The 72,089-nt window shown below is 45.5% G+C and overlaps 3 protein-coding genes across 3 annotated transcripts; 2 read left to right on the top strand and 1 right to left on the bottom strand.

Moving 5' to 3' along the window:
• Positions 1 to 27,146: 27,146 nt before the first annotated feature.
• Positions 27,147 to 28,933, bottom strand: LOC136505539 (uncharacterized protein At2g34160-like). The gene is made up of 5 exons (XM_066500716.1): positions 28,483 to 28,933; positions 28,041 to 28,089; positions 27,865 to 27,927; positions 27,688 to 27,752; positions 27,147 to 27,559 (listed from the first exon to the last, which is right to left on the bottom strand). Exons 1-5 carry the CDS (start codon positions 28,789 to 28,791, stop codon positions 27,461 to 27,463), a joined length of 585 nt encoding a protein of 194 aa, XP_066356813.1. The 5' UTR covers positions 28,792 to 28,933; the 3' UTR covers positions 27,147 to 27,460.
• Positions 28,934 to 31,656: 2,723 nt separating this feature from the next.
• Positions 31,657 to 35,626, top strand: LOC136505820 (uncharacterized). Its single transcript, XM_066500961.1, has 5 exons — positions 31,657 to 31,827; positions 31,917 to 32,018; positions 32,264 to 33,952; positions 34,106 to 34,339; positions 34,616 to 35,626. The coding sequence occupies exons 1-5, from the start codon at positions 31,657 to 31,659 to the stop codon at positions 35,624 to 35,626; spliced, it is 3,207 nt and encodes a 1,068-aa protein (XP_066357058.1).
• A 17,424-nt stretch (positions 35,627 to 53,050) lies between these two features.
• LOC136503917 (uncharacterized) lies at positions 53,051 to 53,659 on the top strand. The gene is made up of 2 exons (XM_066498838.1): positions 53,051 to 53,211; positions 53,410 to 53,659. Exons 1-2 carry the CDS (start codon positions 53,051 to 53,053, stop codon positions 53,657 to 53,659), a joined length of 411 nt encoding a protein of 136 aa, XP_066354935.1.
• The last annotated feature ends 18,430 nt before the right edge of the window (positions 53,660 to 72,089 follow it).

Below are 72,089 nucleotides of genomic sequence, written 5' to 3'. Positions count from 1 at the left end.
CGAACTATCTTCCCATCATGCTCATGCCAACCGCGATGAACTGGCTCATGAGCCTTGCCCTAGATTCCATCAGATCCTGGGAACAATTGAAGAAGGTGTTCACCGACAACTACATGGCTACGTGTACTCGGCTGGGCACCAAGCATGATCTGAACCGCATCTATCAGAAACCGTCCGAGCTCCTCCGTAGCTACATCAGACGCTTTTCTAAGATGAGGAATTCTATTCCCAACATCACAGAAGCTAAAGTCATCATTGCCTTCATTTGAGGACTCCATCACCGTGACCTCCGCTCCAAATTCAATCGCAAGCCGCCAAAAGGGATTGGCGAGATGATCACGACCGCCGACCAGTACGCCGACGCTGAAGAGGCCGAAGTTCGCTTCAACGAGGACATAGGCACTCACCGCCCAACTCACCGCAGCGACGAGTGCCCCGATGACCGATGCCACAATGACCGCCACTACAACGACCACGACCATCATCAGGACAGCGCCTGTGATTGGCCGGAAGGGTCCAGATCTGGTCAATATCGTCGCCGCCGACCAGACCACATCGTTGCCGCCGTTGATGAACCTCGCACCAAGCGCAATTATGATGAGCAGTACAAGAAGATCCTCGAAGGCCCATGCCCTCTCCACAAGAATAGCAAGCATGAGATGCAGGACTGCCTTGGCTTGGCTAAAGAATTCTAGGACAAAAAGAAAGACAACGACAACGACGATGGAGCCAGAGGTCGCAGTCCACCCGAGGACAACAACAATGCCTTCTAGGATCATGACAAAGTGGTTGCCACTATCTTTGGGGGCCTCGCTGCCATCGAGAGCAGACAAGATCAGAAGCTCACCGCCCGCTGGGTGCTCGCTGTCAACGTAGAAGACGCCATCGCCATCCCTAGCTATCACCCTTGGTTCGAGGTCCCCATCACCTTTAGCAGGGCCGACCAGTGGGAGGACATCACATGGCGTTTCCCCCTCGTTCTTGATGCAACCGTCAGGAAAGTGGTTTTTAGGAAGCTAGGGGTACCACGGCGGAAGTGCTCTGAACCTCCTCTTCGTCGGAGCTCTAAATGAGCTGGGCCTTGGAATAGAAGACCTCACACCCTCTGACTCCTCTTTCTGGGGTGTGGTACCTGGCAGGGCATCCAAACTGCTTGGAGAGATCAACCTCCCGGTATAATTTGGCACGACTAGCAACTACCGCGTCGAGCACATCAACTTCTATGTCGCAGACTTCAACATCGCCTATCACACCATACTTGGTCGACCAGCTCTGGCCAAGTTCATGACCATACCGCACTACGCCTATTTGGTGTTGAAGATGCCTTTGCCTGTAGGAGTGCTGGCCCTACGGGCCAACCTCTCCATCGCCTACGCCTGCAAGATAGAGAGTCTCGCCCCCGCCAAAGCCACCGACCTCTCTATCCAGATGGCTAGCATGGTCATCGATGCCAAGACGGTGCCTACCAATGACATGGAGATCCCAGCACTGGAGCCTCCTCGTGCCTCCGCCAAGTCTAAGGAAACAAAGGAGGTCGGCCTTGGCCTCAACGACCCCTCCAAGACCGTCAAGATTGGGGCTCACCTTGACCCCAAATAGGAAAGCGCACTCATCTCCTTTCTACGTGCCAACGCTGGTGTTTGCTTGGAAACCTACAGACATGCTAGGGGTACCATGGGAGAAGATCGAACACTCCTTGAATGTCTTGCCGACCGCCAAACCGATCAAGTAGAAACTCTGATGATTCACGCCAGACAAGAAGGAGGCTATTAGGGTAGAAATAAAATGGCTCCTAGCTACCGGATTTATTAAAGAAGTGTATCATCCTGAGTGGTTAGCAAACCCTGTTCTTGTTCAAAAAAGAATAAAGAATGGAGAATGTGCGTTGATTACACTGATCTCAATAAACACTGCCCTAACACCTTTTCGGTCTGCCTCTGATAGATGAGGTTGTAGACTCCACCACCAGCTGCGAACTGCTCTCCTTCCTCGACTGTTACTCCAGCTATCACCAGATATCCCTCAAAGAGGATGACTAGATCAAGACGTCATTCATCACGCCTTTCAGTGTGTATTGCTATGCCACCATGTCCTTCGGACTCAAGAACGCTGGGGCGACCTACCAAAAAGCCATCCAAATGTGCCTTGACCAACAGATAGGCCGCAATGTCGAAGCTTACATCGACGATGTGGTCATCAAATCCAAAACCGCCGACAATCTTATCGCAGATCTTGAAGAAATGTTCACCAACCTGAAAAGATACAGATGGAAGTTGAACCCTTCAAAGTGCATCTTTGGAGTTCCATTTGGCATACTCCTAGGCTACATCATCAGTGCCCGTGGTATCGAACTCAACCCCAACAAGGTCTCTGCCATCACCAACATGAAGCGGCCAACCTGTGTAAAGGATATACAGAAGCTCACAGGGTGCATGGCTGCTCTCAGCCGCTTTATATCGTGCCTCGGCAAAAAGGGACTACCATTTTTCAAGCTACTCAAGGCATCCGAGTGCTTCTCCTGGTCGGAGGAGGCTGACATAGCTTTCGAGTTGCTCAAGTTGTTTCTAATGAAGCCTCCGATCATGACGATACCTCAACTAGATGAAACCCTACTGATCTACATCGCCGCCACTTCTCGCGTCGTTAGCACATCTATCATCGTCGAGCGCGAGGAAGTCGAACACGCCTATAAGGTGCAACATCCGGTCTACTTCATTAGCGAGGTTCTTAATAAGTCCAAAATTCATTACCCTTAGGTTCAGAAGCTGTTGTACACCATTCTGATCACGTCGGGCAAGCTTTGCCATTACTTTGAGTACTACAAGATCGCCGTGGTTACCGAGTTCCCTCTAGGGGACATCCACCGCAACAAAGAGGCCAATGTCCGCATCATCAAGTGGGCTATCGAGCTCGACACTTACTCCATCGAATTCTAAAGCAGGCCTACTATTAAGTCATAGGCGCTGGCTAACTTCGTCGCTGAGTGGACCGAGATCCAAGAGCCCATCCCGGCTGCTTGCCCCAAGCACTGGGTGATGTACTTCGACGGCGCCCTCAACATCAATGGTGCTGGTGCTAGCATTTTATTCATTACTCTAATGAAGGACATGCTCTGATACGTCTTCCGAATTCATTTTCTAGCCTCCAACAATGCCGTGGAATATGAAGCATGTCTCCACGGACTCCATATAGCCGTCGAGCTCGGCGTCAAACGCCTTATGGTATACGGAGACTATGCGTTGGTCATCAACCAAGTCAACAAAGATTGGACCTATTCCAGTGAGAAGATGGACGCATACTGCACCGAGATCTAGAAACTCAAAGGAAAGTTCTACGGTATTGAGTACCACCACGTGGTACGAGATCAAAATTAGCTCGCCGACCACCTATCTAAGATAGGCTCTTCTCGTGCTGCAATTTCGCCTGGGGTTTTCATTCAAGACCTCTTTACGTCGTCTATCAAGGAAGAGAAGGAAGTTCAAGAAATCCCCCCCCCGCCGAGCAGCTGGTACTTACAGTACCTCTACCAGACGTAGATTGGAGAGAACAGTTTATCAAGTACCTCACCAGTGCCGACGTACCCGCCGACAAGATCGAAACTGAATGCCTCATTCACCGCAGCAAGCATTATGTGCTGGTGGACGGGAACTTGACGAGGAAGAGTGTCAAGGAAGGGATACTACAGAAATGCATCACCCAAGAAGAGGGAATGAAACTACTTCTTGAAATTCACTCTAGCTCTTATGGCAATCACGTGGCCTCTAGAAACCTGGTCGACAAAGCTTTCTGAGCTAGTTTTTACTGGCCCACAACCATCATCGACGTAGAAGACCTCGTCCGACGTTGTGAAGGATGCCAATTTTTTGCCAAACAAATTCACGTGTCGGCGTAGGAATTGTAGACCATCCCAGCTTCCTGGCCTTTCACATGTTGGGGACTGGATATGATCAGGCCTTTCAAGCCTGCGCCAGGTGGTTTTCAGTACGTTTACGTCGCCATTGACAAGTTCTCCAAGTGGATCGAATACAAGCTACTTGTTTCGGCCACTTCAAAAAAAACAGTCAAGCTCTTCGAAGATATCATCCATGGATTTAGTCTCCCGAACAGCATTATCACCGACCTCGAAACTACATTCACTGGTCATCATTTTTGGGACTTATGCGAAGATCAATGCATCTCTGTCAAATACATCTCTGTTGCCCATCCTAGAGCCAACAGCTAGGTCAAATGGCCAAACGACATGATCCTCGATGCCCTCAAAAAGAGGCTATATTAGAAAGAGGAGAAGCATCCGGGCAAATGGCTAGATACATGGCAAACCAGAAGAATCTGCTTAGGATGAGCCCAGAGATTCGCTTAGCTTCAACGCATGGTTAACCGATCCTAGTCAATTTAACCTACAATTGACAAGGAGAGAAAGTTTATTAGTAATTTAAGGAGAAACATGCTGGTCTTTGCCTAGGCAGTTCCAAGTATGCCGCTTCGGGAGCAGCCAGATGAGAAAATCGACTAAATAGCCGATACGCACAAAAATCGGCTGTTACGGACAGTAAAGCTTATGGATCACGATTGATTTTATGTTGATAAATACAATGCCCGCAGATGTAAGTGAAATCATCAGCTAGGTAGATATTACCAGTGTCAATCATTGAGCCGATGAATCTAATCGAGAAAGGATATAGCATGCAAACAAATCGACTATGTATTACTAATGGATCTACAAACGCTCTGAATCTAATATGTTACCATCAACAGTGAGGTTGGACCGGATCAATGGCAGCTATGATGATAATAACAAACTAAAACCTTAGAATCTATAAAACCATCTATACTTCAATAGGCTTTCTGAAAGACATGCTATACGTGAAGGCTCAGGCGAATAGGCTAAAATAGCCGATTCGGGTGAAAAGGGACTACAACATGTGAATAATTGACTATTTCACATGGACAAACCTATGGACTCATCAGACTTAACCTACTATCTCTAACAGTGGGGTTCGGTCGAATCGATGCAGCCATGATAAAGACAACAAATCAAACCCTTAAAGTACATAGATCTATTCACGTTTAACAGAATCATGAGAACACACTGTAGGTGTTAAAGCATAGGCGATCGACTATTTAGCCGATGCAGGCATAGCAAACAGTTAATGTCATGCCTAATCGAGAACAAATCTACTAACCAGCATCCTCCAATCTACAGTGTCATTAGTGGGGATCGATCGGATCGTTACAGCCATAATAGCGAACTATAGACCAGATATAACTAACCAGCAAACCTCTTCAAGATCATACATGCCTTAACCGCGTACTTTGCACAATCAAGATCGAAGTAAAAACGGCCGATGAAACATAACCCGTCGCTCAAAGTAAGAAACATCGTGTTGTGACAAAGTGAACGACGGACTAAAAGGATAGGAGGCCGATCTAAATTGATCTTGACCGGGCAGATTGATGTTGCTACAAACTAATGATAGTAAGAACATCAACAAGATCGGTAACTTAATGAATCTACCCAAAGGACGCCACCCTTAGGTAGAGCCGATAACTTGACCTTAATCTAGTTCGAGCAGTGGAGGTCGACCAGATCGATGCAGCCGTACTTGAAACTAGACAAGAGTCAAAACTAGCTTATACTTGAGTTCATAGTGGAGGTCGACCGGATCGATGCAGCCGTACAAACGAAAGTATAAGCCATGATGGTACTTACATACAAGCCGAGGTCGGCTGGACTAATGCAGCCCTGCTTGTTGAAGAACTCGCTAAGATCTACACTACTCCTACTCCTAAGGGTTGGCACAGAGCTGAAAAAAGTAAATTGTATTTTATTGATTGGATGTCCTTTTACAATAGCCAGGGTCCAATATTTATACCCGGAGCCCAAGCATGAATCCTACTCAAGTATGACTCATTACAATCTTTGGTATAGAATAAAACATTCCTAATTTAAGATAACCTGGACCCTAATCTTTCCCTTTTTGTAGAGTCCGACATGTGTTCCCCGACGCCACCGTAGCTCATTGTCGTTATCTGCTAACGTCATTCAAAGAGAGCTGATTCCAGTGTCGCATCTGAATCAGCTGATATCAATCCTCATGCAATCGATTCCTTGATTGACACAATCTTGGAAGCTTCGAGTTTCTGTGTTCTTCTTCCCAAATTTTGGTGTAAACACATACCCCTCAATTTTGAGATAAAAATGATTTTATTCCAAAATTCCTACTTATCTGTTCACCACGTCGCAACCGTTTTATTCTGAGATATACTCATGACTCTTGACTTCCTGGCCCGAGTCTTATATAATATTCCAACAGTATCTTTTCCAACTCACTCGGCCTATTTGCTTTTCCCTTCTTTCTTGAGCAAATCTTAACAGCCGACACCACCATCACTAAAGCCTCAACCCTAGCAAAATCCTCTACCCTATCAAGCTTTTATTCAAGCGGTCTTCCTTAGATTCAAATCTATTTCAGCTGCAATGGCGACCAGCGACCATGTCCCTGAGGTATGCTTTCAAGTTCCCATTCTCAAAGTATCGGTCACTACCCTGTATTTCCTTTCTTCACAAATTTATTTCATCCGATTTCTAGGAAATAAGGAACAAAATCTTGATTCCATTAGCTGTTGCTTCTAATGTCTATTTTCTTGGGCCTATGGGTGACCCCGATCCATCTGATTTTATCCGTCAAGAAACCAACTAAATCCCCCTTAAACAATCTATAGTGGATTCGTCCTCCTAGAACACCAAGACTCCCTTCAAAAACTGGTCCAAAATGCCTAGGGGATGGAGAGACTGGTTTCGTACGGTGTCTGAGAAAAAGGCTAGAGATTGGGAGCTTTATGATCTGAATCAATGCTTGACACTCTCGTTGTCTGGAATGGAGAGGAAAGATCCACTCTTGATCTCTGCATCTTATTTCTGGTCCAACACCCTAAATGCCTTCGTTTTTTGTCACGACCCAATGACCATCACTTTGGTCGATGTTTATATGCTGATCGGCCTTAGAATAATAGGATCAATGCGGCCTTATGACTTCTTAAGTGCTGGATCCAATAAATTAGCCAAGATATCGGACTGCACAGGATGGGCAAGTTACATTCTGAACCACATCGGAGACGAATCAACTGTTAGAGAAAAAGAATATGTGGCTTTTCTGAACATGTGGTTAGAGAGATTCATCTTCTGTGGGTCATCTTGTGGTTCGACTTACAATCATAAACTCATGGCAGAGCATCTGGTAGTAGGCAAGGATATTCCTCTTGGGAAGTATCTATTAGGAGCTGCTTATCATCTGATGCACCAGGTAGCTTCCCAATTACTGAAGAATAAACTAGTGCATACTATCAGTGGCCCTTGGTGGTTGATACAACTATGGCTAAACCTGTATATGCACAAGATTGTAAGGCCTGATCTCAGAAACCTGAGTTTTCCTTCCTCCAACTTTGATGAGGAATATAGAGGTGAAGAAGGAAGAACCCGTCAGTGAATGAGCTATGGTGAGGCTGCATCGGCCATAACAATTGATGTCGATGTTGGTCATCTCTTCAAAAAGTTTTATAGAGGGTTTGATGTAGATATCCTGACTTGGCTACCCTATGATGAAGATGAGAACAATGGGCTAATCTTCCCATTCAAATTTCAATTTGAATCAGGCTGTTCGAACGAGACGACAACTGCAATCTTCAATTCCTTCATCAAGCCCTACGTTCTTCCAGCTGAGTTTCGTCATGGTCATGGCAAATTGGCTACAAGCTCCTTCCTCCTAGGGAACCTTCCAACCTATGAGTTTTACAACCCTTCTTTTGTAGCTCGTCAATTTGGTCTTGGTCAATTGCCTCCTCAACTGTTCTTCAAGGATATACTGAGGCCAAGAGAAGGTATCAGTGAAGTAATGGAAACCTCTAAAGTTTTCCAACTAGGATCAGATCTTCCTTCTCTTTACTTGCATGACTGGACAAGAGTCAACTTCTCTTCCAACCTTTTTGACTCTTGGTGGCAAGAATGACACTCCCATCTCTTCTGTGGGCCGACCCATCCTAGATGCATAGCTCTGGATGGAGAGTTTGCTTCTGACAGTAAGGTAATTTACTATTCTTTTTTAGAAAAATTATTCGATGAACTCCCCTGCCAACTATTCTAACAGACCTTTTCAGGACATCGAATTCGATCCCCCAAGCTTGGATAGGAAAGGACACCCCATAGATTATCAGCCACCATGCCTAGTTTCAATAATAGGATCAGCTGCACCTCCATTGAAGAAGCTAATGAAAACTCATGCTGTCCCCGCAATCGTAACGTATCAATCTTCAAAGCGCAAGGCAGCCCAAGGGATGACCCAGAAAACTATTACTGGGAAAAGACTCCGTAGAATGAGACCATCAGCTGCTCAGGTAAACAATCCATCTTCTTCTCAAACTGATATTCAACTTCTAATCCCGTTTCTTCACAGTTATCAATCATTGCATCCCAATCTGCTCTGGGTGTAGAACTGTTGTCCCAGGCGTTTGATTTAGTACCAACTAAACCTTCATCGGCTGATCCTCAAAAGGAGCCAATTTCAGTTGAACCAATCGATGCTTCTAGGACTGCAGAAGATGACAATCCTTCCATTTCAATCCCTGATGTTGCCAAGGTATCTCCTTAAAGCCCTTGACTCTCATTCAATTTTACCTTTCATCTGACTATTCATCACATCAGATACCCTCTGAGGAAACACCTACGCCAGAGCAGGAGTCTGATGATCCTGTTGGTATTGAAAATGATCCTACTGTTGTTGACACCTAGACTGTTGATTCTCCAGTTCAACACACAACTGATGGTAAGAAAATTATATATATATATATATATATATATATATATATATATATATATATATATATATATATATATATATATATATATATATTATCCTTCGGCAATAACCATGAACTAAATATCTTCCTTGATGTTTGGAGATACCAATGTTGAAAGTTTAGAGCTGATTCAACCATATATTATTGGTGTATCATCAGCCGTTCCTTCTCTTCAGATAGAGGCTACCATAGAAAAGGTACTATATCCACTTTCACTGTTCATTTTATTATAAACTGATCCAAACTCCTAATCAAGATTTTCTTATATATAGGCACTCAATCTTCCAGCTCTGAGCTATTCTTTCAATCTTGAGGAGTATCTAGATGAAGATGAAATCAGCTCATCAGCGACCTCCTCTAAGGAAACTTTGTCAGAAGAGACCAGAAATTGGCTAAGGGATATATTGCCAATGTTTGAGAAGAATATAGCCGATTTGGTCCAAGACACTGATTCAATGCAAAGAGTTTTCTTGGCTATTAAGGGTAACCCATCCCCAGTTCTCTCTAGAATCTTGTCACCTTTATCCATTATTGATGATCAGGCCACAAAGGTGAAAAGGCTTGGAGGAATCTGTCTAACCATGAAGCTTTATTGGCCAAGAGGAACTCCAACAGGCAAGAGGCTAAAGAGCTGATATAGCTGATTGATGATTTGAAGAACTCCTCTCTCAGGATCGATCCAGAGTTGTCTCAATTGGAAATCAAGCGTGCAAAACTTGAGAAGGAGCTGGAGAACGTGAAGGCTGCCATCGATTGCCATAAGTCTAACCTGGCTCAAATACCCGATGCCATCAAGCCAAAGAAACAAGAATTTCTGGCTAAAGTCAGGGAAGGCAGGGCCATCCACATTAGCCTCGAGGACATTCCTGATCAGCCAAAGAAGACAAGCAACAAGTCATAGAAGCTGATGCTATCCGGCTAGTAGTATTGAAAGCAATCCAGGATGTTCTAGACTTGTAATCTGTATATCAACATGTATCTTTTGTAGAATCAACGATAACCATACTTTCTGTTGCCTCATTGTATTTCTTGTTTTCGGCTAAAGAACCTATTTGAAAATAGCCGATTCCAAACTTCTAACCTTAATCCGATTAAGTCTGAAAACACGGCCTTTATTAAGAGGACCCCTCGATCTTCTGTCCTTAGTCACCAAACACCATATTCTCTTCGGCATTAGTGAGGTGGCGCTTCGCCTTCTATTAATTGTGGTTGCCTTTTGCATGTCCCGAGGCATCCACCTCTTTGCTCTGTGGCTTCAAATACCAGCCGAGGGCTTTGGCCTTGAACACATCTACATTCACAACCGCTCCTGTCCCTTTGCACTTCTCTACCCTCGCAAACTCTGTAGCGGCCTTCTTCCCCTTCTTGTAGATCCAATCAACTTCATGGCCAGCGATGACAGCCGAGGCAAACATGTAGCGGAGGAGATCCTGAGGAGGACATGCCGGTGAACCAACACCTTCGACGTATGAGGTAAAACCGATATCTTCTGCTCATGGTGATGAACTCTTCTGACTTGTTTATAGGTTCATCTTGAATGATAGCCTTCGTCCCCTTCCCAGGGCCGGCGAGCCCTCTAATGCTGCATCCTTTGCGCCGGCCTTGTCGTCGGACTCCTCCAACTCTTACAATGGCGACGACGATCGGTGTTTCCGCCGAGAGTGGAGGGCAGCCTAGGACCGTTATTCCGAGGCAACTCAGGAAAACAGCCAGCTTGAGATCCACCTTAGGGTCTCTCAAGCCGCCCTTCACGCCGCCGAAGAAGAGGCCAGCGCTGCTCGAGCACGGTTGGCCGAATCTGACGCCATGGTGGCGGGTAAGATGGATTCCAGGAGCACCTTCACTCTGATTTCCACTGTCTTTATCTTGATAGCTCTTCTATTTTTGTGATCGCCATCCCTGATGGGTTGGCGGTGAATGCGGCTATGGATGCCATCAATGCCTGGGGCTCCCTTATCAACCCTCGCCTCCATGATGTTCTGGCCCGTGTTTAGGAGATTGTCCTCTATTGTGTCCATCATGGCGCATTGGTGGCGCTGGCCGTGGCATAGGTCTAGACCGGGCATGAGCTCCACACCATGGAGACCGGCTTCTCGATGGGTGATGGCCCTGAGGAGCACGAGGATTTGATCATGGAGTTCTTTGATGCAACGAAGGCCATCGTGGACATCACATCCACTCAGGATGTGATAAACAATGTCTTCGATTAGTTTGTACTTAGGGCGAACTGATCAATGAACGAAAGCTTCCACCTTTTGTATGATAGATTTGTGTACTTTCTGCAGTGTCATGATTTTTTCTACGTTTGTTTTTGTTCTATAGGCGATACAATTCATATCGGCTTTTCTTCCTTTTGGGGTAATTTTGAACTAAAGGCGATACCCTTCTAGTACCGGCTATTAGAGTCAACGACTGAATGAATCGGCAGTCAAGTATTGATCCAAAAGCTAGGATGATATTCCTTCAAACATTTTCTATTAATCACTCCTTGATAGATTGTACCAGAACTCTTCAGATCAAAGATTAAACAATCGATCGATCCAGGCCAAGCATCTCATTAAACAGAACAACCTTTAAATTCCCTTTAATAAATTTATCAACTCTGACTTGTATTCAGGATTCGACTTAGCGCTTACATACATCAGCCTAGGCTTATCTCTAGGACCAATGTTTATCTTCCTTAATCCACTGGCCGACGCGAAGCCATGATTATCCATTAAAACAAACTCTCAGAGCCGATTGCTTGGATTAGCTGTTGGACTTCATTACTGATCTTAATGAAGCCTCCTTTCCATAGCTTGCCAGAAAAACACTCGAAGTCTTCTAGCTCGCAATATACTGGATCAGCTATTGCGATACTCACAGATTCATCAGCGCGAACCAGCTCGACATCATCTCTATGCCATTGAATCAAACACTGGTGCATGGTTGATGGCACACAACAATTTGCATGAATCCAATCATGACCAAGGAGTAAACTGAATGACCCTTTTTCACCAATGATGAAGAATGTGGTGAGCAAAGTTTTACTTCTAATTGTCAATTCGACGTTCATTGCCCCCTGGTCTTAGATGCTTACCTCAAAAATCCTTAAGCATCATATTAGTTTCAATCAAATCTCCTGGTCCCTTGCCAAGCTTACAAAAAGTGGTGTAAGGCATGAGATTGATAGAAGCACCTCCGTCCACCAACATCTTGCTCATCGGCTTCCCATCAACAAAACCTTTTACATATAAAGCCTTTAAATACCGATGTCTGACTGGCTTATCGAATATAGCCTGCTGTATAACCGTCAACTTGGCAACTATCTCTTCATACTCGGATTCATCAAAATCCGAATAGACTTCTTGGTCTGCTAAAGCTCTAAATTCCAATGGCAATAAAAAAGCCATTTGAATATTAGCCGATGGTTGCCCCCTATCGACTGTTTGCTTAGCACGCCACACTTGAGGTTTACCAGATGCCTGAGCCTGTTCTAGTTCTCTATTCCTTAGGCATTCCACTCTTCTTTTCTGGCCTCCTGGACACCATTGGCCTTCCTGCCAAATATATTCTTCCTTATTACTTTCTTCTTCATAATCGGCCCAATTTTGATCAACAACTCATTTCCCAAGCTGATCATGAACACTTCTATTTTTTAAGCGCCGATCCAGTACTCATCTCAAGCATGGATAGACCGATGGTTGGCTTAAGATTACCTAAACTCCCAATATTGCTCGCTGCACTCTTGACAGTTATTTCTGGTAGGCAATTTCAAACCTTCGTTCCAGCAATGTCTGAAGAAAGAACAATTCCAATGTGATTCAGCTGCTTTCTTTCATACCTCTCTTTTTCCTGTTGACGCTGGTATTCTTGCTATTCTAACCAATGCTGATAATCCTTTTCCTTCTACCGCTGCCATTTATTCAACAAAATTCAAGATGTAACACGCGGCCTTGTCGCCCCATCCTTCGATGTTTCCCCCTGCTCATATAAGCTCTTTTGTTGGTCACGACGCCTTCTAACCTCTCTATATTCATTAGCCGATATTTGCCTCTTGGGATCGACTATTTTAGTTTCTTTTGATCTAACTGATGTTAGGACTTTAGTCTTCCCTTTGAGCAGCCTAGCATCAACCATGTTCTGATCTCTTGGGAAAAGATTATCATCAACTTTCATCTTTTGAGGCGTATCAAATTTGAGCCTTCCTTGCTGAATAACCGTCTGTATATGTTGCCGGAAAACTCTGCACTCATTAGTGGAATAAGAAGTGGCGTTACAAAATTTGCAGAACTTCTTGTTCTTTAATTGATCGGGAAGCAACATAACATGATTATTGGGCAACTTGATCTGTCCCTTCTCAAGCAAGAAATCAAAGAGCTTGTCTGATTTTATGACGTCGAAGTCATAGCTCTCTTTGACTCCTCTTCCCAAAGGATTTGGCACCATTACTGTCTTCTTACCCCAATTCCAGTCATCCATGGCGACCTCTTTTTCTTCATCGTCTTCATAGCCGTCATCAACTGAATATGGATTATAGGTTTCGGCAATTGCGGCATTCTTCTGGAATCAGGTATCTCTGTGCATGTTCTGAAATTGACTATTAAGCGTTGCCACTTGTTGAGCCAACTGACCTAAATTGTCAAACTCTTGTCTCAGCAGCTTCTCTCTCCATGTTGGTAACATTCCCTAAACAGCCAAAGCAGCCAGCTGATCATCAGTTAAGTTCAGTGAGAAGCACAAATTTCTGGTTTCTCAGAACCTCTGAAGAAACTTGGTGCCCGACTCATTAGTTCTGTACCTTGTAGTTGTCAAATCGGTAATCTTCTTTTCTCCTGTCCTAGTGTAAAAATATGTATGAAACTTCTTCTCTAGGTTAGCCCAATTGGCAATGGAGTTAACTGGCAGTGATCAAAACCAAGTGAAGGCTGGCCCCGACAGGGACAAGGAACAGAAATGAACTCGATGGGCCTCTTCAATGGATGCTTCGCCCAACTATGTAACATACTGACTGACATGTTCTACTGTGCTTGTGCTATCTTGGCCAGTGAACTTAGCAAATTCTGGGAGCCTGTAATTTGTAGAAAGAGCGGCCAAATCATACCATTTTGGATATGGGCATTTGTACAAGAAGGTCTCCCCTTTTGGCTTCAAACCGAACTGATTCCTCATCATCTCGGTCACTTTAAGCAACAATTCATCAGCATTTGAATTTGGATTTCTCTGTAATTGTTGACCCATCTGTGGATTAAAATTTTAAGTACCCTGATACCCTAAATTTGGAATCATGTGAAGGATGTTATAATCTGTGCCATAATGATACCCTTGTGGAATCTTTATCTACTAGGTCCTTTGCTGGTTTGCTGCTTGAAGTCTCTGGTTATAGATATTAGGATCTATATCTCTATGAATCCTTTGAACTGATGATGCTATTTTTTGAGCCAACGATGGTAGCTGGCCTGATGTGCCAACATTGACCATTTGATTTTGAACTTGCCCCTTCGGTTGTCGCACAAGCTGTTCTGACAATCCAGGATTATACTATATCTGATTAGCAGTAGCACCTTGAACTTGCTCAAATGAACTCTGAACTGCCTAGACATCATTATTACCAGCTAGTGTTGCTTCTTGATGGCTAGTACCGGCTTGATTAGTCCCTTGAGTTGACGGATGTGGAATGTTGTAATAAGCCGACCCAACCTGATCAACTAGACACCTATGAAACACCTCTTTCATGGTGTTGTGGAATGTGTTCAAGAAAACTTCATTATGATTCGACATGGCATCATGAACAGACTTGTTTATAGCTTCTATGAAGAAACGCTTGTCTTCAGCTTCATCTATATCTGTCTACCCATGCAACAGAACTCTCAGTAGTTGATATTTCTGAACAATTGTATTGTCACATGTCTTGGTGTAGGACAACAAACACTTTTTCTGAAATTATTCTATAGCCTTGCTGATGACATATTTATCTCCATCAGGTAGGTCTTCATAAGGCACCATAAGGATGTCATTGTTGTTGCAAGCAGCCATGATGATTGTGGTGTCCCACCGGGCATGCCAAAACATGTGTCAGCACAAAAATGTGTCGACACATAGCAAGCCAGAAGGATCTGCTTAGGATGAGCCTAGAGATCCGCTTGGCTTCAACATAGGGTTAACCGATCCTACGAATTCCTCCCGAGGCATGCCAGTCAATTTAACCTACAATTGATAAGGAGAGAAAGTTTATTAGTAATTTAAGGAGGAACATGCTGGTTTTTGCCCAGATAGTTCCAAGTATGCCGCTTCGGGAGCAGCCAGATGAGAAAATCGACTAAATAGCCGATACGCGCAAAAATCGGCTGTTACGGACAGTAAAGCTTATGGATCACGATTGATTTTATGTTGATAAATACAATGCCCGTAGATGTAAGTGAAATCATCGGCTAGGTCGATATTACCAATGTCAATCATTGAGCCGATGAATCTAATTGAGAAAGGATATAGCATGCAAACAAATCGACTGTCTAATACAAATAGACCTACAAACGCTCTGAATCTAATCTGTAAAGGGACTACAGCATGTGAACAATCTACTATTTCACATATACAAACCTATGGACTCATCAAACTTAACCTACTATCTCTAACAGTGGGGTTTGACTGGATCGATGCAGCCATGGTAAAGACAACAAATCAAACCCTTAAAGTACACAGATCTATTCACGCTTAACAGAATCATGAGAACACACTATAGGCGTTAAAGCATAAGCGATCGACTATTTAGCTAATGCAGGCATAGCAAATAGTTAAGGTCATGCCTAATTGAGAACAAATCTACTAACCAGCATCCTTCAATCTAGAGTGCCATCAGTGGGGATCGACCGGATCGTTACAGCCATAATAGCGAACTATAGACCAGATTTAACTAACCAGCAAACCTCTTCAAGATCATACATGCCTTAACCGCGTACTATGCATGATCAAGATCGAATTAAAAACAACCATTGAAACATAACCCGTCGCTTAAAGTAAGAAACATCATGTTGTGACAAAGCAAACAACGGACTAAAAGGATATGAGGCCGATCTAAATTGATCTTGATCGGGTAGACTGATGTTGCTGCAAACTAATGACAGTAAGAACATCAGCAAGATCAGTAACTTAATGAATCTACCCGAAGGATGCCACCCTTAGGTAGAGCTGATAACTTGACCTTAATCTAGTTCGAGAAGTGGAGGTCGACCGGATCGATGCAGCCGTACTTGAGACTAGACAAGAGTCGATAACTAGCTTATACTAGAGTTCGTAGTGGAGGTCGACCAGATCGATGCAGCCATACAAACCAAAGTATAAGCCATGACAGTACTTACAGACAAGCTAGAGGTTTGCCGGACCGATGCAGCCCTGCTTGTTGATGAACTCGCCAAGATCTACACTATTCCTACTCCTAAGGGTTGGCACGGAGCCAAAAAAAGTAAATTGTATTTGATTGATTGGATGTCCTTTTACAATAGCTGGGGTCCAATATTTATACCCAGAGCCCAAGCATGAATCCTACTCAAGTATGACTCATTACAATCTTTGGTATAGAATAAAACATTCCTAATTTAAGATAACTTGGACCCTAATATTTTCCTTTTTGTAGAGTCCGACATGTTTTCCCCGACGCCACTGTAGCTCATTGTCGTTATCTGATGAAGTCATTCGAAGAGAGTCGATTCCAGTGTCGCATCTAAATCAGCTGATATCGATCCTCATGCAATCGATTCCTTGATTGACACAATCTTGGAAGCTTCGAGTTCTCATGTTCTTCTTCCCAAATTTTGGGGACTGCGCACTCAAGCTAGTCACAGCACCGGTGTGACTCCATACTTTTTGGTCTATGGCTCAGAAGCCATACTTCCAACGGATATTGCCTTTCGAGCACCTAAGGTGGAACATTATACTGAAGAGCAAGCCACAGCTGTTTGGACAAAGAATGTCGATAGGGCCGAAGAAGGACGCCTAATCACTTGCATCCGCACAGCCAAATACCTAGAAGGCTTGCAAAGATACTACAATCGCAACATCAAAGGCCGTTCATTTCCTATCGATGACCTCGTTCTCCATAGAAAATAGAAAACAGAAGGGATGCACAAGCTCGCCACCCCCTAGGAAGGGCCTTACATGGTCAAAGAGGTTACCCGACTAGGGTCTTACCAGCTATGCAACCTAGACGGAATCGATATCCCCAATTCGTGGCACATCGAGCACCTTATACGTTTCTATCCTTGAAACGCTCCATATATGTACTCTCCACTCCATAATGAATGAAGTTTTTGTCGCCATAATTTGTCTCCATTATTTCTCCACTATGGTTTAATCTCCATTTGCGGTTGCCAGCTCTAAGCTACTCCTTAACAAACTTCGACAATTATATGTGATCTCCATAAATACTCCACCACGTTTCTCCATACTAAAATATCTCTAAGATATTTCGCCAACCATCGAGCAGCACACGTTCCGCTCTGTGTTCTTTGGAGAAAACCCAATCTCCGATCTCTCCTTACACGTGCTACGGGCTCCGCGCTCTGCATTATGGGTGGTCGGCTGCGGTTCCTCGGTCACATCTATTCCTCCTACACGTGCATGGGCTCCGCACTCGACGTTATGGAATACAGGCTAGCCAAGGCCAAGAGCCCATTAACGAACTAACTGCTCGGATGCTACTTATACCAAGTATAATTGCGTTAGGGTTAACACTACATCTATTTTTCACCAAAAGTGCTGGCAAACTGCATAAACATGCACATGTCATTTTACAATATTTATACATACAATTAAATGTTTGTTTATGCCCTCGCGCATCTAACTCTCCTCTATAGATGTTCCATATAGGTTACTCTCCGAGCAGGTCATTATGCTTGGCCCTCACCGTCTGCCTCGCCAAACAGATCGACATCGATGGCCAGCCTCTTCGCCGCGTCCTCCACCTCATCTTCCAACTGCTACTGCTTCATCACACCAGTCCCTCTGGTGAATCGGGCCCCTATCGCTCGAAGATCGATGGTAGGGTAATGAGACCGGACCACCACTAGGGCGTCTATCACGGTGGAGACAGTTGCATCTCGGTTGAAACTCTTGAAGTCCTCCCACGCCGCCTTGCATCTGTCGATGATGGTGTCCGGATGTGGTGGTCTGTTGTCGAGCCGAGGAGCTACCTCCATGTCGACACAGTCGAGCACAGGCTTGACCTTAGCAACCATGGCGTCAAGTTTCCCCCTCTGGGTTCTGGCCTCTAGCACCAGCACGTTGAACTACGCCTGGGTCCTTTGACGGTATTCTACAGACACCAAAAGGATCCATCAAACAAAGAAATCACTTCAGCAGCAACTCCGACCATGGACTACTCACCTTTCAGCTCCTCGGCCAGTTTCTCCGCTCGCCCAGACACCTCCTTCTCCTCTTGAAGTTGACGGATGACCTGACACAACTGGCCGAGCTCTACATCTTGCTCTACAAAAGTGACGATCATCAGCAACATCTAGTTTTTTCGGCAATATAGAACAAGTTCACCGATTCGTAGTACCTTTCTTCTGCTCGGAGATGCTTCTCAGCTGCTCGGAGTTGTGCTCTAGCTACTCAGAGTTGCGCCTCAGCTGCTCGGTGACGGTCGTCAGCTACTCGGATAAGGCCCCCCTTTGGTATTCTAGGTCCCTCGCGTTTGATTCGGCAAGATCTCGTTCGCCTTGGGCCCTCTGGACATTCTTCTCCATCAGCTTCACCACCTCCTTCAACTTCGTATTCATCTCGACGAGGGGCTCCATCCGCTTGATTAGCTGCTGCCGTTGTGCTGCAGTTCGGGCTATACCCTGCAAAGCACGAAGATTATGAAGAACTCCAATCTCCAACACCAAAGATGGACATCACCGACACAACACTAACCTCAATCTACTTCATAACCACGGAAATGGTGGACCGCAGCCTCTTCACCTCCCTGGTGGTGTCCTCCTCTTCCACAACCACCACTTCATCCCCCCGCTTGTAGAGGATCCAGATGGCTTGAGGTCATGAGTCTTCATGCTCAATCTCCTCAACCTTGTCCTCTTTCTCTGTAGCAGGTGTCGCTCCCTGAGGGCTTGGTGGTCGCATAGAGCGTCTGACCATGCCCTGTGACATCTCAAGGCACACCGTTTGCTCCTCCGACACCACCAACCTTTGTGCCCCAGACTCTGACATGATGTCGATAGCTCCCGCTCCTGCCTCTAAAGGTTCAGCGGCTCCCATCGTCGCTCCTGGCATCTCCATCGCATCGATCGTCGTCGTCGCCAACCGTTCTCCACCGCCAACTCCATCAGCAGCGGTGGTCAACCCCTCCGTAGGCCGTAGAGCGCTCAGGGACTCTAGGACGTGGTTTGCTGGCATTGCCTCCATGCCGGGACTAGCCCTTGGCTGCTCCCCAGTCTGGCCTAAAGGATTGAGGTCCTCTGCGTGCCTCGTTCTGCATTAGATCAGTTCATCAATCACCGCAACTATAAAGATCGGACAACAAATTATTCCAAGGTAAGGATACTTACACATCGGCTTCCCGGTAGATGGTTCTGAACCGGTGCTGCCTCCCCGAGCACCCAGGCAGGGCTCTAGGGTTAACCCGCATGCCCTAGGCTAGAGGTCTTGCGGCCTCCGCTGTTGGCCTCTCCTCTGTCTGTTGCTCGGGGACTCCATCCCCTCCTTTCGACTGCACCTCCGCGCGCCTATTGTGAGGTGGCACCTTAGTGCTTGGAGGAGGAGCTACTGGAACCCCATCATCGTTCAACCACTCGGACATCGCTGCACTCTGCTTCCGAGTGGTCTGATCACCGCCAAGAGAGATGCCGCCCGACATGCGGGGAGCCACACCCTCTGTTTTCCTCTTCTTTCGAACCGGCTCATCTTGCGTCGCCCTTTTCCCCTGGACCTTCTCCGACACCGGGGGGGGACTATCCGTCCGACCAGCACCTGCGCCTCTGGATTCGGATGAGGTGCTGACGGCACCTCCCTCCGGCTGAGTGGTTGGCCTGGCGTCTACCACCTTTGACCAATCGCTCCTCGGCACGCCCTAGAAGTACGCCGCCCGTTCCAGCAAATGGATCTTTCCACAAGTGAATCAGATTCAGTGCTTGACATGACATAGGATAAAAAAACACTAGGACCAACAGTCAAGATTTTTACCTAAGGAGGTGGGTTTGTGCAGTTGAAGGCTCTCGGCTGCCCTAGCACGCTGAACAGCGCATTTGGAGCAAACAACTCTATGGCCTGGTGTAGCACGGTCTCCTTTGTCAGCCTCTCCATCCTGTCCCAGGTGCTGTCAGTATCTCCCTTGAAGTCAAAGCTTGGATGGGCCCTCTCCTTGTAGGGCTAGATGCGGTGCACTATGAAGCTCACCGCCACGGTGACTCTGTTCATCTTCATGCCCTTTATCAGCCCGAGGAGCTCCTTCACCTGATCCATATCAGCATTGCTCGGCTTCTCTGACCAGCTCCTCTGGTTCTCCAGAATTTGGTCGATGTCGCACCGGATGGCAGGATGGCTCTGCTTCATGTAAAACCACATGGCATTCCACCCCCTCAGCAAAGTGTCCAGTGGCACAGTGAGGTACTCGCCCGCCATCCCATCGCGGAGCTGTAGATACACACCGCTAACCACTCTAGAACCGCCCCCGTCTTTCTTCTTCAGTCAAAACAGGTGTCAGAAGAGGTTGAAGTGGGGGAGAATGCCGAGATACGCCTCACAAAAATGGATAAAAATAGAGATGTGCAAGATGGTGTTTGGATGCAGATTGCATAGACTCACTCCCTAGAACTCCAACAGATCCCGCAAAAAAGGATGAATAGGAAGTCCTAATCCGCGCTAGAAATAATCTTCAAAAGCTACAACTTCATCGGTGTGCGACATCGGAAAGGGCTCACCGTTGGCTAGACGCCATCTGGTGGTGATACGATCAGGAAGAACACCCACCTCCAACATCCCATTGAGCTTCGCCTCCCCCATGAGTGATGGCACCCATTCCTTGTCACGGCTTGCTCCGGCAGCCGCTTTCTTTGGGTTACCACCTCCCCTCTTCGGCGGCATCTCTCAGATCTGGGTTGGGACTGGCGGCAGAAGCGCGTGTGAATGTGAATCGGGAAGCGCGAGGGCTGAGGAGGAAGACAAAGTGGTGAAGTTGCAAAGGTGGGAGCGCGGAGTGCGGCGGCATAGTTATAAAGCACCCTCCCCACTTTTTGCATTCAAGGGTTTTTGGGAAACCGCACCACGATTTGCGCCTCTCCGAATTCCTCGAAGCGACGTGGTGGGCCGTTACCTAGGCTTCCGTGCAACTGCAGCCCATATCGCCCATTTTTCGCCACAACTTGTTACTGCACACCAAATATTCACCGACTTCTCCGCAATACCATTAAAGCTCAATAACTCCTACTGTACAACCATTACTCTAGATTTTTCTCCACGATTTGATTTCTCCAAGATTATCACTTGTGGCTCGGGGACTATGTCATCACTACGACTTGGTTCCTCACCACACTGGGGATTTTCTTCTTGTTGATGTTGTTTCTGACCCTGGCACCATATGACCACATCACCTACTATCAGGCTCGAGGACTAAGTGGGCACACTTCACCTTGCAGTGAATGTGCGTTTTTCATTTCAGGGCTCCGCCCGGGGACTGGTTGCCTGCTCGGCTGGTCTTCTATTTTTCTTCTACTTTGGACCCTGGCACCACGTGACTACGTCAACTACTGTCAGGCTCGAGGACTAAGTGGGCACATTTCACCTTGCGGTGAGTGTGTTTGCTTTAATCTAGAAGACTCTGTGCCTCCTGAAGTTGAAGACGATTACCTCCCTTTCTCATGGTCGAACTCTAAGTGGGCACACTTGGTTCACAGCGAGAAATTTTTTGATTTTGAACTTGAGCTCCTTACATCCTTATGGCAAGCCTTACTTGGGATACACTGCTCAACGATGGTTCACAACTGCTCGGTGACTTAGTATGGTGGTCGGACTATGAGTCTGACTGCTCGGCTTTGTTCACACCTGCTCGGACAAGCTTAAGACGGCGTTGCACAATGGATACAAGGCACTCGGGGACTACTTATGGGGGGTATGACCCTAGATACCCATGGCAGACTACATGGGCTGTGCCTCCAGGGGTGGTCCAGCCCACAAGACGAAGCCTTGCGGAGCACGGCGCTGCTCGGTGCACCCCACAAGAAACCGGGAAGATATCCTAAAGATACTACGAGATCTGTTAGGATACGTTCAATCCCATGATTCCTGTAATCTGTTGTTACTTTTCAGTTATCTCCTAGATCTAACCAACTTGTAACCCTGCCCCTAGACTATATAAGGCGGGTAGGGACCCCCCTCAAAACACACGCAATATCATACAATCGCCAATACAAACCAACAAGCCATATGAGTAGGGTATTACGTCATGCTGACAGCCCAAACCTGTCTAACTCTTGTGTATCTGTTGTCTTCTTGTTCTCGATTACACACATCTTTGTTGATCAATCTACCTTCATAGGATACCCCTCGAAGGACTGCCGATGATATTCTGTCGACACTAGTCTTCCACCAGACAATAAGCACCCCGAAAGCAAGCTACATCGGGCGGATTCCGTCGAGCACACCCCAAGGGAGAGCTCAAATAATCCATGTTTTCCCTCTAGGATCCAATAATGAGAACAAGTTTACAATACTTAGTCCATTTCATACAACCAAAGTTCTTAGAAATACAGAGTGCGGAATTTAAATAACGAAATCAAAATAAACGTCTATCGATAATATACAAGGATCTATATGTGCCCACTAGAAGAATCCTTCACACAACAGCTACTCCTCAAGCTGCACCTACAACAGGGGTAAATAAACCCTGAGTACACAATGTACTCGCAAGACTTACCCGACTAGTGGGAATAATTTCCCGACTCCAAAGGATATGATAAGCTTTATGGTTCGCTGGGTTTCCTTTTTGCGGAAAGCAATACTAGTACTAAATCCTTATGTATGTTTCTTATTAGCAGTCATGATTAGTTCATTATCTAACCATTCTAGGTAAGCACCTGTTCTACTTTCAAGCAAGAGTTGAGCAAATAGATCCATTTCACCATCTATCATCTTTCAGTTCTTACTACGGTGCTAGATTGTAGATAAGTCATACCGGATTACCCGGTGATTCACAAATCAATGTGCCTAGCTAGGTACACCAAAACACACGACCCGCTTGTACCCTAGGCATAAGTAGGACCAACACAACACTCTCCTGTCAAGGGGTCTAGGTCCCATCCAAACTTGGACTCCAAGCCCCCACACCTAGGTCCCGGACTTAGTATGGTGCTTAGACCTCCACCATCCTCGCCTCCAATCAGTCGGTCTGGAAAGAGTCGGAACCTATGACAAGAGAGCAATGAGCCTTCCCTGTTCCCATAAACAAGTATGTGCTCAGGATAATAAGTCTATGACCTGACTAGAATCCAATGCAACGGCCGATCCTTAACCGATACGGACAGGGAAAACAGTGTAATCAAGCTATGCCCCATTGGCCGCAGGACACAACCCCTTACACCCACCAATACCCGTACCATATCCCTGCCCGGTCTCCATTTTCCTTTCACCATTTTATCATAAGAGTGATAATAATAATCACCAATTGTGAGTAACGGCAGGTTACTCACGCTACCAAAAATCCTAAGCATAGCAGCTACTCGACCTATGCTAGTAGGACTCATAGGTAGGTATATCTATGCATGTAGTTTTCATAAAATGCCTGTAACATAAATGCACATCACACACATATATATATATCCAGTGATCATTTAAAATAAGGGTTATGCACCGGGGCTTGCCTTGGGCAGGCGGGGTGTCAGCAAAGTTAGTAGCTGGTGGCTCTGGGGCTCCCTCCTAGACGAGGCTCTCCTCCTTGTACTCTTTGATTATCTCCTCGTACTCTGGCTCCCCCGCGATCATGAACTCTACCAACTCGTTATCTACATGTATAAAATGATGATGCAACACTTAGTAACACGGCAACAACAACTCTTAAAATAAGAATACATCTACCAAGCTACTAAGCTAACTCTAATGACTAAGATGCTAAGTTACCTATTATTCCCACTCAACAGGTATGAAACCTTTCAAGCATTATCTTAGCAACTAAAGGCATCCTTATTCTTATTACCGATTTAATATATATACTAAAACAAGGAGTACTTAGCTACCCCATTTCTCAACCTATTCTAAAGTTACAAAAATTACAATGAGCACATAATAATCTAATGAATCTACTATAAAAATTTCAAAGCTAGCATTTCTACCATTTCATCACAAAAATTCATTCTCTAAGTAATCATAATAATAACAAGCATTCTAAAATAAATAAAGTAACCCTAAAAATACCACAGAACTACATGAACTAAATATACTAACAGATAGATCACAAATTTAGGAATCTAACAAAATTTATTACACAATTTTTGGACACCTACATGATTTTATATAATTTACTAAAGATCAGCTCAAAACTAAATTGGAAAAGCATTTACTAATTCCCTGGAAAAAGAAAAACCAATTTCTTCGCGCGGCCCGCAACGCCCGACCCACGCGGCACAATGCACGTGTGAGCGCGGCCCACGGCCAATGGACCGGCCCAGCAAAAGCAGCCCACGTGGGGAGGCCACGCGCACAGGCAACCCTGCAAAAAGGACCTTGCGCTAATGGAGAATTAACCAGCGGTCCTCACCACTATTCCCCCTTCTCTCAGTCCTTTCACCTAGCACCCTGGATTTCTTCCAATTCCCATCACGAAGCCCCTAGCGGCGACGCGCGATGACGCGACCTCCATCGCCATTCCACGCTCACGCCGGGCAACTAGGACCCGCCCTAGCTTTTCTGAGGGATCGATCGCCAAAGCTAGCTCGAACGATAGCCCTAGAAAGCGGTAGGGAGCTATGGGACGCACTAGCGCGCGCGGCAGCGACGCACGGCGGTTCACTATGGCGTTGCAACCATTCCGACGAACTAGGGCAGCTAGGTGATCGACTAGCTAGCGTACGAGCTTCAGTGACTCACCATAAACCTGGCCGCCGTAACGGTTAGGTCAGGGACTACCTGAGCGGCCCTGGCCATGAGCGACCGAGTGGCTTGGCGACGCTCCACGATGGACATGGCCACGGCGACACCCCAGGGATGGCGGTAGTGGTTCGACAGAGGGGCGTAGGATGAAGAGGGAATCAAGGCGAAGATAACGGTGCCACATAATTGGATGCTAAAGCTCTGTGAATGGGGTGCTCTGGAGTGGCTTGAATTTGGCCATAAGATGACCGGCGACGGGGAAAACTCCAAATTGGAGCTCGGCATCGCACAACTGTGGCAGCGGGCGGGCTTGGCGCGTAGCTAGGTTCCCAATCGAGCCTCAGGCGAGCGCAATTACCCCAGAGGTGACCAAGCGCTGCGGTTTTAGCTTTGGCGTGGCTTGGTCAGGCCAGCGTGATGCCATTCAAAGCGGTGGTGGTTGGGAAGCGTGTCATGGCGCTTGCCACTTAATAGAAGAGGACAAAGGGCGCGACTGAGGACGGCTACATGTGCGGGCAGAGAAAGGGCAGCAGTGGCAGTGGCACGGTGTGCAGAGGGGCGCTGTGCCACCACGGCGGCACGCGTATGCTAGGCGGAGCAGGGCACGTGGGGGTGTCATGACCCTGTGCACGCAGCACCCTCGACGGGACGACGTGGCGCAGAGGGAACATGCATGTGTTGGCGATAGTGGCTATGGCCATGCGATGCCATTGCACCCCGAGTGGAAACAACGACGGTAGCGAAGCTAGTGGAGGGCGACGTGCGCCGCAGCGGTGATGCGATGGCAGCGGCACCAGTGACCAGCGGGGCATGGCAACAGGACGACGTGCAGCAACAGTTGCACCGGCAGTGGCACCAGCAGTAGTGTGCAGCGTGCCAGGCGCCCGGTTAGGGTGGCTAGCGGCGCCCCAGGCGCGGTGATCACACTCTCGGCTGATTGGCCCAAAACGTGCAGTGCACGCCTTTTAAAGCGTCAACCACGACAAAACCGTTGATCCCATCCCCAAACCACTTTAGCTATACCCAAGAGGGTATATGAGACTACAAAAACAAGCCATAATACTATCCTACTGCTTAACCCAATCTCACACAATAAATTGCCAAACCTAGCACTGTCTATCTGTCGGCAAACTTCGAAATTTTTCTAAGTTTTGCGTTGAACTCTATTTCAAATTACATTTCTAAGCTATTGGAAATCTTAGCTAGTAATATCATTTTTCGACCGCGAGTATTTCATTGTCATCTACAAAGTTTGCACTTCAAACCTTATTTAAGTATCACATACATGTTCTATAGAATTTTTGCTTAATAAAAATTGGTTTTAAACCCTAAGTGATATAACACGACTATTAAATTAACTTTCGTTTCGCACTTCCGTTGATCGTTTTGAGTTGCGGAAATTTATCTACACTCTTTATTACCTGCATTAACACATAAACATGATGCTCATGTAGTATTTTAGTAAACGATTTATGGTGTAACACCGAGGGTGTTACACCTTTTATTTTGAGCAAGCTAGTGAGTGGGAGGTGGGAAGAGGTGAAAGTATAAGTTTGCACTCTACGGTGGAGGGTGGTAGTCGTAGGACTCGCACCTAAAATGAAACTTTTTCTAGGACAACTTTTGAATGCTAAAATGACACTTTTATTGGGACGTAGGGAGCATGTATTATTTAGCCAATTGCAATGCACACATATATGTTTGCATATTTGTAAAACCGTACATATAAATCGGCGCGCTTGCACAACGAACGAGCTGTACGGTTGATGGTTTCTGCGGCTGATAAGCCGGCTGATGCTGTTTTGTTGTGAGAGAAAAACACTGTATCATAACTAATAAGCTGAACTGATAAGTTAAGCGACAGGGCGAAAAACTGCAAGGAAAATCAAACAACACTGTACTTTGTGTGTGAAATTATATTTGTTGTTATTGCTACGAAGTCAAATTTCTCTAACTATGTCCATATTTATAAAGTTAGTTTTTTCTCTGCAAAAGGTTATGACTATGCATTTATTTGAATTTGCAGATGTTAGTATATTTTGCTAAAACTTTGTCACAATTAGATACGTTTAACTAGTTCTAACGATAGCCTTTTTTACATATAACAATATTTCTTTCTTACATAGATTAATGTGGCACGCGGAACTTAATTAACTGCTGTTCTGAAATTAAATTGCCAGCGACAGCAGCAAATTAAAATTACAGAAACCTTTAGCGTTTGTTCACATACAACAACAAACTAGAGAGACATGCATAAATAATATTCCCAGCCTCTGGTAAAATTCTACAACCGTTTCATCGTCATCGTCATCTCAATGTAGTGGCGATGCCGTTGACTTGACACATATATATATCTTGCATGCTTTTACTTAACTCACAAGATCTGATCCATCTCAACAAGGACTAATAAGGTAATTAAGGTACCCTGATTACTAGTACTTAATCAGACTGCCGGTGGCCAATCAATCCAAGCTGTGGTGAGCTGCCAACCTCTGGAAATGGAACAGGAGGGAGGCCCCTGCTGGAGAACGGTTGGAGAAGTTGATCAGATCGATCACACCTTGATCTCTTCCTCGGCGGATTTCAGGCGGTCGGATTTCTTGCTAGACATGATGCTGTTGAAATTCTCTGATTTGCACAGCAGAATCTCAATCTGAAACCGAAAAGAAAAATACACATTGATCAAAATGGTGTCGTTTATTTTACACATTTGGATCTAGCTGGGATCTTGAGTTCAGAAGGAAAGAGGGGGGTGGGGGGAGGTGAGATGTCATATGCCACCTTGGCTTTACGGACAAACCGGCCCTTGGACTCGTCTTTGGTGCCGATGGTTGATGTCAGGATCTCTAGAAAGGATCGATCGATAGAAAAAGAATGTGAAACATACATGTGGGACGAAAACTAAAGCTTCAAGATTCAGAGGGTAATCATATAGGCATGAGTATGACGACGCCTTACTCTTTTCAGTGGCGAGGCCATTGTTCTTGAGGATCTCGGCGACAGTCACGACGGTACCAATGGCTGCAACCAAAAAGGCCGGATTTGATGCCCCAGAGAAACAATGTAATGCGTCATCTGGGAATGAAAGAATATTGGGGAGGTGATTGAGTAGCATAGGAATTGAATAGATTTACCCATCCCCAGAGCAGAGAGTTCAACCTCGTCGTAGTTCTGCATGTACCTCTGCACTCAACATTCACATGCTTTAGTTTAGAGACCTCAAGCTTTATATACTACAATTGAAATCCTATTGAGGGATCCCGGTGTGTGCGCATGTGAACTATCCGCATTTTTTTGAGCACATGAGTTATTTCACACAAAGCAATTCGACAGTAGATTCCGCTTTGGAGAAACAAAAAACTGTAAAACATGTGGAAAATTCTTATCCAAGCATTGCTATTTATAAGTATATATTGTTGTTTATTTATCTCTGTATATATATGTAGGTACCCCGGAGTGAGAAATTTATCTTGATACAAATCAGAAATGTTAATCATCCTTGCGTGACGACACTATACTATGAGTTGCATGATATGACCACGCATGTCTACGTGTCTGTGAACAGTAGAGGCAAACCTTGGCGAGATTGACGTAGAAATAGAGCGGCTTCTTGTTGGTGGACACCTGGATGCGGTTCTTCTTCGCAGACGCACCGGCCTCCGCTTCCGCCTCCGCCTCCCCCTCGCCCTCAGTCTCCGCCTCCGCCTCCGCCTCGGCCTCGGCCTCCTCACCGACAACCGCCACGTCTTTCTCCTCAGGCACCGCCTCCTCCTCGTGTGCCTTGGCCACCTCCCTCTTCACCTCGGCCGCCTCCTCCCTCACCGCCTGCTCCTGCTCCTGTGCCTGTTCCTCCTCCCCCTCCGCGGCCGAACGCACCGCCTGCATGGTGTCCGCCGGTCTCACTTCTTGCTGGCTCGATTGGGCGGTTCGACGATCGTGCGTTGGAGACGATGGCCGATCGAGAGTGCGTTCCGACGGGGCGCGAGGGCGGTGGTGGTGGCGGTGCAGCGGTGCAGAATTATGTAGCGCCGCGATGCGTGGCGCCGGCGGTTGCGCGCGGACGCGCGGTTGCCCGGGGCTGGCGGTTGCCCCGGTGGTTATTTCGAGACTCGCGGCTCCCTGCCTGCCTGCGTACTTGCGCATGCATGCAGACAACGGATGACACGTACGTACGTCCACGTGGACCAGGACCAGGACAAATTTAAAATTAGTCAGCACCAATTAAATTTGTCTCTTCGTCAAAAACATCACTATTTTTTCCTAGCTCAACAAACTTAAACTATATATACTACTGCACTATGTATACATTAAGGGAAAAAATCAATACCGGCAGAATATCACAAAAAGGTATCAATGAACCTATTGCATGAGATTGTGCACTAGTATAGAACAAGCAATCACTAGCGGGTCTAAACCTGGCATCATTGTCGAAATTGTGTCCAATAGAGGGCAATTGATGGTGATGGGGCTTGCTTATAACATTGTTGTTTACGGACCCAACATTGACATATGATATAATTAGTGGGTAAAATCATCAACCAGTACGTAGTAATATGATGACCGGTGTCACTGTCGGGCCATGCCTCAACTCAGGTGTGAGATCATGTGTATCACTGTCGGATCAAAATACCATACCCAGTAGTGATATGACGAGTGTCACTGTCGGGTTAGACTTGCACCTGGCCGTCGGTATATTGTACTCATTTCCCGTTTAGGCTTCAACTCTGCAGTGGTCTTCATTTTCCCCATTGCTTGTTGATATATTTTGTTACTACATTTAAATAGAGCTTAGTATCTAGTATTTACATGTGACGTGCAAGGTGTGTGGAATGAAAGGATGAACATTATTTTGAGGTCATGGCTCACATTTTCCCATCTTCCTTATTTTTTTCATTTTTATTTCTTTTCTCACCATCATAATATTTCTTTTCATTTTTAATACATGGAGTATTTTTAGAGAGGATCCAGGGGCGGATCAAGCGGTGGGGTCGGGTGGCGTTGAAGCCCCTCCTACCACCTCCATGACAATGGAGCCCCTCCTAATTTTTGTAGACATGAAAGAGAGAGGAGGGGCTTTAGAAGTTGAAGATGACTTTAGCCCCCTCTTCCGTTGAATCCTAGATCCGCCACTAGAGGGATCATATATAAAACATGGAGTATTTTATTTGGTGGAGATGGAATGGCATGTTACTGCTTACTTGGATTCGTTGTATAAAGTATAATATATTTTGGGTAGTGTGTACATGATCTTGATTATAAGAGCATGGTAAATTTCTCACTAAATTCACAACCTTTGACAAAACTTAAAACAAAACCAAGTTGCAAAAAAGATAGAGATTTCATCATGTATGGTATATTTGGCCTTGGTAGGACATGTCTTACCATAGAGGAGTTGTGAAGCCATTGGTTTTAGAACATTTTGATCAAAACAAATCTCCAAGCACTTGAATCAAAGAGGTAAGATTGCTTCTTATAATAACCATATCTCACTTCACAATAGCCTAGTTGATATGTCTTGCTATTTTAAAAGATGTCTCACAAGCAACAAGATTATGTGCTAGGAATAAATAGTATGTAGGACAAACTTCAAAGTTATGTTCACAAGCATTCATGGTCATGGTTTGATAATTCAGGCTTTAATTTGGTCTTTGAATATTTATTAACAACATCACACTACTAGAGAACAGACTTTAGAACGATGTCCCAATTTAGCATTAGCCTCGGCATTTTTTGCCCCCGGGACTAAAGGACCCTTTAGTCCCGGTTGGTAATACCAACCGGGACTAAAGGTCCCTGCCCAACGGTCGTCCGCGGGGCAGGGATCTTTAGTCCCGGCTGGTATTACCAACCGGGACTAAAGGTTTACCTTTAGTCCCGGTTGGTAATACCAGCCGGGACTAAAGCTTTTAGTCCCGGTTTGGGTTATTCCCCGGGAATAAAGATTAATATTTAGTCCCGGTTTGGACCCCTAACCGGGACTAATTATCCCGGCCTATAATTCTGCTCAATTCTTCCTCCTCGAGCCCGAGCCATTCCATTATTCAAACTCACTGCCTCTGTTCTTCAGCTTGCTGTTGTTCTTGCACTCTCCCCCTCCATTGGTGTTGCTCTTCGATTTTGGAGGTAACAAACTTAATCCTCTTATGTTTTATCAGTAGCTTATCTCATTTTGCAATGTAGATGCATGTGTAACTTTATATGTTGGACTTTATTATGATTTTATATGTCATTTTTAGCTCAAAATCACATGATGATTTGCATATATGTTTGGATAAACAAAAGTTAAATTAGTTCATCAAAATCACGCCTCGCTCGTCCTCGCTGGAGCACGCGCCATTCTCGTCCCCGGTGGCTTACGTGATCTTAGAATTAATTTTTCCATGAAATGAAAAACTTAGAAAATTGTTAGAAAATTATAGAAAATCCGTACTAGTTGAACTTGCGGACCGTGTTCATCTCGGCGAGCATGTTCTCTGCCGAGCGGTAACGGACGTCAAGGAGGAGCTTTGATTCTACGAGGGAGAGCGGCAACGGTCGTGGAAGACCGTGTTCCCTTTCTCGTAGAATCGGAGCTCTTCCTTGGCCAAGTACGGTGCCGTCCGGTGGAGAAATGCTCGTCGAGATGATCACATAAGCAAGGTCAACTAGTACGGATGGTTATTTATTGAAACATGTTTTTGAGCTATAATTTGATGGATATTTGAAAATATGAAATTTACACTAGTTTGCAAAAATAAGTATAGAAAGTAGATGACAACTGTTACTGGATCCTCGGCCTCTCGTTCGGTTGCGAAACGACTGAGGCCAGAACTCCCTCTCATTATCTGCGGCAAGTGTAAGCAGAAGATTGTGATGGAGTACCGAGTCAAGAGACAGGGACCCAACAAGGGTCGTGTTTTCTACAAGTGCCCGGATCGCGATGTGAGTTTCTTACGCATTTTATAATTATGGCTAATTGACCTGCTTTTCTTGAATATTTTTGACTAAATATTTTTTGGCTTTAATTTCAGTGGGAGGGCAATGGATGCGATGGTTGGTACTGGGAGGAAGATTATGCTACATACGTGCAGAATTTGGGTGCGCTTGAGGTAGCGGATGCTGCTGATGAGGCAGTGAGCCAGCAGGAGAAGCTTATTGATATTCAACAGAAGAATGATTTGTCTGTTTTAGTTGCGTACGATCACAAAATAATTATGTTACTGAAGTGCATTGTAGTTTTAGTTTGTTTAGTGATAGTTGGGATTGCTTACGTTGTAGCCAGGCTTAGTTAATTAATCAACCGTGTGTGTGTCATTTATGTTGTGTAATAAAATACTTAATTATGTTCAAGGTTTTCATAATTTGTCGTGTAATACAGATTATGTCACGCCATTGGATGTACAATGCCGATCGTCGCTCCCAAGACTTTATAGAGGGCTTGCACTATTTCTTAGGTGTGGCCGAGGCAAATAAGCGGGATGGTTTCATATGCTGTCCATGTGCCCTATGTAAGAATTTAAAGGAATATTCAAGCTCAATGAGTCTTCATTCACATTTGCTTAAGTCAGGTTTCATGTCAAACTATATATGTTGGACTAAGCATGGAGAAAGCGGGGTCATGATGGAAGAAGGTGAAGGAGAAGATTTAGACATTGATGACATTATTGCTCAGTATGGTGCCTTTGATGATACTACAATGGGGGGAGATGAAGAAGAGGTAGTGGTAGAAGATGATCTCGGTGATGCTCTTGGCGATGCCATTCGTGATGCACAACAAGAATGGGAAAGTGAAAAAGAGAAAGTTAAGTTGGAGCGCATGCTTGAGGATCATAGGAAGTTGCTATACCCGATGGCCGAAGAGGGGCAAAAAAAGCTGGGTACAACACTGGAATTGCTACAGTGGAAGGCAAAGAATGGTGTATCCGATAAGGCATTTGGGAATTTATTAAACCTCATAAAGAAGATGCTTCCGAAGCCAAATGAATTGCCCACCACTACGTACGAAGCAAAAAAGGTTGTCTGCCCTTTGGGATTAAAAATCCAGAAGATACATGCATGTCCTAATGACTGTATCCTCTACCATGGCAATGAATACGAGAATTTGGATGAATGCCCGGTATGTAAAGCATCGCGATATAAGATCAGGCGCGATGATCCTGGTGACGTCGAGGGTGAACAACGTCCTAGAAAGAAAATCCCTGCCAAGGTTATGTGGTATGCTCCTATAATACCACGCTTAAAACGTTTGTTCAGAAATAAAGACCACGCAAAGTTGTTGCGGTGGTATAAAGAAGACCGTAAGGTAGACAATATGCTAAGACACCCAGCTGATGGGTCCCAGTGGAGAGCGATAGATAGAGAATTTTCAGAGTTTGCAAATGAGGTTAGAAACTTAAGGTTCGCCTTAAGTACAGATGGTATGAATCCTTTTGGACAGCAGAGCACTAGTCATAGCACTTGGCCAGTTACTCTATGTATCTACAACCTTCCTCCATGGTTATGCATGAAGCGGAAGTTCATTATGATGCCGATCCTCATCCAAGGTCCGAGGCAACCTGGCAACGATATTGATGTATATCTGAAGCCATTAGTTGAAGAACTTCTAGTTTTATGGAACAAACCAGGTGTACGTGTCTGGGATGAGTACAAACAAGAACACTTTGACCTACGAGCAATGTTGTTCGTAACCATCAATGATTGGCCTGCTTTAAGTAATCTTTCAGGTCAGACAAACAAAGGATATAATGCATGCACACATTGTTTTGATGACCTTGACAGTATATATTTGAAAAGATGTCGAAAGGTCGTGTACCTTGGCCATCGTCGATTCCTTCCTTTGAACCACCAAGTAAGAAAGAAAGGGAAGCATTTTAAAGGTAAGCCAGACCACCGGAAGAAGCCTCATAACCGAACCGGGGAAGATGTACTCGCAATGGTCAAGGATGTGAAAGTAGTATTTGGAAAGGGACAAGGCAGTGAATCTGTTCCCAAAGATGCTAATGGACATGCACCCATGTGGAAGAAGAAGTCCATCTTTTGGGAGCTACCCTATTGGCAAGTCCTAGAGGTCCGCAACGCAATCGACGTGATGCACCTGACAAAGAATCTTTGTGTGAACCTGTTAGGATTCATGGGTGTGTACGGGAAGCCAAAGGATTCACTTGAAGCACGCCAGGACTTGCAGTGCATGAAAGAACGAGACAACCTTCATCCAGAGAAGACAGGTGATGGACGTCATTACTTAAGTCCTGCTAGCTACACGCTTAGCAAAGAAGAGAGGGACAGCATGTTCGAATGTCTAAGCAGCATCAAGGTCCCATCGGGATTCTCCTCCAATATAAAGGGTATAATAAATGTGCCAGATAAAAAATTCCTAAACTTAAAGTCCCACGACTGCCACGTGCTTATGACGCAATTGCTTCCAGTTGCTTTAAGAGGAATTCTACCTCCACATGTACGTCTAGCCACCGTGAAGCTATGTGCATTTCTCAATGCAATTTCTCAGAAGGCAATCAATCCAGTGGAACTAGCTACTCTACAGAACGATGTGGTTCAATGTCTTGTCAGCTTTGAGTTGGTGTTCCCTCCATCCTTCTTTAATATCATGACACACATCCTAGTTCATTTGGTGAAGGAGATTAGTATTCTTGGACCTGTGTTCTTACATAACATGTTCCCCTTCGAGAGGTTTATGGGAGTCTTGAAGAAATATGTGAAAGTCCGTTCTAAGCCTGAAGGAAGCATCGCCCAGGGCTATGGAACAGAGGAGGTCATTGAGTTCTGTGTTGACTTTATTCCTGACATTGCTCCGATTGGCGTTCCCGAATCACGACATGAGGGGAGACTCAGTGGTAAAGGAACTTTAGGGAAGAAAACATATATTGGCATGGAAGACGATTATTTCAATAAAGCACACTACACAGTTCTTCAGAACTCGTCATTGGTGCATCCGTACATCGAGATACATAAGGAGTTCTTACGATCCAAGTTTCCAGGGAAGACTGAAGCTTGGATTAGGCGTCAGCACATGAAAAGTTTCAGTGGTTGGTTGCGAAAAGAATGTCAAGGCGATGACAATATTGATGAGCAACTGTATTTGTTGGCTAGGCAGCCATCGTGGCATATCCTCACGTACCAAGGGTACGAGATAAATGGGAATACATTTTACACAGTTGCCCAAGATAAAAGGAGCACCAATCAAAATAGTGGTGTTCGCATAGATGGCACAGATCCAAATGGGAATATACAAACATATTATGGCCGCATAGAAGAGATATGGGAACTAGACTACGCACCTAATTTTAAAGTCCCTTTGTTCCGGTGCCAATGGGTGAAGCTGACCGGAGGAGGGGTAACAGTCGACAAAGAGTATGGAATGACAACAGTGGACCTCAACAATATTGGATACAAAGAGGAACCATTCGTCCTTGCTGCCGATGTGAGTCAGGTGTTCTATGTGAAAGACATGTCTACAAAATCAAAGAGAGGAAAAAACGAAGACATCAACTCAATGATCAATGAGCCAAAGCGCCACATAATTCTTTCTGGGAAAATAAATATAGTAGGAATTGAAGACAAGTCAGACATGTCAGAAGATTACGAAAGAAATGTCCGAATTCCACCCTTCATAGTGAAGAAAGATCCAAGCATCATGTTAAATGATGAAGACACTCCATGGTTACGACAAGATCATAACCAAGGGTCATACGTCAAGAAGAAATTCACTGTTGTGCCCGCATGATACAACGATGCATGTTTAATATATTATGTTTTAGAGACGGATATTATGTAATATGTTTTCGGAACCCTAGATTGTCTAAAATTGAAAAGTTTTGAATACCAAGTTTGTTCATATCATCAATATCTACAATCCTTATATAGACCATTTTTTCATTTGAGAAAGCTTGAACAAAATGTAGTTCAATTTTCACAAGTGTGTGACATAGTTTTAGAAAGTCTATAAGAGATAAGGAAAATTGTGACTAGTGTTTGATAAAAATTTCTCAAATGGGAAAATGATCTATGTAACAATTGTAGATCTTGCTGAGATGATCAAACTTGGTATTCAGAGTTTTTTCATCTGAGGTCATTTAGTGTCTCATTTGAGCAAGTTTGACCAAGTCAAATTTGGTCAAATGAAAAAACAACACTTTGACCCTAGTATTATGGACTCTAAATGACTTCGAATTGAAAAGTTTTGAATACCAAGTTTGTTAAACTCAAAAAGATCTACAATTGTTGTTTTGGTCAACTTTCCATTTGAGAAAGTTTGGACGGTTCAAATTTATGATTTTTAAATTTCGACGCCTACAAACTAGTTTTCGGAACCCTAGATTGTCTAAAATTGAAAAGTTTTGAATACCAAGTTTGTTCATATCATCAATATCTACAATCCTTATATAGACCATTTTTTCATTTGAGAAAGCTTGAACAAAATGTAGTTCAATTTTCACAAGTGTGTGACATAGTTTTAGAAAGTCTATAAGAGATAAGGAAAATTGTGACTAGTGTTTGATAAAAATTTCTCAAATGGGAAAATGATCTATGTAACAATTGTAGATCTTGCTGAGATGATCAAACTTGGTATTCAGAGTTTTTTCATCTGAGGTCATTTAGTGTCTCATTTGAGCAAGTTTGACCAAGTCAAATTTGGTCAAATGAAAAAACAACACTTTGACCCTAGTATTATGGACTCTAAATGACTTCGAATTGAAAAGTTTTGAATACCAAGTTTGTTAAACTCAAAAAGATCTACAATTGTTGTTTTGGTCAACTTTCCATTTGAGAAAGTTTGGATGGTTCAAATTTATGATTTTTAAATTTCGACGCCTACAAACTAGTTTTCGGAACCCTAGATTGTCTAAAATTGAAAAGTTTTGAATACCAAGTTTGTTCATATCATCAATATCTACAATCCTTATATAGACCATTTTTTCATTTGAGAAAGCTTGAACAAAATGTAGTTCAATTTTCACAAGTGTGTGACATAGTTTTAGAAAGTCTATAAGAGATAAGGAAAATTGTGACTAGTGTTTGATAAAAATTTCTCAAATGGGAAAATGATCTATGTAACAATTGTAGATCTTGCTGAGATGATCAAACTTGGTATTCAGAGTTTTTTCATCTGAGGTCATTTAGTGTCTCATTTGAGCAAGTTTGACCAAGTCAAATTTGGTCAAATGAAAAAACAACACTTTGACCCTAGTATTATGGACTCTAAATGACTTCGAATTGAAAAGTTTTGAATACCAAGTTTGTTAAACTCAAAAAGATCTACAATTGTTGTTTTGGTCAACTTTCCATTTGAGAAAGTTTGGACGGTTCAAATTTATGATTTTTAAATTTCGACGCCTACAAACTAGTTTTCGGAACCCTAGATTGTCTAAAATTGAAAAGTTTTGAATACCAAGTTTGTTCATATCATCAATATCTACAATCCTTATATAGACCATTTTTTCATTTGAGAAAGCTTGAACAAAATGTAGTTCAATTTTCACAAGTGTGTGACATAGTTTTAGAAAGTCTATAAGAGATAAGGAAAATTGTGACTAGTGTTTGATAAAAATTTCTCAAATGAGAAAATGATCTATGTAACAATTGTAGATCTTGCTGAGATGATCAAACTTGGTATTCAGAGTTTTTTCATCTGAGGTCATTTAGTGTCTCATTTGAGCAAGTTTGACCAAGTCAAATTTGGTCAAATGAAAAAACAACACTTTGACCCTAGTATTATGGACTCTAAATGACTTCGAATTGAAAAGTTTTGAATACCAAGTTTGTTAAACTCAAAAAGATCTACAATTGTTGTTTTGGTCAACTTTCCATTTGAGAAAATTTGGACGGTTCAAATTTATGATTTTTAAATTTCGACGCCTACAAACTAGTTTTCGGAACCCTAGATTGTCTAAAATTGAAAAGTTTTGAATACCAAGTTTGTTCATATCATCAATATCTACAATCCTTATATAGAACATTTTTTCATTTGAGAAAGCTTGAACAAAATGTAGTTCAATTTTCACAAGTGTGTGACATAGTTTTAGAAAGTCTATAAGAGATAAGGAAAATTGTGACTAGTGTTTGATAAAAATTTCTCAAATGGGAAAATGATCTATGTAACAATTGTAGATCTTGCTGAGATGATCAAACTTGGTATTCAGAGTTTTTTCATCTGAGGTCATTTAGTGTCTCATTTGAGCAAGTTTGACCAAGTCAAATTTGGTCAAATGAAAAAACAACACTTTGACCCTAGTATTATGGACTCTAAATGACTTCGAATTGAAAAGTTTTGAATACCAAGTTTGTTAAACTCAAAAAGATCTACAATTGTTGTTTTGGTCAACTTTCCATTTGAGAAAGTTTGGATGGTTCAAATTTATGATTTTTAAATTTCGACGCCTACAAACTAGTTTTCGGAACCCTAGATTGTCTAAAATTGAAAAGTTTTGAATACCAAGTTTGTTCATATCATCAATATCTACAATCCTTATATAGACCATTTTTTCATTTGAGAAAGCTTGAACAAAATGTAGTTCAATTTTCACAAGTGTGTGACATAGTTTTAGAAAGTCTATAAGAGATAAGGAAAATTGTGACTAGTGTTTGATAAAAATTTCTCAAATGGGAAAATGATCTATGTAACAATTGTAGATCTTGCTGAGATGATCAAACTTGGTATTTAGAGTTTTTTCATCTGAGGTCATTTAGTGTCTCATTTGAGCAAGTTTGACCAAGTCAAATTTGGTCAAATGAAAAAACAACACTTTGACCCTAGTATTATGGACTCTAAATGACTTCGAATTGAAAAGTTTTGAATACCAAGTTTGTTAAACTCAAAAAGATCTACAATTGTTGTTTTGGTCAACTTTCCATTTGAGAAAGTTTGGATGGTTCAAATTTATGATTTTTAAATTTCGACGCCTACAAACTAGTTTTCGGAACCCTAGATTGTCTAAAATTGAAAAGTTTTGAATACCAAGTTTGTTCATATCATCAATATCTACAATCCTTATATAGACCATTTTTTCATTTGAGAAAGCTTGAACAAAATGTAGTTCAATTTTCACAAGTGTGTGACATAGTTTTAGAAAGTCTATAAGAGATAAGGAAAATTGTGACTAGTGTTTGATAAAAATTTCTCAAATGGGAAAATGATCTATGTAACAATTGTAGATCTTGCTGAGATGATCAAACTTGGTATTCAGAGTTTTTTCATCTGAGGTCATTTAGTGTCTCATTTGAGCAAGTTTGACCAAGTCAAATTTGGTCAAATGAAAAAACAACACTTTGACCCTAGTATTATGGACTCTAAATGACTTCGAATTGAAAAGTTTTGAATACCAAGTTTGTTAATTTTGGTCGAATTGAAAAAACAACAATCCTTATATAGGCCATTTTTTCATTTGAAAAAGTTGTACAACAAAAAATACTATATTTTCTTTATTTTTATAGGTTTAACAAAAATTTCCTGTCAATTTTGGTCAAAAACCGAGAAAAAATTGAAACATTGACGTTACAATAATGTGATAATAAATTTCCTATCGAATAATATTAGTTTTATTAATTTTAAGTTACAAATATATTTTTGCATTAACAAAATACTTAGTATTAGTAACATTTATATTCTATATTCATAAAAGAAATTAAAAACTATAGGTTACAAAATTTTCCTATTTACAATAAATAATTAGTTAATCAATAGAATTTTTTAAAATAAATATTGCAAAGTATTGAAGTTGCTATGGAATTAATTGATTAACCTAGTATTAAACAAAATCAAAATCCCAGGTCTTTCCAATTACACTGGCGGGTTGCCAAAATTTTCGGTGCCTTCAGTCCCGGCCCAGACCAAGAACCGGGACTAAAGGGTGAGCGGCAATTTCGGTGCCCGCCCAAAATACTTTTAGTCCCGGCTAGTAACACCAACCGGGACTAAAAACCCTTTAGTCCCGGCTTGTAAGGCGAGCCGGGACTAAAGGGTTGGGCCTTTAGTCCCGGCTGGTAATACAAGCCGGGACTAAAGGGTTTTTAGTCCCGGTTGGTGTTACTAGCCGGGACTAAAGGGTCCCGGCCTATATATATCGAACGGTTTCATCTTCTACCTTTCGATCTACACGTCGATCATCGCCGCCCCGCCATCTCGATCTCGCCTCCGTCGCCCCAGCCCCGCCGGCCGTACATCGAGCTCGTCTCTGCCGCGCCGCCGTCGTCTTCTACCCCCGCCCGGCCGCGCCATCCGCCCGGCCCCGTCTCTGCCCGCACCCGAGCCCCCTCCGTCGACCGCTTCCCGCGCGCCCGGCGGCCTCGTCGTCGAGCCCCGCCGTCTCCACCGCCGTACGTCGTCCTCGCGCGATCGAGGTGCTCAGCTCGGCCCCGCGCGTGGCCGGCCAGCACGCCCTGCCGGCCCGCGCCATCCGCCTCGATCCACAGCCTGCTAGAGCTTAGCTGCTTGCTCTCGGCCGGCCAATATATATTAGATTAAAATGTTAGATTTAATTAGTAGTTTTTGATATATGTTAGATTTAAATGTATTAAAATTTAATTAGTACTTTATTTAGATAGTTTTTTTAGATAGTTTTTTATTATAGTATTTGATATATGTTAGATTAAAATGTATTAAATTTTAATTAGTACTTATTTAGATAGTTTTTTTTAGATAGTTTTTTATTATAGTTTTTGATATATGTTAGATTAAAATGTATTATCTATTACTAGTTTATCTAATTTCATGTTAGATTTATTTAATTGGATTTAGTAATTATATATTCTATCTCTCTATATATATATATCTATATGTATACATATGGTACTTAATTAATTATTTCTATATGTATATATACATGTACTTATTTTCATGTGTTGAGAGAGAGAGAAAATTATATCTAGAGAGACATTCTATGTGTTATCACATGCATATCTAGAGATATAGACATATGCACTTATTTCTATGTGTTGAGAGAGAGAAAATATATTGTATCATTCTATGTGTATATATATACATGTACTTATTTCCATGTTTTTGGATCGAAAGTGTTTTTGATTCGATTCCAAAGCCTATACCTTATTATTGTTTATCCTTATGAAATATTATGTGTTATTATATTTAATTGGATTTAGTAATTCTATATGTGTTATCACATGTACTTATGTTATGTACCATAATAATTCTATCTATGTGTTATCTTGAAGATACAAATGGCTGCTCCGGATGATAACTTGAGTGATGACATAATGGCGGATATTATCAACGCCGGCACCAATGTGGATGTAGATGACACGAGTCAGTACTTTGCTGATTATGAGGATATCCTGAATATGCCGGTGGTTGAAGATCAACAAATTGTCGCGCAAGAAAATACTGGCGAGGTATATTCGATTATCTATCATCTCTTATAGATGCATGCGTACGTATATTTGTTGTTAATCGTTGTGTTTCTACTCATGTAGCCGGTCTCTGGATCTACATCAACCACCGACAAAAGTAGGAAAGTCCGAGGGCCAAAAAAGCCATTAGAGGGCCGTTTCATAATATCAGAATTCGACACCGACACCGGCAAACCATTGGGACCACATGCTCAGACATATGTCAATCAATGTGGGTTCATTGTAAGGGATAGGATCCCAGTTAGTGCTCGTGAATGGAAGCAGAAGATATCCGCTCCTAATGTTAGTTTTGTATCTGATCGTGATAAGAACCTAGCTTGGAGAGATATCACTCAGCATTTCACATTACAAGCAGATGATGCTTTGAAGGAGCTAGTGAGGGATTGGACAATAAAGAAGATGGCAACATTGTTCCAGAGTTGGAAGAAGACATTGTATAAAAAGTTTATCTTGAAGAATGCTACGCCGAATTTCAATGCTAAGGCGTTTGTCAAGTTGGAGTCCCATTGGGATGCCTTCGTAGAATACAAGACATCTCAAGACAGTGAGGAACGTGTGATGAGGAATCGGCAGAATGCCCGACAGAAGCAATACCATCATCGCATGGGATCAGGTGGTTATAGGAGTGCTATTCCCAAGTGGCAGAACCTAGAAGCAGAGATTACTGCCAAGGGAATCATACCTGAAACAATAGAAAAGAACTGGCCTCAACGCGCGAAGAATTGGTTCTACGCTCATGGGGGAAGCCTAGACCCAGACACTGGCAAGCTAATTTTCAGCCAAAAAATTGAGAGAGCAACACAGAGACTAGCTCGTGCTAGGGAAGAAGCTGATAGTGGTGTTTTCAAGCCCAACAGAGAGAAGGATGAATTGACATATGCCCTAGAGAATCCCGAACACGGTGGTCGAACAAGAGGCTATGGGGCGGTTCCGTGGCTACACGCATTCCCAGCAGACAAGGATACCTACAGAAGCCGCCAGAGAAAGAAGGATGAGGAGGCAGAACGAATTCGTGCATTGGAGCAATTTGTTGATGAGTCACGACAAGCATTGCTTGAATCACGTGAACGAGAAAAATCTCTTGAGGCAAGAATGCAGGAGGAGATCAAGAGGCAAGTGCAGCTAGCAATGAGTCAAATGCAATCGCAATCAACGCCGGGAGTCACCATTAGCCCCGTTGGTCAGATGAAAAGCAGTTGTGCTTCTACGGAGCTGCCAGTTATTCAAGACGACGCTGGGTTGCGCTTCCCTGTTGATGACATTACCGAGCCTCTAACAAAATGTGAGCTGCACATTCCAGATGGTAATGCATCAATCATGGTGGCTGTCGGGGTTGTATCTCCAATAGACCGAACGAAGACACCAAGAATCCATGGGTCAGTTATTCAACCTGGATATGCTAGCGTCTCGGTCGATAGAGTGCTCAAAGGTTACAACAATGTTCCTCTTGACATTGAAGGCGGTGATGGGGAGAAGACACTAGGAGAAACAGAGAAGACATTTATTCAATGGCGCAAACGCTTCATCATCATTCCTGGGGCGCCACCGCTTCCCCTACCTCACCCTAGGTACGAATGAAAGTGAATGAAATATTATTTTCCATTAATTTTCTATTGGCTTCAAAAATAATTGACACACAAATTGTTTTTATAGCAGGGTCTCTCCCCAGCCTAGCCTAATCATTCATTCCCCATCTCATCACAGCGTCGCGGGGGGCGAGACGACTTCATCCCCACGGCGATCGCCAACTCCTACACCGGCCCCATCGCCTCCACAACGATCTCCAACTCCTACACCGGCCCCATCGCCTCCACAACGATCTCCAACTCCTACACCGGCCCCACCGCCTCCACAACGATCTCCAACGTCTCCACGCCGGTCTCCACCAACACTGGCCTCATCGCCTCCACGCCGATCTCCAACACCGCCCCCACCCCCTCCACAGCGACGCACTACAAAGACGTCTAAGGTCCCGGCGGCAAAGAAGACCCCAAGAAAAAGAGTTATTTCTCAAGAAATACTTCCTGAAAAGACTGATGAGCAAATAGCAGCTGAAGAAGACAAAAAAGTAAAAGATTTTTTTATAGATATCAAAAACAAGAGTCAAGCAAAGCTTAAGGAGAAGCCGTACTTTTACATACCACGAGATGTGCTGAGGCAGAAGGTCGATGCTCACAAGAAAAAGATGATTGAACTTCGTAAGCCTTCGCCACTATCAGACTATGACCGCTCCCTCGTGAAGTCACATGATGCAGATAAGAAAAGGAAAAGAGCATCAGGGAAGGATGTCCCACAGCTCGGACAACAGAAGCAACCAATGCAAAATCTTGTTGTTGCTAATGAATATGGTTCCAACATAGAAGTCTATCGACCAGACAACTCTGGAGAAGTGTCGGTTCAAGCCCTTAATGCTTTTTTTAAAGATACTGGTTTAACCTTGGATCAATTGACGGGCAAAGCTCCAATCCAGAACCTGGAAGTTGATACCTGGAAGACTTATAAATATGGCAAAAGTCTATACAACCCTGCGGCTCTGAATGAATTGGGTACGCAAATGTACTTGCTCAACAAGTGGTACATGCAGGCGTGTGGCAGGGGTGAGCAGTGGATCTTTGTCAGATTTAGAGACCATCATTACTTCCGTGGCGATGACATCTTACATATTAGTTTCGAAGAATTGCATCAACTATTCCACTTGGACGCTCTGGACAAATCAATCATGAGCTCCTTTTGTTTGTAAGTGATTCTTACTTTTATTTAATAAACTCACTTCCATGCGTACGTGTATATAATTATCCTCACATGTAACTTATATTTATATATAGATTCCAGATGTCAGAGCTCCAAAGAATACAAGACACCAGTGTTGGCTTCATTGATCCTTATATCGTATTCAAAACCGATATTATTGTCAAGGACCACTGGGTATCTGAAGCACAGACGAATATCATGAAGTTCTTCGTGAAGCAGCACGACAAGACAACAATACTTTTCCCGTACAACTTTGAGTAAGTGTTAATAATAATGTAGTCTACACATTTTATGTAATATCAATACAACTTATATGCATGTACGTGTGTGTATAAACCAATGCAGTTTTCACTGGATACTCATTGTCATTGAGTTAAACTCAAGTCGGTTACTAATCTTTGACTCGTTGAGAAAAGAACGGGCACTATACCAAGATATGATAGACATTATCCAGGGGTAATTTCGATCTCTCGCGCACAACTATTATTGAATAGACTTTGCCATAATTTATTAACGATCGTACATTATTGGTCGCACAGGGTTTGGAAAGAGTTTATTCGGCAACATCGCAAGGATTGCAAGGCACCACTTAATGTAGTTGAAATACCAGTAAGTTGTACTATATACACTTCCCCACGTGTTTAATTACTATATCGTACTTCAATTTACGTGTGAGATGATGAGAATAATCTTCTTCTCGTACAGTGGTGTTTGCGGCAGGAACCAGGTAATAACTTGTGTGGATACTACGTTTGTGAATTTATCACTGCGCACATAAGAAGAACTCCTGAAGATGTCCTCAGAGTACGTATATATCAATTTTTATTTATTTTTAAATGAATATATATACATATATGTGTATTAATACTTTTCCTTTTATTTCAAATGCAAGACTGAATGGTTGAAACGAAGGGTCATGCAAAAAGACCATCTGAAAGCAGTTCAAGAGTCAATAGCAGGATATCTTCTAGAAAAAGTGCTAAATCCCAACGGCGAGTTCTACTTTGATCTTAAGGAATAAATGATGTAAATTAAATGTTTATTGATATCGTTATTTTCGAGAACAAGATTATGAAAGTGTTGTATATATACATATATATATATATATATATCTATAATATATATAGTTTCATACTTTATTCGAATATAATAATGCTCAAGATGAGAATTAGATGTAATTATATGCATGCGTGTATTTATATTAGCAACGTAGAATACGTACATAAAAACATATTATATATTAAACAAATACGTGTAACTGAACTGAAAACAAATTAAACAAAAAAAAAAGAAAAAGAAAAGGAACCTTTAGTCCCGGTTGGGGTTACCAACCGGGACTAAAGGGTGAACCATTAGTCCCGGTTGGTAACCCCAACCGGGACTAAAGGGTGCGCCAGGTTCGCTCGGCTGGAGGGCCTTTAGTCCCGGTTGGTGTTACCAACCGGGACTAAAGGTCCCTCTTTAATCCCGGCTCGATGACCCGGGACTGAAGGTTCCACCTTTAGTCCCGGGATCGTTGTCCCGGCGCGGTAACCGGGACTAAAGGCTGTTACCGCCAGGGACAACAGGTCCATTCTGTAGTAGTGTCAGGTGTCATAAATTTTAGGGAAATTTATAGCAGAGAGCAAGGGGCTGTGCAAACCACTGCACCAAAGCGATTGGGGCACCAAGACATGCCAGGAGTGGGTACCCCCCCTCTAGCACTACCGGAAACCCTTAGTTTGCCGAGTGCAAGAATCTTTACCGAGTGCATTATGTCGGACACTCGACAAAGAAGCTCTTTGCGGAGTGCTACCATAAAAACACTCGGCAAAAGAGGTAAAAAACACTCGGCAATGTTTGGCACTTGGCAAACGAGAACAAAAATACTCGGCAAAAGATAGGCACTCGGCAAAGTCCACATCCATTAGTACGTGTGCGGTCCGAAGGAAAAGAAGGAAAAGAAAAAAAAAATGAAAAAAGGGGTTTGCCGAGTGTCCCGATCCAACACTCGGCAAACCCGGCAAACACATCTTGGCCTCCACGTCGTCGATCCGCGGCACCAATTCCTCCGCCAATCAGAGACCACTGCTCCATTCTATAAATAAACCGCACCCCACGGTCTCTCCTCACAGCAATCGAAATTCCCCCATCCTCAAATCAACGTGTCACCGGACGGCAGGGCGGCGCTGGTGTGCGTCTTCTCCTTCTCCGGCCCTCGGGTGGGGAACACGAAGTTCAAGGCGTGGCTGGACCGGGAGCTGGGCGTGTACGTGCACGTCAGCGCGGAGCTGGCACTGGACCACAGGGTGTCGCCGTACCTCAACGCGGAAACGCTGGACCTGGCGTGCTTCCACAACCTGGAGGCGCACCTGCACCTGCTGGACGGCTACCAGGGCCGCGGCCGGGAGTTCAGGCTCTGCGGCAGGGACCTGGCACTGGCGACCCCACGGCGAGGGCATGGCACTGTTGCTGCCAGAAGAATGGGCGGAGGAACGGCAGGTAGTCGTCCATGCGCACGCCGACAGCGAGCAGCACGCGCTTCATGACGGCATCATGTTCACGATGTGCTCCTCGTGGAGGTCCAGCAGGCCGAAGGTGCTCCGGGATGCGGCGCGCGGCCGGCCGGCGGCTCGGAACTCTGCCTTGCTAGCTTGATGACCTCACCGTGATGTCATGCTCACACCTTATACGGCGATTTTCCTTTAGAAAAATAAATTCAGAAAAAACTTTAGAAATACACTTATACTGGCAATGAACCTCTACGGTTCCTCTCTGGATGTTTGCCGAGTGTTTTTTCGCGTGGACACTCGGCAAACATGACATCTTTGCCGAGTGCCCGTGCCGTTAGACACTCGGCAAACGCGCCGTGACCGTCTTCTCGCTGTCACATTGTTTTTTTCGCTGAGCGTCGGTTTTAGCACTCGGCAAATCCTTTGCCTAGTGTTTTTTAGGCTTCGTCGTGTGCCTCGGACACACGACAAAGCTCCTGTTTCAGGTAGTGTAGAGTCCAAAGGACCCAAATTTTTGTGTGTTGCCTGGTCTAATCATGCATATACACATGTTTGCACCAGTTAATAACGTCAAATTTACACATCTAAGCATACATCATTTAGCATGGCAGGAAAACTCTCAAGGGGAGGCTCTTTTGGGAGCTTTTCCCCACTATCCTCGAACTATCGTAGAGGTCCTTTGACGGCTATCTTGTTTTTTAATAACCATCGCATTTTATGAGCTGACTAATGTGTCCTACATATTCCTTCACGTATTTTACCCATAGTTAGTCTAGACTGATTAGAAATCCAAACACTTGAAAAGTAATCCATCTAATGTTCAGCGGTATAATTCATCATTTAACAACGTATATTTTAAAGCTTGTCGCCCAATAATAAGCTCAAAAGTGCATGCACGCAGATGTAGACCACATGGACGACAGACAACTCGGCACAATAAACTCATCAGCTACGCATAGCATCCATACATGGCACCAGCAGGCAATGTACAAAGTATGCGACATCCGGATCGATGGACGGCAGGCATCACGTACTAGCTAGCTCTTGCGTTGTCCACAGGTGCAATACGGACTTGCACCCCCTGCTGTGTCCGGCGGAACAAGAGCACGGCCACGGCCCACGGCAAGCAGCAGGGCCGTCCCGAGGAGATACGAGGCCATGTACAAAACTAAAAAATAAGGCCTACTAGTCTAGAAAAAAATCTCTATTCTTTGTTTTTTCTTACGCATTTGCCAACTCGATTTAAAATTTTTAGACTGATTTACAGAAGATATGGCTTCAATCTTCAAACACTAGTCCACTAGGCGAGTCTAGATGAAAAGAACAAAATTTAGAGATTGATCCGCTACTCGCTATAGTTCAATGTGAATGAATTGAAAAAAAAGAAATATGAATGATTAGTATTACCTTCAGCCTTCAGGGCCTTGCCTCGGTGCCTCGCCATTGCTGTCACTCGCGATACATGGCCGATAGGAGACGGACAGGTTTGGAACCGCAGGAGTCGAAAGACAAAACGACGCCGTGCGGCCTCCGGAAAACCATTTTTTTATTAAGCTTGCTAGTGGGTGATCTTGTTTTGGGCCAACGAAACAAAATCTGCTTAGCTATATGGGTTATGGTACTAGAAAATTGGAGCCCTGCGCCGTCGCCCTGGCTGCACGCCCGCAGGGACGGACCTGCAAGCAGGAAGGTGGCGGTGCATGGAGCACAGCAAGGTGCAGTAGCTAGTGTACGGACTCGCATCCCTGTGTCCCGTGACGTGGTGACTGACGATCATCCAGTGGATGGAATCATGGAATGGAACAGAGCAGCTAGCATTCGGGATGGGCTTTTGGATGGATGGATGCATGTGGTGAGGACTGATGATGATCCAGATGGACGTACGGCAGGCATCACGTATACCCTCTCAATGACCGAGCGAGCACCCCCGATAAGTCGGGCTTACGAGCGAGCACCCCAGTAGCGGGTCTGTGCCGCCCCGGATGTCGTCTGCACCACTAGCCGTTTCCCACACGTATCCCATGTACAACACCTGATCTATTTTTAAAACATCCAGATACAAACGTTGCAACATACAAAAAAGAAGACAGATGAAACACTTGAAACATGCGTCTGAAACACTTGCAAAAACACCTGAAAAGCACTTGAAAACCATTGCAAACATATACAACATCCAGATGAAACACTTGCAACAGTCGTATGAAACACCTGAAATGTTTGAAACATACGCTTGCAACATGCATGTAAATGCAACATCCAGATCTACTTTTTCAACAGACGAAAAAACTGATAACATACGTCTAATACAGATGAAACATTTGAAACATACCTGCATAGCCATTGCAACATGTGCAACATCCCGATCTACTTTTGCAACACCGATATAAAAAACTTGCAACATACCTCTGAAACATCTAAAATACTTGAAACATATGCTTGCAACATGAGTTTTGAGCGCAACATCTCCTTGTTGCATGGGAATAGAGTCTCGTCGGCATGTGGAGTTCACCAATGTAGAGCTCGCCGCTCTGGTGGAGAAGGCTGCGATAGGTCCAGTGGAGAAGGTCGCGCGAGCTGTCACTGCTCTGGTGGAGAAGGTCGTCCGCACGATGGAAAAGGTCGTGGCGAGCTGGAAGCACAATGGAGATGGAGGAAGGCGGACGGCCACGCTCGGGCGCGATGGAGATGTCTACCGGCGGACACTCGGATATCATGGAGAACGCCGATGCGGCGCGCCGGAGTGTGGTCACAGCGCTGCGCAAATGGAAACGACCTGTCGGGGACCAATACTAGGGTACCCAAAGAAGAGAGGCTAATGGTCGTCAATATTAATTCATCCAAGTAGTCAAGAGCGCGACTACGACTCCAACAGCCCCCAAGTGCGCGGGCTTCGCCTCAATCGACCTCTAGGAAGCCCCTAGGGGCGGGCTCTGCCTCGCCCGACCTCTGGGGGAGGGCTCCGCCTGGCTCGACCCCGAGGCCACAGGCTCTGCCTCGCCTGACCCCTAGGGGCAGGCTCTGCCTCGTCCAACCCCAAGGTTGCGGGCTCTTCCTTGCCCGACGTCTGGGGGAGGGCTCCGCCTCGCCTAACCCCAAGGCTGTGGGCTCTACCTCGCCCGACCTCTAGGGGTGGGCTCCGCCTCGCCCGACACCGAGGTCGCAGGCTTCGACTCGCCCGGCATCTGGGGGCGGACTCCGCCTCACCCGACACCGAGTCCGCGAGCTCCGCCTCGCCTGACCCTGAGGCTACGGGCTCTACCTAGCCCAACCCCGAGGTCGCGGCCTCCGCCTCGACCGACACCGAGGCTGCGGGCTCTGCCTTGCCGGACCCTTGCGTTTGCGCTTTGTCTCGCCCAACCCCTCAGGTGCGGGCTCTGTCTCGCCCAACAGGGTCCCATGCCACCGCCAACCACTCCAGGTCCAGGCGTATGGGCCTAGGTCAAAACTCTAACACCAGGGAAGAGACTGGCATGCCTCGATGTAACATGCGGCCATGACAGGCCATACCTGAGGATTCACATCAAGAATAGCATCGGGTGTACCGGTACTATTCTGCCCAACCCTCATACAAACACAGATAGGCGCGTCAGTTCACCACGACGTCTGCCAGACGGAGTGGAGCACCATGACCGGCAGACGACGCCTACACATGGTGCCAGTGCGGACAAGGCTGCAACATGGCACCGTCCCTGTTGACATCTACAGGGTCGGCGGGACCCGCGTGAAGGAGAAGAAGGGCTCGGCAATCCTAAAGGCCTTCAGCTCTCTCTCGTTCTTCTTTTTCCATCCACTGTAACCCGTGCTTTCCCTTGGTCTATAAAAGGGAAAGCAGGGCGTCCCATGAGAGGGATCTGACCAATGAACCCATGGAACCCCGAACCATGAGATAACAAACACACGACGTATGGCTGAGCAGCGACCGAGCTCTCAGCACCCGTTCATTCTTTCCACCAGAGACTTAGGACCTGTCCCTCTCTCGCCCGTTTGTAACCTCTACTACAAACTTTCGGTGCTAGTAACACGAGCAGCAGCGACAAACTAGACGTAGGGACATTCTGCCTGAACCAATATAAACCTCATGTCCTCTAAGCACACCATCCGAGCCAGACGCGCAATATTAGAAATTTACTCGTCGGTGGTAACTCGAAACACCGACAGTTGGCGCGCCAGGTAGGGGCCTTTTGCATGTCTTGACATCCAAACCCGTCCTCAGATGGTAGTCACAATGTTAGCTGGGTCCTAGGCGCGCACGGGTGCTTTGGGAACTTGGATTTCATCATCACGACAGAGGGAGAGTTGGTGCGGGCTCCCATCATCGTCCAACCTCTCTACTCCACCGGCCTCGACACGATCGCCGAGGCACTTGAGGAGCTACAGCTGTACGCACCGGAGGCCCACGCCCTCGGGAGCGACTAGCTCCTTGGCTTCAACTACATAAGGTTAGAGCGCTAGCTCGGCGCCTTCCTGGGATCTCAACCATGCCGGGAGAACCTGTGTCACCTCACCTTCTCGTTCGCCAACGTCATGATGCAGCTTGCTAGGGGAGAGCCGTTCACCCCAAAATATCTGATTCGGAGCACCCCAATAGCACTCTTGTTCGGTCTCCGCAATGCCGCAGAGATCGTTGGCCACCTTGTGGTGCAACGCACGCCTCCATCCCCCGCAAATGATGAGTTCATGGGGGTGACCGAATATGTCGTAGAGTCTTTCCATGACCTCCTCATGGGAGAAACGGAGTCACCCTCCACCTCTGACTCTAGCAGGGGGAGCCATCACCCCTCTCATGAATGTTTCATGGCAGGTACCCCTAAGGGCATGTCGAAAGCATCCACGAGAAAGAGGCTACCCCAACGAATGACCTCACCTGTTGGTAGAGCAGCTAAAGGCCTGGCACCAGGAGCTCGAGGAAGCATGACTCCAGCTTGAGCAGGGACGCAAGGAGCTCAAGCGAGAGATCGAGCGCCACAGAGACGATGGGCGCGCGTGCCATGGCCTGTGACATGAACCAAAGGATCATCAAGGACGATGAAGGCCTCCCACACTTCAACCGGGCGAGCCAGAACATCGCTGCTATGACGGCCTTGCTCTAAGGGCTTTCAGGGCCACAACGCCCGAGGACCATTAGGTCCATCGTGAGATTTGCACATAACTTGAGCGTGCGGTGGTGCAGCAGGCCGAGAGCTCGCTGTTTTGACGACGTGAGCTCGACGCCAGCCAGCGCATGCCCTCAGAATGACCCGACAAGGACATGTTGGTCCAGCAGGTGCAGCGAGGCGGCAGGCCATGCACCGCTATCCCGGTGCATGAGCGTCTCGGCCACAACTGTGACGCACACGACACCCTCGATGCCTGTAGGCATACCCACTATGATGTGAGGGAGGGGGCTAGCCACGGCTACCACCCTCATTATGGCGGATGCTATAACAGCGACGAGGACCGAAGCTTGAGCCCTGACTTGCCGAGACATTAGGCCTTCAGCCGACACATCCTCAACGCCGTCTTACCACCATGGTACCAACCACCGACCAACATCCTGAAATACTCTGGGGAAACAAACCTCGGACTGTGGCTCAAGGATTATCGGCTTGCTGGCCAAGCCTATGGAGCGGATAATGACGATTTCATTATCTGTAACCTTCCATTGTTCCTGGCCGATTTAGCGCGAACATGGTTGGAACACCTTCTACCCAACAGAATCCAGAGTTGGGCGGACCTAAAAGAGATCTTCGTGGGGAACTTCTAGGGCACGTACACGTGTCCTGGGAACCCCTAGGATCTCAAAAATTGTTGACAGAAATTCGGGGAAACCCTTCGTGGTAGATCCGGTGCTTCTCTCGGTAGTGCAACGAGCTACCCAACATCGCCGACGCCGACGTCATAGGAGCCTTCCTATCTAGGACCACCTACGAGTCCCTGGTCCATAAGATAGGATGTAAGGTCCCATGAACCACCAAGGAGCTCCTCGACATCGCCACCAGCCATGCCTCGAGCGAGGAGGTAGTCGAAGCGATCTTTGACTGTCTCAAGGGCAAGGCAAAGCGGGATGAGGATGTCGATGAAGGCACCTCCAACTGTCCTAGCAAGAAGAAGAACAAGCAGCGGCGTGAGGGCTCACTCGTGGCCACTGTCGACCGCAAAGGGGGTCAAAAGCCCACCGAAGGTATCTTGAACCACTTCAAGAAGTTGCTTGAAGGGCCATACTCGAACCATGCCTTCCCCGTCAAGCATCTCTACAAGGACTACGGCCTCATGAAGCAGTTCTTGTCCAGAGGCTCCAACAAGGGGGAGCATAGGGTTACCCCAAGCCGACCGCAGATGACGTCGAGGAGAAGGACAGTGGCTTTTCAATGCTGGATGGTTGCCGCATGATCTTTGGAGGGTTGGCGGCCTATGACTCCAAGCGCCGCCAGAAGCTTGCATGCCACGTGGTCTATACGGTCGAGCTAGCCGCGCCAACCTTTCTTCGATGGTCGGAGTCCGCCACAATTTTTTATCGGACCGACCACCCAGAGTACGTCCCATAGCCAGGACGATATCCGCTCATGGTCGACCAGATCATCGGCACGAAGCAGCTTATCAAGGTACTGATGGATGGAGACAGCGGCCTCAACATCATGTACGCGGAAATGTTCGATGCCATGGGCATCGACCGAGCGCACATCTGGCCGACCAAGGTGCCTTTCCATGGCATCGTGCCTAGAAAGTAGGTCGTGTCACTTAGGCAGATCGATCTGCCCATCACCTTTGGGGATCCGTCCAATTATAGGACGGCAACCCTCACCTTCAAGGTGGTCAGGTTCCATGGAACCTACCACGCCATCCTAGGACATCTATGCTACGTGAAGTTCATGGCCGTCCCCAACTACACCTATCTAAAGCTGAAGATGCTAGGACCGTGCAGGGTCATCACCATCGGCACCTCCTTCCAACACACCTACGAGTGCGAGGTCGAGTGCTGCAAACATGCCACGGCAATCGTCACCTCCAAGGAGCTTGCGGCCATCAGGAAGGAGGTCGCCGACAAAGCACCCGACCCCAAGCGGTCGGCCAGGTCTTTCGAGCCAGTAGAGGGCACCAAGGAGGTCCTCATAGACCCCAGCGGCTCCAAGGGCAAAATGGTGCGCATTGGCACCACGCTTTCCTCTAAATAGGAAAGCGCGCTCGTCGACTTCCTCTATGCCAACAGAGACATCTTTGTGTGGAAATCCTTGGACATGCCAAGCATTCCGAGAGAAGTCACCGAGCACGCCTTGAAGATTAGGCCAGGCTCCAAGCCGGTGAAGCAACGCCTATGTCGCTTCGATGAGGGGAAGCGCAGGGCCATCGATGAGGAGATTGCGAAGCTTTTGGCGGCCGGGTTCATCAAGGAAGTATACCACCCCGAGTGGTTAGCCAATCCTGTTCTTGTACAAAAGAAGAGTGGGAAATGGAGAATGTCTATTGACTACATGGGTCTCAACAAAGCATGTCCAAAGGATTCATTTCCTTTGCCACGCATAGACCAAGTAGTCGACTCGACCTCAGGGTGCAAAACCCTTTACTTCCTTGATGTGTACTTCGGGTACCATCAGATCATGATGAAAGAGTCCGATCAGCTCGTGACATCTTTCATCACCCCATTCGGATTGTTCTGCTACGTCACAATGTTGTTCGGTCTAAAAAACATAGGGCCTACGTACCAGCGTTGTATGCTCAAGTGTTTCAGAGACCTCATCGGGCGAACCATTGAGGCCTACGTGGATGACATCGTGGTCAAGTCCAAACAGGATAACTAGGTCATAGCCAACCTTGAGCAGACCTTCACAAAACTCTGAGCAAACGACATTAAGCTCAACCCCAAGACGTGCATTTTCAGGGTCCCAAGGGGTATGCTACTGGGTTTTATCGTCTCTGAGTGTGGCATCGAAGGCAACCCAGAGAAGATCTCAACCATCATGAGGATGGGCCCGATTCAGAATAAAAAGGGGGTGCAACGAGTTACAGGGTGCCTCGCCGTGCTCAGCCGCTTTATCCCACGCCTCGGTGAACGAGGTCTCCCCCTCTATCAGCTCTTGAAGAAGGTTGTCTATTTCAAATGGACACCTAAGGCCTAGGAGGCACTTGATGCGGTCAAGGATCTTCTGACGAAGGCCCTGATCCTGGTCCCCATGATCGACAAGGAACCGCTTCTACTCTATATTGCGGGCACCACGCAAGTAGTCAGCACTGCCCTGGTGGTAGAGCGAGAAGAAGAGAGACACGCCCTCAAAGTGTAGCGTCTCGTGTACTTCATTAGCGAGGTCTTGTCTGATTCCAAGACCTGCTACCTCCAAATCCAAAAGCTCCTATACGTCATCCTTATTGCCAAGAGGAAGTTGCATCACTACTTCGAGTCACATCTGGTGACGATCATGACGTCCTTCCCTCTCGACGAGGTCGTCCAAAACTAGGATGCCACAGGAAGAATCACGAAGTGGGCACTTGAGCTGATGGGTGAAGGCATTTCGTATGCCTCCTGGACGGCCATCAAGTCCCAAGTGCTGGCTGATTTCATTGCAGAGTGGACTGAGGTCCAAATGCCACTAGCGGTCTTCGACCAAGAGTACTGGACGATATACTTTGATGGATCGCTAATGAAGAAAGGCATCGGCATGGGACTGGTCTTCGTTTCGCCCCTCGGGGTACGCATGAGGTACATGGTTCGCCTCCATTTCCCCTCCTCCAACAATGTGGCTGAATATGAGGCGCTCATCAATGGCCTACGCATCGCCATTGAGTTGGGTATCCGATGGCTTGACATCTGAGGCAGCTCCCAGCTGGTCATCGACCAAGTCATGAAGGAATCAAGCTGCCACAATGCCAAGATGGCTACGTATTACCGAGAAGTCCGCCAGCTGGAGGACAAGTTTGATGGTCTTGAGCCCAATCACATCTCGAGGCGGCTCAATGAGGCGGCCAACGCACTGGCGAAAGCGGCGTCCGGCCAAGAGTTGGTGCTAATGGGCGTCTTCGCTAGCGATCAGCACAAGCCCTCTGTCTACTACGAGGAGCCAAAAAAAGCCAGTGATGGGCAGCCCGCCCTAGGCTCAGGGGTTGACCAGCTGGTGGCTCCATCCAACCTCGAAGTCATGAGGCTTGAGGAGGATTCAGCGACAAAGCCTGACCCTCTAGCCAACTAGAGGACGTCCAACCTCAACTACCGCCTCCATGAGGCACTGCCGATGGACAAGACGGGGGCTCAGCGACATGCATGTCACGCCAAGTCATTTGCCATTATCGATGGCGAACTCTACGGGCGAATAGGGGAAGCGACTGCTGAGCGATATCCACGGTGGGGTCTATGGTCACCATACCGTGCCTAGAACCCTAGTCAGAAATGCATTTTGGCAAGGCTTCTACTGGCTAACCGTAGTAGCCAACACCGAACCGATTGTGTGCACCTACGAAGGGTGTCAATACTACACTTGGTAGACCCACCTACTAACCCAAGCACTCTAGACGATCCCCATCACGTGGTCGTTCGTGGTCTAGGGGCTTGATCTGGTTGGACCTCTCAAGTGGGCACCCGAGGGCTATACGCACTTGCTTGTCACCGTAGACAAGTTTACAAACTGGATAGAGGCTCAACCTATCTCTGTGATCAAGTTCGAACAAGCCGTACTGTTCTTTCTTGACATCATCCATTGCTTTGGGGTCCCAAGCTCCATCATTACAAACAACGGCACGCAGCTCACTAGAAAGAAGTTCCTCCGATTTTGTGATGAATACCACATCCGCATCGATTAGGCTGCCGTGGTGCACCCTCGTACGATTGGCAGGTCAAGCGCGTGAACAACATGGTCCTACAAGGCCTCAAGCCTAGGATCTTCAACAAGTTGAACAAGTTTGGCGGACAATGGGTCGCGGAACTTCCCACGGTGCTCTATAGCCTGAGGACGACCCCTAGCCGATCCACCGGCTACACGCCATTCTTATGGTCTATGATTCCAAGCCTGTCCTCCCGACCGACCTCGACTATGGAGCGACAAGGGTTAGGGCGTACGATGAATAGGGAGCCAAGGCGTCCCTCGAGGATGCCATAGACCAGCTAGATGGAGCGCGCGATATTGCCCTCCTCCACTCAGCCAGGTACCAGCACGCATTACGCTGGTACCACAGCCGTCGAGTGCGGGGTTGGGCCTTCAACATCGGGGACTTGGTGCTCCGCCTCATCCATAGCAACAAGAACCGCCACAAGCTCTCTCCATCATGGGAGGGACCATCCATCATCGCGGAGGTGCTCTGACCAGACACCTACAAACTCAAGACCATCGACGGTGAAGTCTTCGTCAATGCCTAGAACATCAAGGAGCTACATCACTTTTGCCCTTAATATACGCACACTTTCTCTTATCAGTTTCGCTATCGACTCCTCGATCTTTAGTGACACCCCACCCCAGCAACGACAAGGGGTCGGGCCTCACTCGGGGGCTAATAAGAGCATATCTATCCGGTAGACATTCTCTATGCCCGGCCCTTTATCACGTTGAGACCTAGAAACAAGGGTTGCGAAAACGAACGCTGAGTAAAACTGGTCGGACTGCAAGAAATCTACGCCCTAGCAGCTATGACGTTTTTGCTCACCGGCGTGATCAGAGTTTTTTTTCACACCCTAAGCTTTTTAGCCTTAACTACGGAAAGAGTCGGTGCGCATCTAAGAATATATCCACCTGGCAAACATTCTTTGTGCCTGACCCTCTCTCATGTTGAGACCTAGAAGCTAGGGTTGCAAAAACGAATGTAGAGTAAAACTGGTCGAACTGTGAGAAACCTACGCCCCAACGGCTATGGCGCCTTTGCTCACCAATGTGATCAGAGTCTGTTCACATGCACCCCAAGCTTTACGGCCTTAACAACGAAAAGGGTCGAAACGCACTAACCTTTTTATACGAAAAGGGGAGAAGGGCAAAAAATCTGGTAGGCCATAACAAAATTTAAGAGCTTGTCCACTTAATACAAGTTCGTCGCCTAGCGTATCTGCCTAACTAATTTCTTAGGGGGGATCATCTCATCCTCTATCTCCATAGGTAAGTCCTATGTCAGCGGGTCACACAAGTCGATCAGATGGCTTGGCTGCTGCCGAGAGATGGGTAAGGAGAAGTCGGATGCCCCACACAGGTTATGCTGACTCTGTCACGAATGATGGACCCAAATTTCACTTGAACATATCCAGTAAGAGCTCCTCGAACCCGTCACTCGTGCCATCGAGGTAACTCCTATGCCAGCGGGTCACCCTAGTTGATCGGACGGTTTGGGCCACTGCCGAGAGACGGGTCACCCTTAATTTACACACGTTTTCTCTTATTAATTTTGCTATCGAGCCCCCGACCCCAGCAACAGCAAGGGGTCGGGCCTCACTCGAGGGCCGACAAGAGTGCCTATTCGGTAGACATTCACTATCCTCGACCGTTTCTCACGCTAAAACCTAGAGGCAAGATGTGCGGAAACAAACTCTGAGTAAAGCTGGTCGGACCGCAAGAAACCTACGCCTCAGCGGCTACGTCACTTTTGCTCACCAGCGTGATCAGAGTTTTGGTCTCTACACCCCGAGCTTTAGCCTCCGCCTTCCCAGGAAGGGTTTGGAGGGGCCCACCTATGAAATCTCCATCGAGGAGAGGCCAGCAGGTCACCCAAGTCAATTGGACGGCTTAGGCCGCTGCTAAGAGATAGGTAGGGAGCAGCAGGATGCCCCATGTAGGTTATGCCGACTCTATCATGAACGATGGACCTGGATTTCACACGAACATATCCGGTAAGAGCTCCCCAAACCCATCACTCGAGCCATCAAGGTAACTTTACCAACCTCCACTTTACTTTTTCAGTGCATGATCATTCATTCATCAATTCTCATGCATTCATTCAAACATTCATTCATACATTCAAGCATTGCATATGCAATTGTTGCATCACAACACTTCGCGTCGCGTCATCAAGCGGTAGTTGTCTCATTCGATATGAGCAGCGACCGACCGAGGTTCAAAGGCTAGCCTGCAAAGGGCTCGAGGCCACCTCACATCAAACAGAGCCAGGGGAGAAAACACAGATGATCCCAGTGGCCCTTGCCGACCCCACTCAGAAGCGGATAGGGACATCTTGACCTTCTTGTTCGATCCTAACCTTAAGCCAAGACCACATAATCCCCATCGAGGGGAGGCCAGCGGGCCACCTGAGTCGGTCTCCGGAATGACTTGGGCATCTATCAGGAGGCGGATGAAGGAGTAGTAGAATGCCACATGAGGGCTATGTTGACCCCGTCATGAACAACAGACCCAGATTCCACTCGGACATGCCCGTTAGCGAGCTCACCGAGCGCGACACTCGAGCCATCGAGGCAATCATCGTTGACTCAGCCCCTCTGGTTGCGGAAACCGCGGATGGGTTGACTGTTGGGTTGAGATGGCGGACTAGAGGAGGGGTGAATAGTCCTTTCTAAAACTTAATCGTGCCGGCTAACCAAAACAAATGCGGAATTAAAACAATCGGTCTAGCCAAGACTACACCCCTCTATCAAAGTTCACAAGCACCTTATAAAGATCCTAATTAGGCAACAAACGTGCCAGGCTAGCTAGAGCTCACCTATCCAATTCTTGGAGCAAGGTCACACAAACCTATGTCACTAGTATTTTATACACAGGGGAGCTCCAACACAATTCTAGTAAGCAAAAACACAAAGCTCCTAAGCTCACTAGCAATGCTCAATAACAAGGTAACCAATGCCAAATTAGAGAGCGCAAATACTTAGCTACACAAACTAAGTAATGTGACTAACAAGGTTACACAAACCAAATTAGTCACACAAGGGAGCTACTTCTATGCTACACAAGTAAGAAGGTAACTAGTGAGCTACGTAAGCTAACTAATTACAAGACCAACTACACAAGCACTATGTATACGAAAGTAATTACAAGCTTGTGTAAAGGGATTACAAACCAACAGGAAGAACAATGTTGACATGGTGATTTAGAGGGCTCCTAAGCACTCTCAAGCATGGACACAAAGTCCCCCAAGGTGCTCGTCCTCGGCCATGGCCGAGACCACCTTCTATTTATAGCCCCACGGGCTAAAATAGCCGTTACCCCTTCACTGGGCGTTTTTTGGGATGACCGGACGCGCCGATCAGATCGACTGCACGCACCCTACTAGCGTCCGGTCATGCTATGCTGTCCACGTGTCGCTCTGTGTTCAACCGGAGCCGCCTGGTCTCAACGGTAACTTCACATGCCAACGGTTAAGTTGTGACCAGACGTAGCACAGTGAGGATGACCAGACGCTGCTATGCCTAAGTCCGGCCATTTCCAGAGAGCCCCTAGAGCCTCTGTTTTGTGACCGGACACATTCGGTCCACCCTGACTGGATGCAGACCAGCGTCCAATCAGTTTTGCGTCTGCGCGCCTAACTCCAGTGCCGCCTACGTCACCATACGTCACACACGACCGAACGCGTCCGGTCCACCATGACCGAACGCAGACCAACCAGAGTCCAGTCATTTCCAAAGATCTCCCTGAGCCTCTATTTTGCGACCGGATGTGTCTGCTCCTTCATGACCGGAAGCAGCACCTGAGTCCGGTCATTCTCCAACTGCCATGCGTCACTGCTGTTCCTCACGCCACCACATCAACATATGTCAGCACTGACTGGACGCAGGCCCTGAGCATCCGGTCACGTGACCGAGACCGTGCGCTCATTACTGCCACTGACCAGACACACCGGTCCTACTGAGGCCAGCATTCGTTCACTCACAGTGACCTATTTTCATCTCCTTTTCTTCAGTGAGTTAATCCACATCAACTCGAACATCATCTCCTTTGTAAATGTGCCAACACCACCATGTGTATGTGTGTTAGCATTTTCACAATCATTTTCCAAAGGATTAGCCACTCAACTTGCCACACCACTCGATCCTAGCGACGATGCAAAGTTAGATCACTCAAGTCGCACTAGATGATCGATATGTAAGCAAGTTTGCCCCTCTTGATAGTACGACCATCTATCCTAAACCCGGTCATCAAGTTCTCTACACACCTATGATTGGTGAAATGAAATGCCCTAGGTTATACCTTTGCCTTGCGCATTCCATTCCATCTCCTCCAATGTCGATGCAACACATGCACCAGCACAATCAACAATGATTTGATCCACTTCATATCATCATGTGATCATATTGGTTCATCGATCTTGACTTCACTTGCTTTTCACCGTTGCCTTCGTCCATCGGCGCCAAGTCTTGCTCAAGCTTCACCGCCACGCGGTCCATCGCTCCAAAGCCTCCAACTTGCCCTTCACGCTTGCAACCAGTCCATCAAGCCAAGTCATGTCTTGGTCTTCTCCACCTTGATCACATGACTCAATGTCATGTCTCATGTGCAATGAGCTCCTTCATCATCACATGTGTGAGCTTTGCAACATCTCCGCGCCATTTTCACCTTCATGGCATATGTTGCTCACACACATGTACCTGTGGACTAATCACTTGTGTATCTCACATAAACACAATTAGTCCACCTAGGTTGTCACTCAATTACCAAAACCACACATGGACCTTTCAATCTCCCCCTTTTTGGTAATTGATGACAACTCTACAAAGATATGGAAATTAAGCTCTTTTGGATCCATGTTGCTTGGCCAAGCAATTTTACCATGTGTAAATGATTTTGGACAAGTACCATAAACCCAAAATGGTAGTATTAGCTCCCCCTACATATGTGCTAGAGTGTTTGGTTTGAAGCTCGCACATATGCATAGATTGGAATTGTGGGAGAGTAATTACTACCAAATGATGCTAAGGTGTATAGAGTAAACCTTTGAAGTGTGATACCAGTCGGAGTTGCACCTTTAAGTTCATCCTTAGCACCATGGTTAGCTAGATATCACTTCAAAATCAAAACACTAGATACCTCGTGAGATCAATATTAAAAGCAAGGTACTAGCATTGCTTGAAAAGCATACCAAGTGTCTAGCTATCATCCTATGCATGCTAGTTTTCATTTCATCAATCAAATTCTACAACTAGCATACACCACACAAGCATGCATATTGAATTTAAAAACTTATGCAATGCAAGCAAGCACACACCACACATATTAAATGCAACCAATCAAATTTCATGAGCTTGCTCCCCCTACTTGTGTGTGCTTCTCTTGTCCAAGAATTTTGATCCTTCTTAATTCCTCAATGTTACTCCCTCTTTGTCCTTGTCCATTTCCAACCTCTACTTCTTTGTCTCAATCTCTCCCAAAGCTTTCATATCTTTGTACACCCAAAGCTTTCATATCTTTGTACTTCTCTCCCAAAGCTTTCATATCTTTGTACAATCTCTCCCCCTTTGTCATAAATTTCCATAAAAGGTGTGCTTCTTATTGATGCAAAGGTTTGCATTTGGGGTAGATGGTAGATGGTTGAAGCTTGAATCTTGCATTTTTTATGGACATCACTTGATTGTTGGAATGACACCACTTGTAGATACCACTCATAGGATCTTTGACCTTGATACCAATTGTGGGACACCTCCCCCTATGTCATAGCATGGGTCATTCATTTGATAAACTTGAGCTCTTGTAGGTGAGGGATGCATTCTTCATTTGATGATCACTTAAAGTTGAGGATCACTTGTGGAACCATCGTCTTGCATGATTGATACCACGTGTACATGTGATACCACTTGAAAGAATTTTCTAGTACGGAACCACTTGTTGGATTTATCAATAAAAACCATTTCTTGAACCTTTGCAATCTTCATGAGTGCCACTTATAGGATATCACTTATGAGTTGATCTAGACATCACTTGTGAATTCTTGATGAAATACTTGAGTCTAGATACCACTTGAAACAAACAAACTAGATATCCATATTCATTGTTATCTTGGGCTTGTACTCTTGTTACTTATCATGAGCTTCTAAGTTGACTTGAACTAAATTGATTTGCCTAAGGTTCCAAGTTCGGTTTGAACCAATGACAAGCTTCTTCACACCTCTTACAAGGGTTATATTGCCAATGTTATACTTGTCACTCGTCTAGCAATCCAAATTAAGTCAAGTACTTGGGTTTACTAGCTCATGAACAAATCCATATACTAACCACTAGATCAACTAATCATTCAAGCAATAGTGGTAGGTTATGAATTTGTAACTTTCATTTGTCATGCATGATCCTATGAAGTATGAACTATATGCACTAACCGCATACTAGTAAGGGATAAAATGATCATGCACATTACAATGATACCTTTGCTATGTTGGAGTAGAGGATAGTCCCATAGATTCAAATCCATTACTCCAATAGCAATGTGAAGTCGAATTATAAGCTTGGTGAAGACCAATAGATACCATTTTGAATACCATTCTTCACTCATATGAAATGAATACCACTTATGATCAAGTGCACTATCTTGTTGTGGTTAACTTGCTTCATCTTTTGATCAATGCTTGCATAAGAGAACTATTTGGAATACCACTTGAATTGCCATGACTAGCTCTCTTTTGGGTGTTACTTGCTTTTCTTGATCAACCCTTTTGATTGCTTCAACTAAGCATCTCAAATGTTCCTCGGATCACCACTTCCATGTTAGCCTTCTAAGTACCACACTTGGTTTACCTACACATAGGTGGCAAGCCCCTATAATAGGGAGAAGTGACCTCTCTCCAAGAACCAATCTTGACACTCACTTAAAATAACTTGATTGATTGATTCAAGTGATGGACTTAACTTGATGAGTAACCTTGGTTCCTTCTTTAAGTCATTTTCTTTTTACTTGTTTAAGTCCATTTCTTCCAAATGATTTCCAATAGTCACTAGAACTTAATCTTCATCTTCATCTTGATCTTCCAAATGTGCATCACTAAGTTATCTAGCAGCTGTAAAAATTTGAGCTTCATTTGACTCCTAGATTGCTATCAGATTTCAATTCTTCCACCACTGTTATATGCTGAAAACTGCTGCACTATAGTTGACAAGATCTACTCCAAAACCAAAGCATCTCTTATCCAATTCTCATGAAATTTATACAGAATCTTATACCATAAGTTTAGAGCATGTACATCATTTTTTATGCCAATCAAATAAGTTTTGATCACTCAAACATGGCTAAGATCACAGCTAGCTCAGATTTTGTAATATAGGACAGATTTCAACTATTGAGCTATAAATCATCAAATGTGAATCAAACTTGAAATTAACTTGTTTGAATACTTCCACAAGACATATATCCATACCATACACTTACTAAATTTCATCTTATGAACTTATCCAACACAAATCAATCCAAACTTGATTAATAAGCCATTTATCCATTCAATCATTTTATAGCAAGCAACATTGCATATTTATCCAATTCAATCAACTTATATGCACCCAAATGAAATGATCAACAAGAGATATACCTTGGTTAGCTCATGATCATCCAATTAGCAAGCTTCAACTCAAATAATTTTGCAAGCCATCAAATAATCTAATAAATCACAACTTGAATATGACACTTGTATGTTGATAGCACTTGGACTTCACTCAATTTTCACTTGGCATTGTGTTTGGATGTGCACTAGGCTTCATATCTTGACTCAACATATGATGATTAATATGAAATTAATTGAATCAAGTCTCCAATGCGAATGGTACCTACAATCAATCATCCACTTTTCATGGTATCTGTCGATGTTTGACCACCAATAGCCTGCCACGGGGGTACCCGGGGCAGTATGTTTGGGCTTCGGCGTATGCTGAACTCGATGGTTAACGCAAGAGACAGTCGATTTATCCTGGTTCAGGCCCTTGATCATAGATCAAGTAATAGCCCTACGTCCAGTCGGTGTTAGCCTTTGCGTTAGATTGATTATGAAGTGTTGTGTTGTACAATTGCTCTTTTGAACTCTCGATCCAAGGTGCCCTGCCCTCCTTTATATAGTCAGGAGGCCAGAATCCTAGTCGGTTTACGATGAGAGTTCCTAGTAGGATTATAGAGTAATACTACTACTAAGATTACAAGAGAAGAATCCTAATTGGTCTAGGTCTTCTTCCTTCCTTGCGGGGTATCCTGTGGGTCCCGTACCGACAAGCCCCCGAGCACTTCATGGTTGAGTTCTGGAAGCCTCGTCTTGTTCCTTCAAGTTTCGTTGAGCAGGAACAAGCGTCGTCCAAGTGCTTTCTTGAGCAAAACCGTGTAGCGCTTTGTGAGATCTTTGCGTGGTGTGTACTTTTTGGTATTTTTGGAGAAAAAAGTACTCCTATTTGGATGTAGCCCCCGAGCCTCTTGCTGTTTGGCACAAGGAGCTTGAGGGTCTCTTCTTGAAATCTTCTTGATTCTTCGTTGAAAGGCTCCCCGACTTCCTTGTAGAAAAGAGCTCTGATGCTGTGTTCGGGTTCTTTTTGTCTCGTGGCCCTGACGCTGTCTGTCTTGAAGAAACATTCTGGGTGGTGTTCGCTTTTTTTGGAGAAAAAAGTGCACTCACTAAGTGTAGCCCCCGAGCCTCTTGCTATTTGGAACAAAAAGTTGGAGGGTCTTGAATCTGAGTTGTTCGCTAGAACCGTATACCTCTTCTTTTATAGCCCCCGGGCATATATCCGGGTTGTTTTGTTCAGGAAGAACTCAGAAACATGATTTTGGCATATTCTCTGGTAGTCTGCTGTTGTCAGATGTAATTGTATGGTGGTGGTTGAGTTTGAATGCCTTTTGTTCACGGGTTGTACTGTGTTGGTATATTCTTCCGAATATGCCCGTCTTCGAGTACTGTTCCCTCTCGCCTGAGTCTTCCATTATTGAGTCCCGTCTTTTCACTATGTCCTTTGTTAGTCTTATTTTGTTGGTACTCCTAGTCCATGTGCACCGCTCCTTTGGTCTATAAATACCCTCCCGGAGTGCTTGCTTTCATCCATTGAACATTCTGTTGAAACCTTTGTGACCACTAACATGGTAGTTTGTGAAGTAGAGCAGCCCCCGGGCATGTTCCGTAGTTCCTGTGTGTCTTGTTGTAGTTGGAGGAGGTCTTGTGATAGGGATTAGAGGTTGGCTAATCCCGCGGCAGCAATGTACCAGGATGTACGTGGCGGTAGTTGGAGGAAGTCTTGTGATGTGGACTTCGTTCCTTCATCTGGCAGTTCTGGGTTGATCTTCGTCGCCTGTCTTGAGACTGTCCGGTGCAGATCAACACCATATCCAGCATCACATCGGTCTTGGGTAGACAGATGCCTGGCGGCCTTCTCTGCTCCATGTTGTCCTACCGTGCTGCTGATTTCCGCCTTGGATGCACTGCGTCCGTCCTTTGAAGAAAACAGTGTAGCCGATGGCAGTTTATCCTTCCGAGTAGCAATTTGGGACACGTAGTCGTTCCAGAGCCTAGTTGTGCCTGTGTTCTTCTTTGCTACTTTGCTTTTCGTGGAACCGAGTACGTTGGGTCTTGTAAGATTTGTAATCTTCTACTTTTGAAGTCGCTTGTAATGGAAAGAATCTTTGTCTTCTGAGTTGTTATTTACTTTTCTGCTGTAGTTTCGGTTGCTCATGATATTCCCGAGTTCTTTTCGTAAGAACCGAGTTCTTATGTTCCTTATGAAGTTGCCCTTCTTTTCTTCTTTGTTGACGGGTTGTTCTTGCAGTTATCTGATAACTCCGCAGTATCGCTGGATGGATAAGTCTGAAATCTACCCGTTGAATTGTATCGTTGTGTGGATTTGTGCCCTCTGTCATTTTAGCTGTGCTGGTAAATGGACCATTGCGTTCTCACACGGTGCTTTAACGGGTCTGGTGGGCCATTTTTAATGCTGTAAAATCTATTTAAAGACCCTTCGTCTTCTTTTTCTTTACTGCCTTTCTCTTGCCTTCAAACCCTAGCTCTCAGTCATCCGCCGCCGCCGTCTTTAGCGCCGCTGCCTAGGCTTTCTCTTCCTCTAGTCGCTTTTTTCCTTCGTTAGTATATGGGTAAGAAGAAAGATGCAAGCAAGTCCCAATCTTCCTTCGTGGACGAGGAGTCTTCACTCTCCGTGATTGAAAATCAGGAGTTTGTTGCCATGAGGGCCGCCCAGAAGTCTTGGCCGACTCCAACAACCACCGAGGAGTAGCTCCGTGAGCTTGTCAGTGACGGCTTGATCCAGAGCAAGGCCATTGCTGAATGGAGAGTTCCAGGCGAGCATCGGGTCCCTGCTCTAGGTCCTGGTGAGATCATCCTTTTTGTTTCTTTCATTCGTGCTGGACTTTGCCTTCCTACCTCTGCTTTTCTTCATCAGTTTCTCAGCTACTTTGGGATTTGTTTGAACCATCTTGCTCCTAATGCAGTCCTTCACCTTTCTGTCTTTGTTCATCTTTGCGAAGCTTTCCTTGGAATTCCTCCATCTCTTTCTCTGTTTCGTTACTTCTTTCGTCTGAAACCTCAACCCCGCCGCGAAGAAACCAGCGTTCTTGGTGGTTGTGGGATTCAATTTTGCCAGGGTCTTAAGATCAAGTTCTTTGACTATGACCTGGTTGATTCTATAAAACATTGGCGTGCCGACTGGTTTTATGCTGCCAATTTGATCCCTTCCCTTGCTGTCCACTCTAGGTCTGGTCCCGTGGTTAATGACCGATGGGATAAGAACCCTGTGTCGCCCGTTGAGGTCCAGGCAATCTAGCCATTCCTTGATAGGATTAGTGTGCTAAAACAGCAGGGTTTAACCGGCTTCGGCATTGTTTCGAGTTTTCTTCATCGCCGAGTTCAGCCTTTGAAGGAGCGAGAGCACCTTGGCTTTGAGTACTCTGGGGCTGAGGATCCTTCACGCATGGTCCCAGCTCTTGAGCTGACCGATGAGGAAGTACTCGAGCGTCTTCAGAAGATGCTGAAAGGAGCAAGCTTTGTTCCGCCTACCGTCTCCGAGTTTTCTACCAACAACCCTCCTCCAGTTGTAAGTTGCTTTCTCCTCGTTCGGGTGCTTTATGTATTCTTGCTGTATCTTTCTTTGTTTAACTTTTCCTTGTCTTGTTGTTTTATTATTTTTCGTAGGAATTTGGGCGCAACTTTGTTGACCCGATCCCTTCTCTTGCTGTTCCCCCTGTCGTGGCGAACACTGGGAAAGAACTCGGCGGAGCTTCCGCAACCAATAAGTCCCCAATCTCCCCAGCGTTTCCTGGAGTTTCTTCCGGATTTGTTGACATATATGAAGAATATGTTCCTCGTCTAGTCCCCCGCGGTCCTCGTAGTGTCTCGAAGAGGGGGCGAACGGATGGGTCTTCATCTGGCCTATCTGCTTCCAAGAAGTCTCGCAAGCCAAGTACTCCTCCAGGTACTCTAGTTGTAGCTAGCATGCTCTTAGGTGAGCATATTTATACTCTCTATCCCTTTGTTTTCTTGTTTTTGTCTTGAACCGAGTGCTTTTATTCTTGTTTCAGCGGGTGCCTTGGTGGCCTTGGTCGAGACCGAGGGGGAAGAGGATGATGAAGTACCCCTTATCATGCGGCGGTGAGTTGTCTTCATATTTCCCTTCTATTGAATTTGTCCTCTTTGTCTTGACTTTTAGTCTTGATCTTTTTGAAGTAACCGGACGTCGGGTAAGAGTTCTTCTGAGGCTCCCGCGCTGGCTTCTTCTGGAGCTCTGGTGTTGAGTTCTTTGGTAGCCTTGGTACCGAGCTCTTCCGCACCTCCGCTACCAAGTTCTTTCGCGGCTCTAGCCCCGGCTTCTTTTGGGGCTCCGGTATCGGCTATACCGCTCCTGTCGCCAAGTGGCGGGATCGTCTTTGCTGCCGTGGTCCCCCCAGCGAGGTCTTCTTTTGGCTTCGCGAGGAAGAAGGTGGTCGGGTGAGTAGATTTTGGCTTCATCTTTTTGCTTCTGTTCTCCTGTTCTCATCGGCGATTTCTTTTATCAATTTTCAGTCCTTCGTCTTCTCTCGCTTCTTCGTCGACTTCTTCTCAGCCCTCCGTCGTGCCACCGAGTACCAAGCCTCAGGACTCGCAGCGTACTGTTAGTGAAGTGGCTGCAGGGGCTACGAAGCTTTCTGGCGATGGCGCCGCTGCAGACTTGGCCGCCCTAGAGGTGACCGTGACCATTGCGTCGGGTCCTTCTGAGGGATTGGCCTCAGCTTCCTGGGAGGTCGCTCTGGTCGTTCCTTCTTTGCCTCGGCCGGCCTCTCCTTCTTCTCTCGCTTCCGGTGGTCCTCCTTTTGCCGATGACGTGGTGCAGCAGTTCGACGCCACTCATCAGCTATCGGAATTAACTGCTGCCTGGGGGAACTTGTCGACCCTTGCGACTTCTTTTGGAGAAAAGCTCCAGGTAAGCTTTTTCATCGTTCCTTTTTTGGATGTTCACTTTTCTTTGATCCTGATTCTTTGTTTTTCTTTGTATCTTTTTGCTCAGTCCTTCTCTCATGACCATACTTGCTTCTTTTTCTTGTCTGAAAACGAGAGAAAGTTGTCTTCAGAAGTGAGCACCCTAAAAGCTGATCTTGATCTCCTCTAGGCTGAGCTGGAGGCTGAGCGACAAACGCATCAGGATGAAGAAAAATCTCTTCGTGCCTGGGCTGTTGAAATCAAGAAGCAGAGGGATGCCGCTCTTCAGGAGGCCTGAAAGAACTCGGTGGCCGTGAAGGACTTGGAGGCCGTGAAGAAGGAGTGCAACGGTATTGAGAGTTATTTTTGTTTCTTTTTGTAATGAAACTTTCCTTTCCGCTGACTTATTGTCTACTGCTTCGTCTAGCTCTCTGGGTTGAAAAGCAGAAACTCTCGGAGGGTGTTGAAGAAATGAAAACTCTTGTTCGTACAAGTCATAACAAGGCTGAGGAGGTAATTACTCGTGCCGAAGAGGAACTTGCGCTTGCTAAGTTGATTAGGCGTGGAGCTGATAGAGATCTTGTGCAGGCCTAGAAAACTATTAAAGACTTGTCTGGCAGGTTGACGATGGCTACTGAAAACTGGAAGGCTTTGTGGAAATCCTTTCGTTCAGTGGCCGACGTTCTTCGAACTCCAGCGGATGACGGGCAATCTTGGGCTCAATTGATTCCTCGAATTCCGACTTGTTTCCAAGAGTTCGTGAAGAGGTGCGCTCAACTGTGTACCAAGAATGTTCTGGCCCAAGTCCGGGTTCTTGCTCCAGCGGCTCCTTTGTCCAAGATAGCAGAGGAATCTGATAGTCAAGAATACATCGATGTTGTTGAGGGATGGAGCCTGAAGTTGAAGACTTAGCTAGTAGGATAGTAGATAATCTTAATATCATCCTCCCTTCTCCTGATGATGAGGCTTGATGTATTTGACTTTTATGCCCGTGCCTTGTAATATGATATTATACTTCTTTTTTGAATGAAGGTCCTTTTTGTTGATGTCTTCTTTGCCTGAATGCCCTGCCTATCCCTCGGATGATTTGTCGAGTACTTTTCTGTTTAAGTAAACAATTAGTGTTGACGACCTTTCTTGATCTGTCGAGTGCTTGTCTGGCCTTCTCTTGTGCCCTGTAAACAACTCGTTGTAGGTAGATCTTTAACAATTTGTGTTGACGACCTTTCTTGATCTGTCGAGTGCTTGTCTGGCCTTCTCTTGTGCCCTATAAACAACTCGTTGTATGTAGATCTTTACGTTCTTGGGTATCTTCTAGTGTAGCCCCCGAGCCTCTTGCCATTCGGTACAAGTAGCTGGAGGGTCCTGCTTTTGATATTGCTCTGGTCTATGCCCAGGCTTAGTTTCAGTTGTTTTGATTTTATTTTGTGCGTTAGCTTGTTAGCTACCCTCATCGGCAGGCTCAAGTGTCTTTTCAACTATTTTGCTCCCGGCCGGGATGCTCAGGCGTCTTTTTAGCCATTTTGCATTTTATTTCGGGTGTTGGCTTGTTAGCTACCCTCATCGGCGGGCTCAAGTGTCTTTTCAACTATTTTGCTCTCGGCCAGGATGCTTAGGCGTATTTTCAGCCATTTTGCATTTTATTTTGGGTGTCAGCTTGTTAGCTACCCTCATCGGCGGGCTCAAGCGTCTTTTCAGCTATTTTGCTCTTGGCCGGGATGCTCAGGCGTATTTTCAGCCATTTTGCATTTTTATTTCGGGTGTCAGCTCGTTAGCTACCCTCATCGGCGGGCTCAAGCGTCTTTTTAGCTATTTTGCTCTCGGCCGGGATGCTCAGGCGTATTTTCAGCCATTTTGCTTTTAAGAGACAACTCGGATAGAGCCATGACATATATGTTTGTCGAGAAATAATCATCTTTATTGATCATGAATATTGATGTGTTACAATGGTATACTGCGGTATCTTTGTTGATCATGAACGTTGATCTCTTGTGTCTTGTATACATATTCTCCCTTGAGTTGTTTTTATGCGTAGAATCTTCATAGCTGACTAATGTGCCATGTATTGTTGACTTCGTTTCCATCTTCAGTTATGAGCTTGTATGTGCCTGGTCCGATGACTTTTGCGACGATAAAAGGACCTTCCCATGGGCTGAGTAGTTTGTGGCGTCCGTTGGTTTTTTGTATTCTTCTTAGTGCTAGGTCTCCGACTTGTAATGATTGAGACTGTGTATTCTTATTGTAGTGGCGTCTTAGTCCTTGGAGGTATTTCGCTGATTGTAGGGTAGCGTTTACTCTGACTTCTTCTGTGCTGTCGAGTTCTAGTCTTCGGGTGTGTTCTGCTTCTCCTTCGTCATATTGTTCTATCCTTGGTGACGTCCAGATCAGGTCTGCGGGTAGTACGGCTTCTGATCCATATACCAGGAAGAAGGGTGAGTATCCGGTGGCTCTACTTATTTGAGTTCGTAGTCCCCATACAACTTTGGGTAATTCTTTGATCCATTTTGACCCATAGTCTACTAGTTCTTCATACAATCTTGGTTTTAATCCAGCTAGTATGAGCCCATTAGCCCTTTCTACCTGTCCGTTGGCTTCTGGATGTGCGACTAATGCGTAATCTATACTGAAGCCACAATCCTGTGCCCAACTTTTGAATTCTATAGCTGTGAAGGGAGAACCCAAATCTATGATGATTCGATTGGGCATGCCGAAGCGGTGCATAATATCTTGGATGAACTCGACCGCTTTGGCTGCGCTGTATTTTGCGAGTGGTTTGTATTCGATCCACTTGGTGAACTTGTCGATTGCTACAAAGATGTACTCGAAGCCGCCCTTTGCTTTCTTGAGAGGTCCCACTTGATCTAGCCCCTAGCAGGAGAAAGGCCAAGCGGGTGGAATGCAGATGAGGTTGTGGGCTGGCACATGAGCTTGTCTTGTGAACATCTGACAACTTTTGCATCTTCTGACGAGTTCTTCTGCGTCTTTCAAGGCGGTTGGCTAGTAGAAACCGGTGCGAAATGCTTTGCTGGCTAGTGTTCTTGAAGCGGTGTGATTTCCGTAGCAGCCTGAGTGTATTTCGTCTAGGATTTGTTTGCCTTCTTCAAATGAGATGCATTTTAGGAGTACTCTTGATGATGCGGCTCTCCTGTATAGCTTGTCTCCTACTAGGACGTAATTTTTGCTTCTGCGGACGACTTGTGTTGCTTGCTGTTTTTCTGCTGGCAACTTATTCTCTTTGATGTAATCAATAAAAACCTATGTCCATGATGTGTTGATCACCAAAATCTGGTTGTCTTTTGCTATGAGTTCTATGGTTGTCTTATCGGGTTGTTTGATAGAAGGAG

Source organism: Miscanthus floridulus, chromosome 14 (genome assembly GCF_019320115.1).
Source record: "Miscanthus floridulus cultivar M001 chromosome 14, ASM1932011v1, whole genome shotgun sequence".
NCBI classification, from domain to species: Eukaryota; Viridiplantae; Streptophyta; class Magnoliopsida; order Poales; family Poaceae; genus Miscanthus; species Miscanthus floridulus.
The sequence above is the reverse complement of the archived record's forward strand: the minus strand, read 5'-3'. Positions and strand labels throughout refer to the sequence as shown.

What these genes read in the sequence shown, in the direction of transcription:
- LOC136503917 (XM_066498838.1), top strand. Translation starts at nt 53,051, where the DNA reads ATGGTCGACCAGATCATCGGCACGAAGCAGCTTATCAAGGTACTGATG. An exon ending in CATGGCATCGTGCCTAGAAA is followed by an intron (nt 53,212 to 53,409) that starts GTAGGTCGTGTC and finishes AGGACCGTGCAG; the next exon opens with GGTCATCACCATCGGCACCT.
- LOC136505820 (XM_066500961.1), top strand. Translation starts at nt 31,657, where the DNA reads ATGACAACTGTTACTGGATCCTCGGCCTCTCGTTCGGTTGCGAAACGA. An exon ending in CGGATGCTGCTGATGAGGCA is followed by an intron (nt 32,019 to 32,263) that starts GTGAGCCAGCAG and finishes CGTGTAATACAG; the next exon opens with ATTATGTCACGCCATTGGAT. An exon ending in GAGGAATTCTACCTCCACAT is followed by an intron (nt 34,340 to 34,615) that starts GTACGTCTAGCC and finishes GTCCGTTCTAAG; the next exon opens with CCTGAAGGAAGCATCGCCCA.
- LOC136505539 (XM_066500716.1), bottom strand. Translation starts at nt 28,791, where the DNA reads ATGCAGGCGGTGCGTTCGGCCGCGGAGGGGGAGGAGGAACAGGCACAG. An exon ending in ACTCTCTGCTCTGGGGATGG is followed by an intron (nt 27,928 to 28,040) that starts GTAAATCTATTC and finishes TTTTGGTTGCAG; the next exon opens with CCATTGGTACCGTCGTGACT. An exon ending in TGGCCTCGCCACTGAAAAGA is followed by an intron (nt 27,753 to 27,864) that starts GTAAGGCGTCGT and finishes GATCCTTTCTAG; the next exon opens with AGATCCTGACATCAACCATC.